The sequence below is a fragment of the Manihot esculenta genome, chromosome 13 (assembly GCF_001659605.2).
Source record: "Manihot esculenta cultivar AM560-2 chromosome 13, M.esculenta_v8, whole genome shotgun sequence".
NCBI classification, from domain to species: Eukaryota; Viridiplantae; Streptophyta; class Magnoliopsida; order Malpighiales; family Euphorbiaceae; genus Manihot; species Manihot esculenta.
The window spans coordinates 14247416-14319504 of NC_035173.2; the positions used below are offsets into that span (position 1 = coordinate 14247416).

The window sequence follows — 72089 nt, forward strand, 5'->3', positions numbered from 1 at the left end:
ATGCAGACATTCGCAGACGGCAAGTAGAGTTTTAGGAGGGAGATCTGGTATTGCTCAAGGTGTCTCCAATGAAAGGAGTGGTTCGCTTTGGGAAGAAAGGTAAACTAGCCCCACGATACATCGGACCCTTTGAAGTCTTGCAAAAGATTGGGAATGTGTCGTATAAGCTGGATTTACCTGCTTCAATGGAAAGAATCCATCCGGTTTTCCATGTTTCCATGTTGAGAAAGTTTGTGTCAGATCCGGGCAAGGTTCTTAGTGAGCCTGATGTGGAGATCCAAGAGGATCTCACCTATGTTGAGCAGCCAGTATGGATCATAGACACCCAGATCAGGAAGCTGAGAAACAAGGAAATCCCGATGGTGAAAGTCCTGTGGAACCACCACAATATGGAAGAGTGCACCTGGGAGACACGGGAGTCCATGCTCCAGCAATACCCTTATCTTTTCTGAGGTGAGTTTCGTGTGAGTTTTATGTGCTTCGTATGTATGATATCTGTATGCCGTGCTATGTGCTAGTTGAGGAACATTCGGGGATGAATGTTCTTAAGGGGGGGAGAATGTAATACCCGGCTAGACTCCGGTATCGGAATTCCTACCGTCCGGTAGAATCTCGGGTGTCGGAGACCTCTAGAAGGGTAAAAGCATGTTTTCATGAAATGTTTTAATGAATTTGATGACCTTAAGTAAAAAGGAAAATGAGTTTTTGCATGAAAATAACCTTGGAGGAAAACTCAGGTTCGGCCGCCGAAACTCGAGTTCGGCCGCCGAACATGCACGCGCTTCGGGTGTGCCTTAGGCCCCCGAAGGCATAAGTGAGGGAAGTCCAGGTTCGGCCGCCGAACCTCAAGTTCGGCCGCCAAACATGGCTTGCATGCGGAGGCACGTTCGGCCCCCGAACGTGGCCTGGCCAGCCACTATAAAAGGGTCCCTTAGCCGAAAATGGGCGAGCTTTTCTCCCCATTGTCGGCCAAGGTGATTTCTCCGCCGTCCCTCACCAATCTTTGAGTTCTTCCTTCAAATCTTTCACGATTTTCACAAGTTTTCATCTTGTTTTGAAGATTTTCAAGTTTGAGCAAGTTTTGAGCTTGGAGACCCAAGGAAGTTGTAAATCTCCCATCTCCGAGTTTAGGTCGTCTCTCTCTCGATCTTCAAGAGGTAAGAGCCTATCTTAAGCTCAATGCATGTTTTAAGTAAGTTTTATGAAGATTTATGGGGTAGAATGCATATTTAGCTTATAGTTAGGTTTTTGAGTTATTGTTGTGTTTTGAACAATGTGGCTTGCCAATGCATGTTTGATGTGTTGTGGATGGAGCTTAGGATAGTTTGAAGCCCCTAGGAGCTTGTATACTTGTGTATGTGTGTTGTAGGATAGGTTTATGCATGTTTGGATGGTTTGGGAGGCGTTTATACATAGAAGAGCTGAGTTTCTGCCACTAAGGGAGAAACCAGGTTCGGCAGCAGAGGGAACTTTCGGCCGCCGAACATGCTTGTAGAAGCAGCCTTCGGCTGCCGAAGCTTGCCCCCGAAAAGAGACTTTCGTCTCTGTCTGGGAGTTTCGGCCGCCGAAAGTGCCGCCGAACATGCATGAGTTTCGCCTCTATTTGGGAGTTTCGGCCGCCGAAGGTGCCGCCGAACCTGCCTGACTTTCGGCTCTGAAGGGACTTTCGGCCGCCGAACCTGCCGCCGAAAGTGCCCTGTCCAGCCCTCTTTTACATGTTTTTCTATGATTGTTTCATGATGTTTTAGGGGTTTTTGGGGGATGTTTTTAGAGTTATGTTCTAGTATGTTGGTCCCTCATTTGAGTCCACCTGTGTAGGTTCGGACCCGAGGAACCGAGGACCCCAGCAGTGAGTTCAGCTGCTTCTGAGTCATTAGAGCTTCAGCCAGAGGTGAGTGGAATAACTCTTTATGCTTTAAATTAAATAACTCAGTTTTAGCATACTTCACGCATCATGAATTCCATGAGATATATAATAGGGTGTTTGCATTAGAACTCACGAATATGTTGCATTGCATAATATGTTGATGATGCGGATGAATGTTGAATGATCCTTTAGTCCTCGTATGTTATGATATGATGATGATGATACGGTACGGAAGACTAGTGAGGCCCATTCTACGCCCCTGGCACCATGTAAGAGAAAGACCAGTGAGGCCCATTCTATGCCCCTGGCACAGTTGGACTGTTATGTTATGTTATGTAAGGGAAAGACCAGTGAGGCCCATTCTACGCCCCTGGCACAGTTGGACCATGTAGAGGACTATTGGTGACAAATTCATCCTTGATGTGATTAGCTGTGATGTGATGCATTTCATGTTATCATATATTTTAAATGTTTTATTATTCTGCTCACTGGGCTTTATAGCTCACCCCTCTCCCTTAACCCCCAGGCTTGCAGGTACAGGGTAGACCAGGAGGTCAGCAAGAGTAATGAAGTCTTATGTATGTAATAGCTAGAATGTGGACATGATAAATTGTATAATGATGTAGAGTTGTGAATAGTTATGTAATGTAATGACATTGAGGAATAGAGATTGTGCTTGACCCTATGTGTATGGTATCCCTTTTAATACATGATCTTAGATGTTTTGTAATGCTTATGTAAACCAACTCAACACATGTTATGCCACCCATTGGGGGCATTGATGAGGTCCCACAGAGGGGCCAATGTTTATGATTATGTTTATGTTCAGTGCATGCACAGGTTGAGTTGGTGTATGAGAGAATGAATGAAAGAAAAGTTTTAATTTTTATGTATGTTGTTGATCATGTATGGGATTAATCAGGTTCACAGGATGCATGTTAGGCTTGCTACAGGTCCCGGCGGCCTTAAGCTGACCTGGATCCTAGCGCCGGTAGCGGTCCGATTTTCGGATCGTTATACCCAGGGTAAGGGAGGACGCCTTCATTGATATCCAAAGGACTTGGGCAGAAGCGATCCAAGCGCAGTAAAAAAGGAAGGCCAAAGTGGAGGATGAGAAGTGGTCGAACGATGCATCGAAGGACGCTTGATTGGAAACTGGTTCAGGCGATGCAAAGATACCAAAAGGAGCAAGAGGAGGACAATGGCCTGGATGATGCCTCGCCCCCTGTCAGAAGAGATCTTAGTAGAAATTTTCTCAACCCAGTTCAAGCTATCAAGTTTGGACAAATATGATGGAACAACATATTTCAGAATTCACCTAGCGATCTTTAGAACGACCATGCAACTTCAGGATGTCAATGACTTCGTATTGTACCTAGTGTTTCGGTCAACATTCGCAGGTTTAGCTCATAAATGATATCAATATCTGAAGTCAGGTTTAATTCAGAACTTTACATAGTTCGCTATATTGTTTAAATCCAGGTTTATTACTTGTATACCTACTAAAAAGTTTTTTTCTGATTTGTGGAAGATCCATCAAGGAGAGGGCAAGTCTTTAAGGAGCTTTATCTCATGATTTAACGCAGAAGAAATATAAGTGGAGAAAATAAATCATAAGATAGCATGTGAAGCTTCGATGAAAGGAAGACGCAACATCAAGTTTATGGATTTCCTAATTAAGAACCCAGCTACTATGTAATAACAGCTAATGAAAAAAGCCCAAAAGTACATCAGACTGGATGACAAAGTCCAAGCGTTGAGAGAGGATAAAAGGACGAGTCAAAAACCAAAAGGCAAAAAGGCAAAGATATGAAGAAAACCACAGAAGTTATCCAGACTCTCGAATAAGGGATGACCAAAGTAAGTATAAGAATTATACTCCATTAAATGATTCACGAACATATATTTTAATGTGAATCAGGGTACATTTTCATTTCAGTCACATCATTTGGTTCCATTGCCGAGATATCAATTGAATTCTCTCTATTCATTTGGATTAAAACCAGAATCTTATTTTTGTTCTCTTAAAAAGAAATCTTTCTTTTCTTTTTTTCTCGAAATGGCTGATAATTCACAAGTTACTGCTAAGATTGCTGCCAACAAGGGCGCTATCATTTCTTTCACTCCTGACAGTAGACAAAACACACCCTCTATGGTCAACGAGGCAGATCTTGATAATTTGAATAATGAGCAAATGCTCAATTACATTAAAAGGTTGCAGGCTACTCTCGAGCAGTATGAGACTTAGGAGGACGCCTCATTTGTGGCTCCTGAGGTAACGGAGGACGCCTTCATTCATACCTAAAGGACTTGGACAGAAGTGATCCAAGCGCAGTCCAAAAGGAAGGTCAAACTAGAGGATGAGGAGTCGTCGAACGAGGCTTCGAAGGATGCTCGATTGGAAACTGGTTCAGGCCATGCAAAGATACTAGAACGAGCAAGAGGAGGACAATGGCCTGAATGATGCCTCGCCCCCTGTCAGAAGAGATCTTAGTAGAAACTTTCCCAACCAATTTCAAGCTACCAAGCTTGGAAAAATATGATGGAACAATAGATTTCAAAAGTCACTTAGAAATCTTTAAGACGACCATGCAATTTCAGAATGTCAACGACTTCATATTATACGTAGTGTTTCGGTCAACACTCATAGGTTTAGCTCAAAAATGATATCAATATCTAAAGTCAGGTTTAATTCAGAACTTTACACAATTCGCTATGTTGTTTAAATCTAGGTTTATTACTTGTATACCTACTAAAAAGTTTTTCTCTAACTTACAGAAGATCCATCAAAGAAAGGACAAGTCTTTAAAGAGTTTTATCTCACAGTTTAATGCAGAAGAAATATAAGTGGAGGAAATAAATCATGAGATAGCATTTTAAGCATTGATGAAGGGAACACACAACATCAAGTTCATGGATTTCCTAATCAAGAACCCAGCTACTATGTAATAACAGTTAATGAATAAAGCCCAGAAGTACATCAGACTAGATGACAAAGTCCAAGCGTAGAGAGAGGATAAAAGGACGAGTCAAAAACCAAAAGGCAAAGAGGTTAAGATACGAAAAAGACCACAGAAGTTACCTAAACTCTCAAAGAAGAGATGACCAAAGTAAGTATAAGAATTATACTCCATTGAATGATTCACGAATACATAGTTTAATGTAAATTAGGAAAAACGACAAGGAGGTCAGGTGGCCTCCCAAACTCAAACCTAAGAAAGCTGAAAGGCGAGACATGACCAAGTACTACCGCTTTTACAAAGACCACGGATATACAACGGAGGAGTTCCAACAGCTAAAAGATGAGATCAAGAGGTTAATAAGGGACAATACGCTTTGAAAGTTTTCCAAAAAGAGTAGAGGAGAGAGGAGGCCTGAACACGAGGTAATAACTCCTGAAACTACTACTGACAGTGAACCTGTAGAGGTTACCCAGTGATGGTAAGGGAAAAAATAAGCACACCGCAAAGTACGTCCTATCAGTGGAGCAGGAACCATAGGTAGAGCAGGAACCATGGGTAGAGCAGGAACCATGGTGTAACAGCCTGGAAACCGATACCCCTCTGTAACGACCCGAACCGCTACCGGCACTAGGATCCAGATCGACTTAAGGCCGCCGGGACCCGTAGCAAGCCTGACATACCTCCTATCACCTGGTCAAATTCCATACATGATCAAACATTAACATAAAAACTTAAACATCTGATGTAAATACTGAGCTTGACCTGTATGCAACATAACTGGAAACATAAAGAACCCCCTACTAGAGCCCTCATCAAAACTCTAGCTGGGTCAACATAACATACATCAAGCTGGGATCACATCCGATGAACCAAAACCTAACCTGTGCATGCATCCAAACCATAAACATAAAACCTCCACTAGAGTCCTCATCAAACTCTAGCGTGGTAAACAACACATGCCATAAGTTTAGTTCAAACACAACTCAACATTTAAAACATGTCATACATCATGTATTAAAAGGGACTAACCAAGCCTTAGGGCCAAGCACAACACTAATCCATAAGCATAACTCTAATTTACTTGCATTACATTACATTATCTTACAATTCATTATCTCAGTTTACATTACATGTCCACACTAACACTAATCTATTACATAAGCATAACCTTAACTCTTGAGACTTCCCGATCGACCTCATACCTGCAAAACTGGGGTTAGGGGAGAGGGGTGAGCTAAAAAGCCCAGTGAGTAGAAACAATAAAAACAGTTCATTAATTACATGCTTTTATGAAATGCGTCACAGCACAAACAATTCACATCACGGATTGGACATGACCTCCAAAGCTCCCTCTGTCGGTGCCCGGCCCCCAAAGGAGCTCACACAGGACTTTCATTACATAACATGGTGCCCAGCCCCCGAAGGAGCTCACACAGGACTTTCTACATGGTGCCCGGCCCTCAAAGGAGCTCCACAGGACTTCTCTTATCATGACAGATCGTGGGCCATTGGGGTCGCCTTGGTCCATCCACATCAACAGTAAATAATGCAATGCGTCATATTCGTGTAACTAGTGCAATCAACCTATTACATATAAACATGATGCATGAACATGCGTTAGGCATTTGATTTCGTAAAATAAAAGATTAAGTTTAGTTCTACTCACCTCTGGCAGACGCTGGACTGACTTTGCAACTGCTAACACTGATGGCCTCCTCGGTCCCTCGGGTCCAATCCTACACAGGTGGACTCGAATGAGGTGCCAAACACACTCTAAACAACTCATAAAAAACTCCTCAAAAACCCCCTCAAACATCCTCAAAACATTCATAGAAGACAACCATGAAAGGGCTGGACAGGGCACTTTCGGCGGCCGAAAGTCCCTTCCAGAGCCGAAAGCCATACAGGTTCGGCGGCAGGTTCGGCGGCCGAAGCCTCTCTCCAGATCCGAAAGTCAGGCACCTTCGGCGGCCGAACATCACCTTCGGCGGCCGAAAGTCTGCTCCAGATCCGAAACACAACTTTCGGGGGCAAGGTTAGACGGCCAATCCATGCATCCATAGGCAGGTTCGGCGGCCGAAACTACCTTCGGCGGCCGAAACTACCTTCGGCGGCCGAACCTGAGTTCATCCAGAACTCAGCCTCTTATGCATACAAGCCTCCCAAGCCTTACCAAACACCCCGAACAAGCACCCAACCTTGCAAAAACACGCATAAACCCTTAACCATGCACAAAGGAGCTTAAACAAGCTTAAACTCCAACAAAGAACATCATAAAGCACACATAAATAGCTTATGACCCACATAAGCCAAAACCATCAAAACTACTCAAAACCTCACTTGCTCTCTCCCAATCATGCATACACTCTCCCACATGCATATAGGGGCATAAACTAACTGAAACCCCCAACACAAACATCACATAACATACATTGGGCATAAAACCCACATAAACCTAAACATGCATATCTACCCATACTCAACCATCAAAACATCATTAAACTTACTTAAAACTTCATTAAAATGCAAGGAAAGCAAGGATCTACACTTACCTCTTGAAGATCGAGGGGTGGTGCGATCCCTAACTCGGAGGTGTGGAGGATTCAAGCTCCAAAAGCCTCCAAGCTCCCAAAACTCCTATTTAAGCTTCAAAACTTCAAAACAAGGGTCGAACTCATGAAAACTCGAGGGATGGGTAGAGAAAGCATGAAAACGAACAAAGGAGTACAAAAACTCACCTAAGCTCGAGAATGGGGAGAAAACTCGCCCATTTTCGATCTGAGGGCTCTTTATAGGTGGCCTGGTAACGACCTTCGGCAGCCTAATGTGCCCCCTAAACTCATGCATGTTCGGCGGCCGAACTTGAGGTTCGGCAGTCGAACCTTGGTTCGTTCAAACAAAGCTTTCAGAGACCAAAAGCGCTCCCGAAACCTTCCCATATTCGGCGGTCGAACTTCACTTTCGGCGGCCGAACCTGGCAAATGCCTCCTTGGTCTTTTCTTTTCAAAACTCAATTCTTTTTCATTTAAAACCATGAAATCAGTAAAAATATTTTAGAAAACACATTTTACCCCTCTAGAAGACTCTGGCATCTTCAAAATTCCAGATTCCAATGGAGGTTCCGCCGGAAGGTAGGGATTCCGATGCCGGAATCTAGCCGGGTATTACACATGGGTAGAGTAAGAAGTAAAATTCAGACCTACGGATAAAGCAATAGGCTTCTTTCAAAACGGCTCGATAGTTATCAACATCTGTTTGAACAGGTACGAGGTGAGACGAGTCTTGTGGATACAGGTAGTTATGTTAATCTCCTCACCCTGAATGTTTTTAATAAGTTAGGCTTAGATAAAAACGATCTTGTCAAGGTCTCCTATTCATTAATAGGATTAGAAGGCAAGACATAAAAAGCCTTGGAAAAGCAACGTTGTCCATCAACTTACTGAAGAAACCTAATTCTCACTACAGCCAATGCCCTAAAATCTTAGGAAACCTTGAAGAAATGCAGTTCAAACAGGATCAAGCTGAGTTTTTACAAGAAAAGACTATAATAAGAATGACGATTTATAGGAATAAAACATCCAGAATATTTAATAGTAGAGTCAAGTCACGCTCTTTTAATGTAGATAACTTAGTCCTTAAAAGAATAGATGTAACAGGTGGTAGGCCTGGTAAGTTGGATAAAAATTGAAAAGGATAGTTTAGGGTCTCGAAGGTTATTCAAGCTGGCCAAGTTAGATAGCCAAGTCATTCCCCACTCCTGGAATATTTATCAATAACATTAATGATGTATTTTTTTTCATGTGTTGTGTTATTCAAGGACAATGGATGATGGGGTTGCCTTCTTCAAAAAGATTAAAGAGCATTCATCAAAAGCCATAAGGTGAATTCTGCTAAACCACTTAATCTTGGTGTTAGTCCAGCTAATCAAAACATCTTATATCAGGCCACAAGGCGGGTTTTACCAAGCCATAATCTGGGTATTAATCCTGTAACGATCCGAAAATCGGACTGTTACTGGCGCTAGGATCCAGGTCGACTTAAGGTCACCGGGACCCGTAGCAAGCTTACTATATATCCTGTACATCTGATAAAATCCCATACATGATCATACATTTTCATAAAAACTTTAAACTTTTCATTTACCAAGCTTGACCTGTGCATGCACTAAAACTGTACACATAAAACCCTTTACTGGAGCCCTCATCAAATGCTCCAGTTGGGTAAACATCTCATATATCAAGCTTGGTTCAACATATCATCATTAAAAACATTTCATAAAGATCATGCACCAAAAGGGATTAACCATACATTAGGGCTAAGTACAATACTAATCCTCATTACATTACTGTATAATACCTTACATTACTTTACATTACATTATTTTACATATCATGTCCACTACTAGACTATACCATAACCTTGCTGACTTTCCCATAGCTACCTAAGCTCCTGCAAACCTGGGGGTTAGGGGAGAGGGGTGAGCTACAAAAGGCCAGTGAGCAGAATAGTGAAAACAATTTAATACAATATGCTTTCATGGAATGCATCACCACACAAACAATTCACATCACGGATGGACTGACCTAAAAATCCCTCTACTCTATGCTCGGCCCTCGATGGAGCTCCTCAAGACTTCTATTACATACATAAGCTCTGTGCCAGGGGCGTAGTGCAGGCCTCACCTGGTCTTTTTTGTACTCTGTGCCGGCCCTCGGTGGAGCTCCTCAGGACTTCTATTACATAACATAATATCTAGAGGGCTAATAGGTCATCCTGTTGTCCATCCACACCCACAATAAATAATATAATGCGTCATATTCGTGAATTCTAGTACAACCAACCTATTACATATACATGATGCATGAACATGCTTAAAACATTTGATTTCTCGCAATAAAAGATTAGTTTAGTTCTATTCACCTTCGGTTGACTCTGAACTAACTCTGAAGTAGCTATCTCACTGCTGATCACCTCGGTTCCTCAGGTTCGATCCTACACAGGTGGACTCAAATGAGGGACCAAATATACTCTAACATGACTCTAAACAACTCCCCAAAAATCCCCTAAAACACCATCAAAACATGCATAGAAAACTAACAAAGGAAGGCTGGACAGGGGACTTTCGGCGGCAGGTTCGGCGGCCGAAGGTCCTTCCAGATCCGAAAGTCAAGCATTTTCGGGGGCAAGGTTCGGCGGCCGAAAGTCCTCCACAGATCCGAAAGTCCAAACCTTTGGGGGTAGGTTGGGCGGCCGAAACTCCCCTCCAGAGCCGAAAGTCCAAACCTTCGGGGGCGAGCTTAGGCGGCCAAAACTGCCTCCACAGGCAGGTTCGGCGGCCGAACCTGGGTCCTCCCGAAGGCAGAACCTGATTCCGCCTCACTCATCCAGCCACCCAAAACTTTCCAACTTGCATTCAACTATTCTAAAACATGCATAAACACTTATTCAAGCATATAGGGGCATAAAACTAACCTAAACCCCAACAAACATCAACATAGCATCACATAAACATACATTTATCATTTAACTAACATAAACCCTAACATTTTACATCTACTCTATACATGCATCAAAACCCTTAACCCCTTCTTAAAACTTACTTAAAACATCATAAAAGACGTGGATCTACACTTACCTCTTGAAGATCGAGAGGAGATGCGATCCCAAACTTGGAGATATGGAGGAACGAGCTCCGGGGGTCTCCAAGCTTCAAAACTTTGATATAAGCTTAAAATCTTCGAAACAAAGGTAAAAACTCATCAAAAACTTGAAGGATTTGAATGCAAACATAAAATCAACCAAAAGAGGGCGAAATCTCACCTATACCCGAAAATAGAGAGAGAAAACTCACCCATTTTCGGACAAGGGGCCTTTTATAGGTGGCTGGTCAGACCACCTTCGGAGGCCAAAAGAGCTTCCGCAAGCTCCCATGTTCGGCGGCCGAACCTGGATTTTTTCCTCCATAGCTTTTTCTGTCAAAAACTCATTTTCTTTCTTCATTAAAACTATAGAAACATGTAAAAATATTTTATAAAAACATATTTTACCCTTCTAGAGGGTTCCGACATCCGAGATTCCGCCGAAAAATAGGAATTCTGATGCCGGGGTCTAGCCGGGTATTACATTATTCCCCCTTTAAGAACATTATTCCCCCTTAAGAACATTCGTCCACGAATGTTCAACACACAAGCATAGCATGGAATAACACACATAATATCAAATATCTATAATATTATATAATATTTCTATATAAAATATATGAAAACACTAAATAACCAAATATAATATAGTTTTTTATTATAATTTTCAAACTTTTAAGATGAAAAAAATAAAAAATATTTTAATAAAATTTTTAAAATCTTTGTTGCAATATTTCCACAAAAAATAAAATTCAACTAAATGAGTTTTATCATTACTATGATATGTTATGAATGTATTTAGTTTTTTTTTTTATTTTTTTAACAAAATTACATAATTTTAAATAAAACTGGATAATATTTAAAATGATGTAGTTTAGCTTAATAATATATATTTTGATAATCATAATTATTTTAATTTAATTTATTTTTAATTTTATCAAATTATATTTTATTAATATATAATTTTATTAGAACAATAATAATAACAATTATAAGCACATATGTAATTAATTTTAATAATTTACATTCTATTAATATAAATTCTATTAATATGGAGATAGCGTATAATATAATATCTTTAAATAAAATGATGCATGATTAACGAATTACTATACTCTTATAAACTTTTAATAATTGATTAGTAATTAAAATATATAATAATTATATACATATAGTTTCTAATAACAATTATAAATATTTATAAATTCACATATCAATTTATATATAATTATTTTATAATTATTTTAATAATTTATATTTCACTAATGTAATTCTATTAATATTGTGGTAGTATATATATATAATATATTTAGATAGATTACTACTTTAATTAACTAATTTAATTAGTTAAATTATACTATTATAAATATTTAATAATTAATTAATAACTAAAAAATAGAATAATTTTATATTGTTATTACATATACATAGATAATGATAACAAATATAAGTATATATATATAATTATTTTAGTCATTTATATTTTAAAAATATTCTATTGATATATATATATATATATATAAAATTTATTCAAATAGAATAAATTATAATTAATTAATTAAATTTTCCAAATAAAATAGTAAAAAATATTTAATTATTAAATAATATTACAATTATATGTATATAAATTTATTTTAATTATATAATATATAAAACATAGTATGGGAACTATATATATCAAAATTATAATATTATAAATTATTTAAATATATATATATATTATCAATTTTTTTATATAATTTTATTTTAATATGACCCAATTAAATTTTAGTATGGTTATTAAGAAAAAAATTAAAATTAAAATTAAATAATTAAATAAATTTAATTTGCTACGGTTAAGTTTCAATACTGTTGAAGTTTTCTTATGTGGTCTTTTGTAACTTGATGCTTTCGCCTTTTCCTCTTTCTTTAAATTTTTTCCATTCTCATGGAAAACGATCTGTATCAATTGACTATTAATGAAGAAAAAAATGTTGTTATTCCTATTAATAACTCCAGAGATATTTCGATTGTTACTTATGATTTCTGTATGGTGGAGATGTTTCTCACATACAATCCAATCAATTTTCAGAATATGTAGACCTCTTTGGCAGAATTTTGACTGCAGTTATCAGACAATTAATGCATTGAAGGATTTGGTTACTAGTTACAAGCCGGACATTTTATTTTTGATGAAAACAAAAACTCTTACTTCTATGAAATTTTTTCGTAATTTTTTAATGTTTTGATAGTTGCTTCTGAGTTCATAGACAATGATTGGGAGGAGATCTTTGGCTAATGTTGAAAAGTCATGTGTGTTTCTGTGGTTGGCTTTTCTTCGATTTTATTGATTAGATTATTTCGGAAGGTAACGTTGAATGGAGGTTTACTAATTATTATGGGTTTTTGAAATCCCAATGACAGATTTTAATAATTTATGCCCCAGAGATGAGAGAAAAGAAGAATATTTTTGTCAAATTAATATTATGCATAAGAGGAATATCTTATGCATAATAATCTCTGTTTCAAATAATATTGTAACAATCCGGAAACCGGACCGCTACCGGCGCTAGAATTCAGATCGACTTAAGGTCGCCGGAACCCGTAGCAAGCCTAACATACATCCTGTACATCTGATAAAATCCCATACATGATCATACATTTACATAAAAACTTTAAACTTTTTATATACCAACCTTGACCTGTGCATGAATCATAACTGTATGCATAAAACCCCTTACTAGAGCCCTCATCAAATGCTCCAGTTGGGTCAACATCTCATATGTCAAGTCTGATTCAACATATCTCATCATTAAAACATTTACATAAAGATCATGTACAATAGGGATTTACAATAAACATTAGGGCCAAGCACAATACTAATACTCATTACATTACTTTACATTACATTACATGTCCACTACAACCCTATTACATGACATAGCCATTACCCTTGCTGACTTCCTGCTATCTCTGACCCTGCAAACCTGGGGGTTAGGGGAAAGGGGTGAGCTACTAAAGCCTAGTGAACAGAACAATAAAAACGGTTCATTAAACATATGCTTTCATTAAATGCATCACATCACAAACAATTCACATCAAGGATGGATTTGTCACCAATGGCCCTCTACATAATCCAATGTGCCCGGCCCATAACGGGAGCTCCTCAGGACTTTCGCTTAACATATCATAACATAACATATCCATCTGTGCCAGGGGCGTAGAATGGGCCTCGACCTGGACTTTCTCTTACTCTGTGCCAGGGGCGTAGAATGGGCTTCGACCTAGACTTCCATATCATATCATATCATATCATATCATATCATATCATATCATATCATATCATATCATATCATATCAAGGGCCAATGGGTCATCCAACATCCATCCACATCAACATCATATTATGCAATGCGTCATATTCGTGAATTCTAATGCAATACAACCTATTACATACATGGCATTCATGATGCATGAACATGCTTAAAAGTTTAATTGCTTTGAAATAAAAAGACTTGTGTTCTACTCACCTCTGGCTGATACTCAACTGACTCTGGAGCAGCTAACTCACTGCTGATCACCTTGGTTCCTCAGGTCCGATCCTACACAGGTGGACTCAAATGAGGGACCAAACATACTTTATAAGGGCTCTAAACATCTCCCCAAAAATTCCCTAAAACACCATAAAACATGCATGCAAAATAGGCAAGGGAAGGCTGGACAGGGGAAGGTTGGACAGGGACTTTCGGCGGCAGGTTCGGCGGCCGAAGGTCCCTACAGATCCGAAAGTCAGGCACTTTCGGGGCAGGGTTCGGCGGTCGAAAGCCTTCACAGATCCGAAAGTCAGGCACTTTCCAGGGCAGGTTCGGCGGGCGAAACTCCCCTCCAGAGCCGAAAGTCCAAACTTTCGGGGGCGAGTTTAGGCGGCCTAATGCTGCCTCCACAGGCAGGTTCGGCGGCCGAACATGGCTTCTGCAGCCGAACCTGGGTTCTCTAGAACAGTAGAACCCGATTCGCCTCTCTCATCTAGCCTCCCAAAACCCTCCACACTCATACTCAACACTCAAAAGCATGCGTAAACACATCATCAAGCATATAGGGGCATAAAACTAGCCTATACCCCAACAAACATCACATTTCTCATTAAACTAACATAACACTGACATTTTAAATCTACTCTAAACATGCATTAAACACCCTTAAAACTTACTTAAAACATAAAAGGAGGTGAGGATCTACACTTACCTCTTGAAGATCAAGAGGAGAGGTGATCCAAACTTGGAGATTGGGAGAAATCGAGCTCCGGGGGTCTCCAAGCTTCAAAACTTTGATCTTAGCTTAAAATCTTCAAAACAAAGGTAAAAACTCATCAAAACTTGAAGGAAAAGAAGGAAAACATAAAATAAACCAAAGGAGGGCGAAATCTCACCTATGCCCTAAAATAGAGAGGGAAAACTCGCCCATTTTCGGACAAGGGGCCCTTTATAGGTGGCTGGCCAGACCACCTTCGGGGGCCAAAGGTGCTTCCGCAAGAGCCCAATGTTCGGCGGCCGAACATGAGGTTCGGCGGCCGAACCTGGCTTTTCCCTCCTTGGTCTTTTCTTTCAAAACTCAATTTCTTTCTTCATTAAAACCATAAAAACATATAAAAATATTTTAGAAAACCTTTATTTTATCCTTCTAGAAGGCTCCGACATCCGAGAATTCCGGATTCCAATGGAGATTCCACCGGAAGGTAGGAATTTCGATGCCGGGGTCTAGCCGGGTATTACATTCTTCCCCCCTTAAGAACATTCATCCCCGAATGTTCAACAAACAGCATAGCATGGCATAACACACATAACAACAAGGAAGCACATAAAATAAAAACACTAACCTTAGAAGAGATAAGGGTATTGCTGGAGCATGGACTCCCGTGTCTCCTAGGTACATTCTTCAATATTGTGGTGATTCCAAAGGACTTTCACCATCGGGATTTCCTTGTTCCTCAGCTTTCTGATCTGCATGTCTATGATCTGCACTGGCTGTTCAACATAGGTGAGATCTCCTAGGATCTCCACATCTGGCTCATTAAGAACCTTGCCCGGATCTGACATGAACTTTCGTAACATGGAAACATGGAAAACCGGATGGACTCTCTCCATTGAAGCAGGTAGGTCCAGCTTGTACGATACATTCCCAATCTTCTACAAGATTTCAAAGGGTCCGATGTACCGTGGAGCTAGCTTACCTTTCTTCCCAAAACGAATCACCCATTTCATAGGAGACACCTTGAGCAACACCATATCTCCCTTCTGAAACTCCACATGCTTCCTGTGGACATCTGCATAGCTTTTCTGCTGGCTCACAGCAGTTCTGATTCTTTCTCTGAGAATGGGCACTACCATGCTGGTGATCTCTACTAGCTCAGGCCCTGCTAAGGCCCTTTCTCCCACTTCTTCCCAGCAAACAGGTGACCTGCACTTCTTCCCATAAAGAGCTTCATAAGGAGCCATCCCTATGCTAGCATGATGGCTGTTATTGTAGGCAAACTCCACCAAGGGCAGATGCTGCCTCCAAGAACCGCTAAAATCTAGCACACACATCCTGAGCATATATTCTCCCATTTCCACTTTGGAATCGGCAATGGGTTAAGCATTCTAGCCGGCTTCTGATGTTTCAGCATCACCCTCTAACATACTTCGCAGGCGGACAAAAACTGTGCCACTTCTCTCTTCATAGCTGGCCACCAATAAACTCTCTTCAGATCTTGATACATCTTGGTGGCTCCAGGGTAAACGCTGTATCTGGCATTATGAGCTTCTCTCATAATGTCTCCTTTCAGACTCACGTCATCTGGTACACATAACCTGTTCCCATAGCGGAGGATCCCTTTACTATCAAATCTGAACTTATCATTCTTGCCTGCTTGAACTGCTCTGGCTATCTTTACCAACTCGGGGTCCTTATGCTGTTTTTGAGCCACCTGCTCCAGAAACACGGGTGTCACTCTCATCTGGGCTATCAAAGCACCTGTACCAGATAACTCCAACTGCAGCCCTTCATTAATGAGCTTATAGAATTCCCTCACCACCGGTATTCTCTCTGCTGTAACATGGGATAGATTGCCAAGTGATTTCCGGCTTAGGGCATCTGCCACAATATTTGCCTTACCCGGATGGTACTGAATTTTGCAATCATAGTCACTAAGCAGTTCTACCCATCTTCTCTACCTCAGATTCAACTCTCTCTGACTCAAGATGTACTGCAAGCTCTTATGATCTATAAAGATCTCACATCTTACCCCATATAGGTAATGCCTCCACATCTTGAGTGCAAAGATCACGGCTTCCTTCTCTAGATCGTGTGTAGGATAATTCAACTCATGCTTCTAGTATAAGCAATCACCCTCTCATTCTGCATCACACACAACCTAGTCCCACTCGGGACGCATCACAAAATACCGTGAAATCTTCATCACTGGTAGGCAGAGCTAACACTGGTACTGACATCAACCTCCTCTTCAGCTCTTCAAAGCTCTCCTCACACTGTTCTGACCAAACAAACCTCTGATTCTTTTTTGTCAGCCTGGTCATAGGAGCTGCGACTCTAGAGAAGTCCTGAACGAACCTCCTGTAGTAACTTGCCGAACCCAAAAATTTTTTAATCTCTATAACTGTAGTGGGTCTGGGCCAGTTAGCTACAGCTTCTACCTTCTTGGGGTCCATTTCAATTCCTTTTTCTGACACAACATGCCCCAAGAATGAGATGCTCCTCAACCAGAATTCACACTTGGAGAACTTGGCATACAAACCGTCCTCCCTCAGGGTCTGCAAAACTATCCTCAGATGATGGGCATGCTCCTCTGCGTTTCTGGAATACACTAAGATATCGTCAATGAAAACGATAACAAAGTGATCCAGATATTGGCTAAAAACTCTGTTCATGAGGTCCATGAATGTTGCAGGGGTATTGGTCAGCCCAAACGACATCACTAGGAACTCATAATGCCCATATCTGGTCTTGAACGCCGTCTTCGGCACATCTTCCTCTCTGATTCTTAGCTGGTGGTACCCAGATCTCAGATCTATCTTGAAAAATAACCTGCTCATGCTAGCTGGTCAAATAGATCGTCGATCCTGGGTAGGGGATACTTGTTCTTGGTAGTGACTTTGTTCAACTGTCTGTAGTCGATACAAAGTCTTAGGGATCCATCCTTCTTCTTTACAAACAGCACTGGAGCACCCCAAGGTGAGGTACTCGGTCGGATGAAACCCTTATCTACCAACTCTTGCAGCTGATCTTTCAACTCTTTCAACTCTACAGGTGCCATCCTGTAGGGAGGGATAGAGATCGGTCTGGTTCCAAGCATCACTTCTATTTCGAACTCTATCTCCCTAGTAGGTGGTAGTCCTGGAAGCTCGTCTGGGAAGACATCTAGAAACTCTCTGACTACAGGTACTGAGGCGGGCTCTCTGACCTGACTATCAAGCTCTCTCACATGAGCTAGAAACCCCTAACAACCTCTCCTGAGCAACCTACGAGCCTGTAGGGCTGATATCAAACCTCTAGGTGTACCCCTTCTGTCTCCCCTAAAGACAACCTCTGACCCATCCTGTACTTTGAACCTGACTACCTTGTCTCTACAATCCAAGGTAGCACCATGAGCAGATAGCCAATCCATCCCTAGAATGACATCAAAATCTGTCAAGTCTAGAACCACAGGGTCGGCTGGAAGGCATCTACCCTCAACAAACACTGAGCTATATCGACAGACTGACTCTGCCACTGATGGATCACACTTGAGTCCACTGACCCAAAGGGGACACTCTAACCCAGAGACTATCAAACCCAACCTCTCTACGGCTCTCGGGGCAACAAAAGAATGAAAAGCACCAGGGTCCATTAAAGCATACACATCAGAACATCCAATGATGAGATTACCTGACACCATGGTGTTTGACGTGTTAGCCTCCTGCTGTGTCATAGTGAAGATCCGAGCTGGAGCTGATAGACCCTCACCCCGGGAACCTGCTGAAGAAGAGGCTACCCCTCTCCCTCTGCCTCTACCACTACGCTCAGTCATGGCTGGAGCTGTTGGCTGAGCCATACTGCCTAAAACTGTCTGCTGGGACTGTGCCATTATGGCTGCATTAGGACATTCCCGTGCTATGTGTCCCTCTTGTCTGCATCTGAAACATGTTGTTGTCCCAAACCGACAGACTCCCTTGTATGGTTTACTGCACCTCAAACATTCTGAGCCATCCGAACCAGAGCTCGAACCACCACCTAAACCCAGACCAGACTTTAACCTGTTCCAGAACTTATTCTTCTTGTGCTTGGCTTTACCCCACTTTTTGCTACCTGAGGCTGCTGCACTCAGAGAAGAGAGATCAAACTTTCCTCTGCTTGGGGTCTTGGAACCCGAAGGCTGTGCCACCTGCTATTTAACTGTCCCCTGTATAATGGCACTAGCCTCCATCTTTCGTGTTGCATCCACTATAGCGTGGAAGCTCTCTATCTCTCTGCTGCTAGAATCAGGGAGGAATACCTAGGATGGAGCCTCATGGTATACCACCTAGCTTTCTTTTGATCTGTGTCATATGCCTGACCCACATACTTCAGCAACTCTAGGAATTTATATGTGTCCTCATCGACACTCATGTCCTCTGTTTGTCTCAGCTGCTCAAACTCTATAACTTTCAGCTCTCTTGAACTGTCAGGAAAAGCCCATCCAGCAAACTTGTTGGCAAACTCTTCCCAAGATAGGCTATCCAACCTCGGGTCCACATAATTTTTAAACCACTCCCGTGTTTTCTTACATTTCAATGTGAACCCCGCCATTTGAATGGCTCTACTATCACTAGCTCCCAGCTCATCTGTTATCATCTTTACCGTTTTGAGGTACTCAAACGGATCATCACCTGTCTTGAACTTGGGAGCATCCAGTGTAATACCCGGCTAGACTCCGGTATCGGAATTCCTACCGTCCGGTGGAATCTCGGATGTCGGAGACCTCTAGAAGGGTAGAATCATGTTTTATAAAAATGTTTTCATGTTTTTAATGGTTTTAAAGTATGAAACTAAATGAGTTTTTGCATGAAAAGTCTTTGGAGGAAAACCCAGGTTCGGCCGCCGAAAGTCAAGTTCGGCCGCCGAACATTGCATGGATGCGGAGGCACATTCGGCCCCCGAACGTGGCCTGGCCAGCCACTATAAAAGGGTCACTTGGCCGAAATGGGCGAGCTTTCTCCCATTTTCGACCACAGCAAGCTTCCGACATTCCCTTTGCAAATCTAGTGTTCTTCCTCCAAATCTCTTCCATTTTTCTTGAGTTTTAAACTCACATTGCAAGTTTTGAACATTTAAACCAAGTTTTGGAGCTTTGGGGACTCAGGAGCTCATTTTCGTGGATCTCCAAGCTTAGGTCGTCTCCCTCTCGATCTTCAAGAGGTAAGAGCCGATCTTAAGCTCCTCTTGTGTTTTAAGTAAGTTTTAAGTGATTTTATGGGGTAGAATGGCATGTATAGGGTTGTATGAGTTTTTAAGCAAATGTTAGGTTTTATGTGATTCTTGAACAATGTGGCATGTTTGAGTATGCTTGAAGTGTTGTAGTTGGGGTATTTGATGTTTTGAGGCCCCTAGGAACTTGTATGCATGATTTAACTGAGGTATATGCATGATTGGTGAGTTTGGAGGCGAAAATGCACAAAGGAGCCAAGTTTCTGCCTTTTGGCAGAAACCAGGTTCGGCAGCCGAAGGCACGTTCGGCCGCCGAACATGGCTGGGGAGGCAGGCCTTTCGGCTGCCGAAGTTGCCCCCGAAAAGAGACTTTCGTCTCTGTCTGGCACTTTCTATAATACCCGGCTAGTTCAGGCATCAGACTTCTTACCGTCCGGTGGAATTCCGGAATGTCAGAGGTTCTAGAAGGGTAAGAGTGAAGGTTTTCTAAGAGGTTTTTAAGTGTTTAAAAGGTTTGAGTTAGAAAAGAGTTAAGTTTTGGGGAGAAGTGGCCTAAGGAGTTCGGCCCCCGAATGTTAAGTTCGGCCGCCGAAAGTGCCAAATGTTCGGCCCCCGAAGTTTATGTTCGGCCCCCGAACGTTGCATGGTTTTGCATGCGATTCGGCAGCCGAAGCTGAGTTGGCCAGCCAATGTGTGGGCACTCCTTAGTCATTGTTTTGGGACAGATGTTACCTCCAAATCTTCCCAGAGGTTATGCCACGTCTCCCTTGACTCATCTGCAAGCTTTAATCAGCTTATGCAGAGGGTTGGTCTTTTGCAAAGGGGTTGAACGTTTTTGAGAGAAAAGAAGAGTTGTGAGGGTTTGAAGCTTTGGAGGAGGAGTTGCTGAGTTGGCTGTTCCTCTTCTGTTTTCAAGAGGTAAGGGAAGTCTTTAAACTTGTTTTAATGATTTATAACAGCTTTTACAGAGGGTAAGGGTAGAGTTATGTTTATAGGTTTAGTTGTGATGTTTTAACGGTTTATGCATGATTATGTGTTATGTGTGTTGCTTGTTGGGGTTGATAGGTAGTTTTGGACCCCTTGGAGCCTATACTTGCGTATATGTAAGTTGAGGTTTGGAGTTATGCATGTTTAGAGAGGAGGAAAAGATGGAGGAGTTAGGTTGCGGAAGAAGCTGAGTTCTTAAAGAACTCAGGTTCGGCAGCCGAAGAAGGATTCGGCCGCCGAACCCCTTGCACGGTGGCTTAGACTGCCACAGCTTGCCCCTGAGTGTCTTGAGGTTCGGCTCTGTTTAGGGGTTTCGGCCTCCGAAAGCAGCCCCCGAAAGGGTTCGGCCGCCGAAAGAGGATATTCGGCCGCCGAAGGTACTTGAGTTTCGGCTCTGTTCAGGACATTCGGCCGCCGAACCTGCCGCCGAATGTGTTCTGTCCAGCCTTCTTTTGCATGTTTATGTGATTGTTTTCAGAGGATTCAGAGGGGATTCTAGGGGATTGTTGAAGAGTTGATAAGAGTATGTTTGACACCTCATTCGAGTCCATTTGTGTAGGCTTGGACCCGACAGTTCAGGGAGGTCGTCAGGATTAGCAGTTGCAGCGTCAGTCAGGTTTCTGCTTGAGGAGCAGAGGTGAGTAGAACTAAACTTAATCTTTTTATTAAAGAAACAGAATGCTTTTCAGCATAGTTCATGCATCATGAATGCTATGATATGTATTAGGGTGACTGCATTAGAAACACGAAGATGGTGCATTGCATTATTCATTAATAGTGGGAATTGGACCAAGGCGACAGCAATAGCCCTTAGAGGGAGTTTTGAGGTCATGTCTAATTCCAGATGATTGGACCCAGGCGACATCAATAGCCCGTCGAGGGAGTTTTGAAGTCATGTCCAATCAATGATGTGGAATATATGAGATGTGTTGCATTTTCATAAAAGATGTGTATGAATGAACTATTTTCAGTGTTTCTACTCACTGGGCTTTAGAAGCTCATCCCTTTCCCTTAATCCCAGTTTTGCAGGTTCAGTATAGCAGGGAAAGTCAGCAACAGCAGAGTGGTGACTAGAAGACTGCATGTGTAATAGCCTAGTATGGACATGATGTAAATCAAAGAAATATATGTAAAGCATGTAATAGCTAGTAAGTCAGTATGATATGGCTTAGAATGTGCTTTGCCTAGTGTTTGTTTATCCCTTGTATATGCATGTATCCTGTTTTCAGTTTCTTGAGGAGAACTGTGTCAAAACAGACTTAATCCATGTTGTGTTTCGAAAACCCAGTGAAAGATAACTGTGAGGGAAGATAGGGTTTCATTCCCTTGACCCAAGACCAGTGCAAAGGAAAGATCAGGTTTGATTCCTGTGATCCACAGAGTAGACCACTAGAGAAAACCAGGTTTGATTCCTGTGACTCTATGGTAGCCAAGTTAACTTATGATATGCTGACCCGTACAGAGTGGGTTCTATGCTGCAGAGCGCATAGGGTATGGAGGTTACTTGGTAAAGCATCACTGGTGTATTATAGATAGCCAGAGGGCTAGTTCAGATTAGTATATCTGAGCATTTTGGTTCATATGATTGGACCTACAGAGAGTGTTTTGAAAGGTTAAGTCTGGTTGGTTAAAAGCAAAGTTTTAACAGTTAGTAGTTCAGTCAGATCATGTATGGGATTTTAACAGGTACACAGAGTTCAGGATAGGCTTACTACTGGTCTAGGCGGCCTTAAGCCGATCTGGATCCTAGTGCCGAGCGGTTCAGACCGTTACAAAGAGAGTACCGGTTTCCGGGCTGTTACAGATGGTATCAGAGCATAGGGCCTCATAAGTACGGTGTGTTGAGCATTTTTGTTCAAGGATCAGAGATATCTCACATCGGAAAGAGGTTGTTTTAGAAGTCATAGAAAGGCAAAGCACAATAAGTTAAATCATGTCCACTAAGATAGGCAGTTTGTTTTGCATGCTGATGTGAAATGCCATGCTGGATGCTATGCATGTATATGTTCTATGTTCATGTGTCTTCATATGAACTATCTGTGTGCTAATGTTTGCTTATTTGTGTTTGTGTTTTTCAGAGCGGAGATGAGTGGAACTAGTCCTCAGAGTGATTTAGATCCGTCTGAAGGGTCTTTTGATGAGAGTAGAGAAGGAATGAATCTAGAATCAGAAAACAGGAGAGAGCTAGAAATGGATGTGCAAAGAAGGGATGTAGGTGTACAGGTGAATTTAGATGAAGAGACTTTAGGGGATACTCAGACCAAAGATTCTAGGATAGGAGAGAATGAATCCTCCACCTGGAGTACAGCTACCTGGAAAGGAGCAAAGTGGGGGAAAGCGACAAAGAAAAAAGTTAGAGGCCTTAAAGGGTCAAAGAAAAAGGAGTTCTGGAATAGGATAAACCCTAGTTTGGATAGTGATGCGGGTCCGAGTTCGAGACCAAAATGTTTGAGGTGTGGAAGGTCGCATAAGGGAGTTTGTCTTGTTGGCACGCCAGGATGTTATAGGTGTGGACAGGAGGGACATATGATGCGTGAGTGTCCTTTTGCGCCCTAGTTGATTCAGTCCCAGCGCACATTTTCTGGTAGAGCTATACAGCAGGGAATAGCACCCTCAGGTCCAGTGGTGCCAGGTATGCTTGTGAGTTTTGATGTATATGTTTGTTTTTGTGGATCCTAGTAGGATTGAAAGTAATAGAATGGAATAGAATTACATGGTCAGAGTAAAAGTTAAAGAGATGAAGAGTTAGAGAAAAGTTAATAGCTAAGAGTTAAAAAAATAGAGTATCAGAAAAGAGTTAAAGAGAGAGGTGTGGTATAAGATGCTATGTTTCAGGTTTCTCTAATCCCAGGCATAGTGAGACTGGTTCTCTCAAGTAAGAAGTCAAGGTAAGTAAGTAAGAGAAAAGCAGAAAGAAAAGTGGGATAGATCAGAAAAAAAGGGTTTAGAGTAGTCTGGGAATAGGTGGTAGTTGAGGCAGAGGACAAGGGTAGTCTTTTCTTCAGTGGATTCCCGAGAGAAGTTCCATTTGCTTTAGCTTGGATCTTCACCCTGACTCAGTAAGAGGCTGTTACATCCCACACGGTGACGTTAGGTGCGTTCACGTGAAAGTATTGAGATGTGTATGCTAGGTGTTTTGAACCCCAGTGTCTTCGCTTTTCTTGTTGCTTAGTGAGCCGATGATAGCATGGGTTTGGTGACTTCTGGGCTTAGAGTGTGTTTCTTGGGTCAATGGACCTAAGTGTGATCCATCTGAGGTAGAGTCAGACAGTTCAGTTCAGAGTTGGTGGTGAGTAGATGCAATCCAGCTGACCTTATGGTTCTAGAGGTGACTGTATGATGTCATTCTAGGGCGGATTGATGCATTACTCATGGTACTACCTGTGTCCATAGAGACACGGTAGGGAAATTGGATGGGTCAGGCAGTCCTTTCGGGGGACAGAGTATAGATGCCTAGCAGTTGATATCAGTCCTACAGGCTCATCGTTATACAGGAAAGGTTGTCAGCGGGTTCTCTTAGCTCTTGTGAGCAAGTTTGTCAGGACAGGGAATCAGCCTCAGTGCCCTTTTCTAGTGAGTACTAGATGTTTCCCAGGTAGGCTGTCAGGTTTACCATCTGTCAGGGAGGTAGGATTGGAATGGTATCTGGACGCGGAACCATTGCTTCCTCTCTTTCCTCTACAGAATGGCACCTGCAGAGAGAAAGCTAAGAAGAGTTAGGATAGTGGAAAAGAGGCTTGGTAGTTAAGGGTTTTATCTGACTTAGTACCTCACCCTCGTATATGCACAAGTTGGTGTGGGAAACGAAAGATGAAGCCTTAAGGTTTTGATCTGATAGTTCAGTGAAACAGTGAGTTGAAGCTGGTAAGTAAGTACCAAGTTTTCTAGTCAGGATTGATGATCTTTTCGCTGTTCTGATAAGTTGTTTATGGTTTTGGTGTGATCAAAGTTTTGACTGCTACCAGGTGAGAGTTGAGAAGTAAAGGTTAGAAAAGAGGTTAGTTAAGAAAAGATAAAGAGAAAAAAAGAATAAGGATCAGCATAGCGCAGCGAAAGCTGTAGAGTTCAGCAAACGGATTTTGCAGTATGGACCCAACTCAGGAAATAGAGCTTCAGGAATTCTCTCCTTCGAGAGAAGTAGTAGGCTTTATATGTTTATTTGTTTGTTGTTTTTAACATTCGAGGACGAATGTTTTATAAGGGGGGAAGAATGTAATACCCGGCTAGTTCAGGCATCAGAATTCTTACCGTCCGGTGGAATTCCGGAATGTCAGAGGTTCTAGAAGGGTAAGAGTGAAGGTTTTCTAAGAGGTTTTTAAGTGTTTAAAAGGTTTGAGTTAGAAAAGAGTTAAGTTTTGGGGAGAAGTGGCCTAAGGAGTTCGGCCCCCGAATGTTAAGTTCGGCCGCCGAAAGTGCCAAATGTTCGGCCCCCGAAGTTTATGTTCGGCCCCCGAACGTTGCATGGTTTTGCATGCGATTCGGCAGCCGAAGCTGAGTTGGCCAGCCAATGTGTGGGCACTCCTTAGTCATTGTTTTGGGACAGATGTTACCTCCAAATCTTCCCAGAGGTTATGCCACGTCTCCCTTGACTCATCTACAAGCTTTAATCAGCTTATGCAGAGGGTTGGTCTTTTGCAAAGGGCTTGAACGTTTTTGAGAGAAAAGAAGAGTTGTGAGGGTTTGAAGCTTTGGAGGAGGAGTTGCTGAGTTGGCTGTTCCTCTTCTGTTTTCAAGAGGTAAGGGAAGTCTTTAAACTTGTTTTAATGATTTATAACAGCTTTTACAGAGGGTAAGGGTAGAGTTATGTTTATAGGTTTAGTTGTGATGTTTTAACGGTTTATGCATGATTATGTGTTATGTGTGTTGCTTGTTAGGGTTGATAGGTAGTTTTGGACCCCTTGGAGCCTATACTTGCGTATATGTAAGTTGAGGTTTGGAGTTATGCATGTTTAGAGAGGAGGAAAAGATGGAGGAGTTAGGTTGCGGAAGAAGCTGAGTTCTTAAAGAACTCAGGTTCGGCAGCCGAAGAAGGATTCGGCCGCCGAACCCCTTGCACGGTGGCTTAGACTGCCACAGCTTGCCCCTGAGTGTCTTGAGGTTCGGCTCTGTTTAGGGGTTTCGGCCTCCGAAAGCAGCCCCCGAAAGGGTTCGGCCGCCGAAAGAGGATATTCGGCCGCCGAAGGTACTTGAGTTTCGGCTCTGTTCAGGACATTCGGCCGCCGAACCTGCCGCCGAATGTGTTCTGTCCAGCCTTCTTTTGCATGTTTATGTGATTGTTTTCAGAGGATTCAGAGGGGATTCTAGGGGATTGTTGAAGAGTTGATAAGAGTATGTTTGACACCTCATTCGAGTCCATTTGTGTAGGCTTGGACCCGACAGTTCAGGGAGGTCGTCAGGATTAGCAGTTGCAGCGTCAGTCAGGTTTCTGCTTGAGGAGCAGAGGTGAGTAGAACTAAACTTAATCTTTTTATTAAAGAAACAGAATGCTTTTCAGCATAGTTCATGCATCATGAATGCTATGATATGTATTAGGGTGACTGCATTAGAAACACGAAGATGGTGCATTGCATTATTCATTAATAGTGGGAATTGGACCAAGGCGACAGCAATAGCCCTTAGAGGGAGTTTTGAGGTCATGTCTAATTCCAGATGATTGGACCCAGGCGACATCAATAGCCCGTCGAGGGAGTTTTGAAGTCATGTCCAATCAATGATGTGGAATATATGAGATGTGTTGCATTTTCATAAAAGATGTGTATGAATGAACTATTTTCAGTGTTTCTACTCACTGGGCTTTAGAAGCTCATCCCTTTCCCTTAATCCCAGTTTTGCAGGTTCAGTATAGCAGGGAAAGTCAGCAACAGCAGAGTGGTGACTAGAAGACTGCATGTGTAATAGCCTAGTATGGACATGATGTAAATCAAAGAAATATATGTAAAGCATGTAATAGCTAGTAAGTCAGTATGATATGGCTTAGAATGTGCTTTGCCTAGTGTTTGTTTATCCCTTGTATATGCATGTATCCTGTTTTCAGTTTCTTGAGGAGAACTGTGTCAAAACAGACTTAATCCATGTTGTGTTTCGAAAACCCAGTGAAAGATAACTGTGAGGGAAGATAGGGTTTCATTCCCTTGACCCAAGACCAGTGCAAAGGAAAGATCAGGTTTGATTCCTGTGATCCACAGAGTAGACCACTAGAGAAAACCAGGTTTGATTCCTGTGACTCTATGGTAGCCAAGTTAACTTATGATATGCTGACCCGTACAGAGTGGGTTCTATGCTGCAGAGCGCATAGGGTATGGAGGTTACTTGGTAAAGCATCACTGGTGTATTATAGATAGCCAGAGGGCTAGTTCAGATTAGTATATCTGAGCATTTTGGTTCATATGATTGGACCTACAGAGAGTGTTTTGAAAGGTTAAGTCTGGTTGGTTAAAAGCAAAGTTTTAACAGTTAGTAGTTCAGTCAGATCATGTATGGGATTTTAACAGGTACACAGAGTTCAGGATAGGCTTACTACGGGTCTAGGCGGCCTTAAGCCGATCTGGATCCTAGTGCCGAGCGGTTCAGACCGTTACAAAGAGAGTACCGGTTTCCGGGCTGTTACACTTTCGGCCGCCGAACCTACCTGAGTTTCGTCTCTGTCCAGGACTTTCGGCCGCCGAAGGTGCCGCCGAAAGTGCCCTGTTCAGCCACTCCATGCATATCTCTATGTGATATTTTCAGGATGTTTTAGGGGGTTTTTGGGGAATATATTAGAGTTATGTTTATGTATGTTTGGTCCCTCATTGGAGTCCACCTGTGTAGGTTCGGACCCGAGGAACCAAGGACCCCAGCAGTGAGCCAGCTGCTACAGAGTTTGTCATAGTCAGCCAGAGGTGAGTGGAACTAAACTTAACCTTTTTAAATTAAGAAATGAAATGCTTTTATCATGCTTCATGCATCATGATCATGTTATAGGTTGTTTGCATTAGAATTCACGACTATGCCGCATTGTATTGTTGTGATAGATGATAGTGGATGGACATTAGGATGATTCATTAGCCTTCTGTATACGAAGTCCTGTGGTGCCCATAATAGGGCCGGGCAATAACTCCGAGTACGAAGTCCTGTGGTGCCCATAATAGGGCCGGGCAATACGAAGTCCTGTGGTGCCCATAATAGGGCCGGGCATGGAGTTGAGGGATTTTTGAATCAGTCCATCCGTGGTGTGATTTGTTTGTGCAGTGGCGCATTTCATGATAGCATGTTTTAAATATTCTTTTTATAGTTCTACTCACTGGGCATCTAGCTCACCCCTCTCCCCTAACCCCCAGGTTTGCAGGTACGGGATAGATAGAGAAGGCAAGACGAGAAAAAGTCATATGTATGTAATAGTTAGTTTGTGGACATGACAATTGTATTATGATGAAATGTAAAAAGATTTCAGTATGTATGTAATGAGGTTATTGAGGATAGAGTTGTGCTTGACCATAGTATATTGTTAATCCCTTTTGTATATACATGATCTTATGTTATGATGTTTATGTAAACTAACTCAACACAGGTTGTTTTGCCTTTAAGGCTTGATGAGATCCCACAGAGGGACTATGTTATGTATATGTTCAGAGTATGCACAGGTTGAGTTAGTTGATGACAGTATGTATGAAGAAAAGTTTTAATTTTTATGCATGTTGTTGATCATGTATGGGATTATACAGGTTTACAGGTTATATGTCAGGCTTGCTACGGGTCCCGGCGGCCTTAAGTCGACCCGGATCCTAGCGCCGGTAGCGGTCCGGTTTTCCGGGGCGTTACATCCAGCTTTAGGTAATCCATCATCTTTACTTTGCTCCCCACAGATGAGCTAAGTTTGGGTGTTTGGACATCAGGGACTATAGGTTCTGCTGGTGGAGGAGGAGGTGCAGCATTCCCTGGATTAGGGTTTGCTGGATTTGGGTAGAAGGGTGAGGGTGGAAACATAGGGTACTGTGGGTATGGTGGGTAAAAGGGAGGATAGGGCATGAAGGTAGGATATGGATTATAACTGGAGTAATCCGATGTATTCCCCATCGGACACCCTGGGCCCTGTGGATAGGGTTGGTACCGGGGTGGGTGAACAAAACCCGAGGCCTGAGCGCCTCCTTGGGGCTCTCCCATACCCTCTCCTGACATACTCATGCCCAGACTACTATCTCTTCTCTGTTCATCCTCCTCTGATTCCCTCACATCAGCTGACATTCCACCCTGAACTGATCTCCTCCGGTTTACATCAAAAGACCTTCTAGGGTTCCTTGATGTTCCTTCTCTACTTGTTCTACAAGACCTTGCCCTTAGCAGAGCAGGGGAGTGGGCATCCATGCCCTCATTCTCAGGTGGAGCTCCTGTCAATCTAGCTGATCGACGTGAGCCTCACATCCTGCTTCTGAAAAATATCACATCACACAAAACATTAGCATCATATGGTTCATTGAGAAACACATGAACCCGCATCATACATAGCATATCATTAATGCACATGCATATAATCATGGCATTACACATCATCATCAAGACAGGACTCTACATCCTATCCTAGTGGACATGATTTTTCCTATTGTGCTTGCCCTTTTATAACATCTGTGAGCCCGACACTCTCTAGGTCTGACCATATGAACCTAGGGCTCTGATACCACTCTGTAACGACCCGAAAATCGGACCTCTACCGGCGCTAGAATTCAGATCGACTTAAGGTCACCGGAACCCGTAGCAAGCCTAACATACATCCTGTACATCTGATAAAATCCCATACATGATCATACATTTACATAAAAACTTTAAACTTTTCATATACCAAGCTTGACCTGTGCATGAATCATAACTGTATGCATAAAACCCCTTACTAGAGCCCTCATCAAATGCTCCAGTTGGGTCAACATCTCATATGTCAAGCCTGGTTCAATATATCTCATCATTAAAATATTTACATAAAGATCATGTACAACAGGGATTTACAATAAACATTAGGACCAAGCACAATACTAATTCTCATTACATTACTTTACATTACATTACATGTCCACTACAACTCTATTACATGACATAGCCATTACCCTTGCTGACTTCCTACTATCTCTGACCCTGCAAACCTGGGGGTTAGGGGAAAGGGGTGAGCTACTAAAGCCTAGTGAGCAGAACAATAAAAACGGTTCATTAAACATATGCTTTCATGAAATGCATCACATCACAAACAATTCACATCAAGGATGAATTTGTCACCAATGGTCCTCTACATAATCCAATGTGCCCGGCCCACAACGGGAGCTCCTCAGGACTTTCGCTAACATATCATAACATAACATATCCATCTGTGCCAGGGGCGTAGAATGGGCCTCGACCTAGACTTTCTCTTACTCTGTGCCAGGGGCGTAGCCTCGACCTGGACTTTCATACCATATCATATCATATCAAGGGTCAATGGGTCATCCAACATCCATACATATCAACATCATATTATGCAATGCGTCATATTCATGAATTCTAATGCAATACAACCTATTACATACATGGCATTTATGATGCATGAATGTAACGACCCGAAAATCGGACCGCTACCGGCGCTAGGATCCAGGTCGACTTAAGGTCGCCGAGACCCGTAGCAAGCCTGCTATACTCTCTGTGTACCTGTAAAATCCCATACATGATCATACGTTTTTTTTTCTGTAAAAACATAAAGCTTTTCTCTATACCAAGGCTCAACCTGTGCATGCACTATCTCTGAAACCCCTTACTAGAGCTTGCTCTAGACGGGTTGAACTCATACTATGTTAAGCCTAGTTTTCACATACATATCAAGAAAACATTTTCATACTATAAACAGACCATGTATATAAAAGGGATTTACAATACAACTAGGTCAAGCACCATACTAGTACATCTCTTCACAATAGTACATGTCCACACTAAGCTATTACAAAATTCTTTACTCTTCCTGTACCCTGCTGACTTCCCTCTGACTCTGATCCCTACAAAACTGGGGTTAAAGGAGAGGGATGAGCTATACTAGCCCAGTGAGTAGAACAGATAAAACATGTTAATAAAACATGCTCACATGGAATGCATCGCATCACAAGTAAATCACCCATCTCAGACGGACAGATTCAAAATTCCCTCTCTTCTGTGCCCGGCCCACGAAGGAGCTACTCAGGACTTCTCTACGCACCCTATGGTGCTCTGTGCCCGGCCCTCTCAAGGCTCCTCAGGACTTTACTTGGAGGGCTAGTGAATCCAAAACTATGTCCGATCCGTACAAGCATAGAATAATGCAATGTGTCATATTAGTGTATTCTAGTGCACTCAACCTATTACATATCATGATGCATGGAACATGCTAAAAGCATTTAACTTCTCATATGAAAATATTTAGTTTAGTTCCACTCACCTCTGGCTGACTCTGAACTGACTCTGCAAACTCTGCAGCAGTGCTCACTGCTGACCTCTTTGGTTCCTCTGGTCCGTTCCTACACAGATGGACTCAAATGAGGGACCAAACTAGCTCAAGAACAACTCTATAAAACTCTCCAAATCCCCCCTAAAACATCCTAAAACAATCACATGAAACATGCAAAAGAAGGCTGGACAGGGCACTTTCGGCGGCAGGTTCGGCGGCCGAAAGTCCCTTCCAGAGATGAAACTCAAGCACTTTCGGCGGCACTTTCGGCGGCCGACCTCCAGAGCCGAAAGTTCAAACTTTCGGGGGCAAGCTTGGGCAAGCTTAGGCAGCCGAAACTACCTCCTTAGCATGTTCGGCGGCCGAACCCTCTTTCAGCGGCAGAAACTGGATTCTCCAGTAAGGCAAAAACTTGTTCTGCTTCATGCAAATCTCACCCAAACTTCACTCAAACATGCAACCATAACTCCACAACCTGCATATACTCAAGTATAGGCACAAAGGGGTCCAAAACTAACTTAAAACCCCAACAAACAACACAACTATACACATACGCATGCTTTGACCACAAATCAACCAAAACCTCAACTTATCCTACACATGCATCTCTACCCATAAACTCCATAAAGTCTTCCTAAAACATGCAAAGAAGGTCAGGATCTTCACCTATCTCTGAAACCCCTTACTAGAGCTTGCTCTAGACGGGTTGAACTCATACTATGTTAAGCCTGGTTTTCACATACACATCAAGAAAATATTTTCATACTATAAACAGACCATGTATACAAAAGGGATTTACAATACAACTAGGTCAAGCACCATACTAGTACATCTCTTCACAATAGTACATGTCCACACTAAGCTATTACAAAATTCTTTACTCTTCTTGTACCCTGCTGACTTCCCTCTGACTCTGATCCCTGCAAAACTGGGGTTAAAGGAGAGGGATGAGCTATACTAGCCCAGTGAGTAGAACAGATAAAACATGTTAATAAAACATGCTCACATGGAATGCATCACATCACAAGTAAATCACCCATCTCAGACGGACAGATTCAAAATTCCCTCTGTTCTGTGCCCGGCCAACAAAGGAGCTACTCAGGACTTCTCTACGCACCCTATGGTGCTCTATGCCCGGCCCTCTCAGGGCTCCTCAAGACTTTACTCGGAGGGCTAGTGAATCCAAAACTATGTCCGATCCGTATAAGCCTAGAATAATGCAATGCGTCATATTAGTGTATTCTAGTGCACTCAACCTATTACATATCATGATGCATGGAATATGCTAAAAGCATTTAAGTTCTCATATGAAAAGTGTAACGACCTGAAAATCGGACCGCTACCGGCGCTAGGATCCAGATCGGCTTAAGGCCGCCGGGACCCGTAGCAAGCCAAACATTCATCCTATTTACCTGTTTAATCCCATACATGATCAACAATTACATAAAAATTTAAAACTCTCATTTAATCATTCATTCATTCATTCTTTCATTCATTCTTTCATTCATTCACCAAGCTTAACCTGTGCATGCACAAATCACAACATAAAACCTCGCACTGGAGTCCTCATCAAATACTCCAATGGGGTAACATAACATACATTAAGCTTGGTTTACAATAATCATCATTAAACATTTAAGATCATGTACTAGAAAGGGATTAACAACATACTAGGGTCAAGCACAGTTCTAAACCTCAATACTCATCATTACATTACATAGCTGTACTATACATTACATCATTCTCATGTCCACAGCTAACTATTACATAGAACATAATTTTACTCTTGACTTCCTGCTCTATCCCGTACCTGCAAGCCTGGGGGATTAAGGGAGAGGGGTGAGCTATAAAGCCCAGTGAGCAGAATAAATAAACATTCAATTTAAATTTCATGCTTTCATGAAATGCAACACATCACAAACCAATCACATCAAGGATGGTATTGTCACCAATAGTCCTCTACATTCCAAGGTGCCAGGACGTAGAATGGGTCAACCAGACTTTCTCTTAAACATAACATATCATAACATTCCAACATGCCGGGACGTAGAATGGGTCAACCGGTCTTTCTCTTACATAGTGCCGGGACGTAGAATGGGTCAACCGGACTTCCATACCATACCATACCGTATCATATTACATCGTATCATATTGAGGACTAAGGATCATCCAACATCCATCCACATCATCATCAAATTATGCAGTGCAACATATTCGTGAATTCTAATGCAAACAACCTAGAATATCACATGGCATTCATGATGCATGAACATGCTCAAATCTATATTTATTTGCTTTAAAACATAAGTGTTTATTCTACTCACCTCTGGCTGAAGCTCTAATGACTCTGAAGCAGCTATCTCACTGCTGAGGTCCTCGGTTCCTCGGGTCCGAACCTACACAAGTGGACTCAAATGAGGGACCAAACATCCATGAACATGACTCTAAAATACTCCCCAAAAACCCCCTAAAACACCTTAAAACATTTATAGAAATCATGCAAAGGAAGGCTGAATAGGGCACTTTCGGCGGCAGGTTCGGCAGCCGAAAGTCCCTCTAGAGCCGAAAGTCATGCACCTTCGGCGGCACTTTCGGCGGCCGAAGGTTCACTCTAGAGACGAAACTCATGCATGTTCGGCGGCACCTTCGGCGGCCGAAACTCCCTTCCAGAGCCGAAAGTCCACTTTCGGGGGCAAGGTTTGGCAGCCCAAGACTTGCCTCCACAGGCAGGTTCGGCGGCCGAAAGTCCCTTCGGCTGCCGAACCTGAGTTCTTCCAAAGGGCAGAACTCAGCCTCCTCTAAGCACAAAAAGCCTCCCAAACCATTCAATCATGCATTTACCTATTCTACAACATGCAAACTCAAGCCAACAAGCACATAGGGGTCTCAAACTAACTTAAACCCCAACCAAAACACATCAAACATACATATACAACTCACATTGCTCATAAACACAACATAAGCCAAAAACTAACTAAAAACCTAAACATGCATTTCTACCCCAAAAAACTTCATGAAACTTAACCAAAACATGAAAAGAAGTATGGATCTACTCTTACCTCTTGAAGATCGAGAGGGAAGACGATCCAACTCGGAGATGGGAGAGATCTAGCTCTTTGAACCTCCAAACTCCAAAACTTCACTCTTTTTGTTCAAATATCTTTAAACCAAGATAAAACTTGTTAAAACATGAAAGATTGGAGGAATAACATCAAAAACGACCATGGGAGAGCATGGACTCACTGTTGGCCGAAAATGGGGAGAAAACTCGCCCGTTTCGGCCATGGAGCCCTTATATAGGGCTGGCCAGACCACCTTTCGGCAGCCTCAAGTGCCTCCAAAACTCATGCAAGTTCGGCGGCCGAACATGAGGTTCGGCGGCCGAACCTTTGCCTCTTTCGAAAGCCTAACTTGCCCCCCTAAACCATCAAATGTTCGGCGGCCGAACTTGAGGTTCGGCGGCCGAACCTGGAAATGCCTTCATGGTCTTTTTCATTCAAAACTCAATTTCTTTCTTACTTAAAATCATAAAATACATTAAAACATTTTATAAAAACATGATTTTACCCTTTTAGAGGTTTTCGACATCCGAGATTCCACCGGACGGTAGGAATTTCTATACCGGAGTCTAGCCGGGTATTACAAAAAGATTTAGTTTAGTTCCACTCACCTCTGGCTGACTCTAAACTGACTCTGCAAACTCTGAAGCAGTGCTCACTGCTGACCACTTTGGTTCTTCTGGTCCGTTCCTACACAGATGGACTCAAATGAGGGACCAAACTAGCTCAAGAACAACTCTATAAAACTCCCCAAAACCCCCCCCTAAAACATCCTAAAACAATCACATGAAACATGCAAAAGAAGGCTGGACAGAGCACTTTCGGCGGCAGGTTCGGTGGCCAAAAGTCCCTTACAGAGACGAAACTCAAGCACTTTCGGCGGCACTTTCGGTGGCCGAAACCCCCCTCCAGAGCCGAAAGTCCAAACTTTCGGGGGCAAGCTTGGGCAAGCTTAGGCAGCTGAAACCACCTCCTTAGCATGTTCGGCGGCCGAACCCTCTTTCGGCGGCCGAAACTGAATTCTCCAGTAAGGCAGAAACTTGTTCTGCTTCATGCAAATCTCACCCAAACTTCACTCAAATATGCAACCACAACTCCACAACCTGCATATACTCAAGTATAGGCACAAAGGGGTCCAAAACTAACTTAAAACCCCAACAAACAACACAACTATACACATACGCATGCTTTGACCACAAATCAACCAAAACCTCAACTTACCCTACACATGCATCTCTACCCATAAACTCCATAAAGTCTTCCTAAAACATGCAAAGAAGGTCAGGATCTTCACTTACCTCTTACAAACAAGAAGATAAACGATCCCAAGGTGGAGATATGAAGCAACTCACCCTCAAAGTCTCCACACTTCACAACTTTGGATTTTTAACTCAAAACCTTCAAAACAACAGAAAACCCATCAAAACTTTGCAAGATTTGAAGAAAACATGAAGATCACCCAAGGAAGAGCATGATCTCACCTCTGTCTGTGAATGGAAAGAAAAATCTTATCCATTCACCGACCTAGGGCCTTTTATAGGTGGCTGGCCAGACCACCTTCGGCGGCCTAACGTGAAACCAAAAGCCATGCATGTTCGGCGGCCGAACTTCACCTTCGGCGGCCGAACCTGACTTTTCTTCCTTGGTGCTTTTATTTTAAAAACTCATTTCCTTTTACCCTTAAAACATTAAAACATATTTAACTAACGGATAAAAACAGATCTACGACCCTTCTAGAGGGTTTCGACATCCGAGATTCCACCGGAAAGTAGAATTTCGATGTCGGACTCTAGCCGGGTATTACAATGAACATGCTTAAAAGTTTAATTGCTTTGAAATAAAAAGAGTTGTATTCTACTCACCTCTGGCTGATACTCAACTGACTCTGGAGCAGCTAACTCACTGCTGATCGCCTCGGTTCCTCAGGTCCGATCCTACACAGGTGGACTCAAATGAGGGACCAAACATACTCTATAAGGCCTCTAAACATCTCCCCAAAAACCCCCTAAAACACCATAAAACATGCAAGCAAAACAGGTAAGGGAAGGCTGGACAGAGGAAGGCTGGATAGGGACTTTCGGCGGCAGGTTCGGCGGCCGAAGGTCCCTACAGATCCGAAAGTCAGGCACTTTCGAGGGCAGGGTTCGGCGGCCGAAAGCCTTCACAGATCCGAAAGTCAGGCACTTTCGGGGGCAGGTTCGGCGGGCGAAACTCCCCTCCAGAGCCGAAAGTCCAAACTTTCGGGGGCGAGTTTAGGCGGCCTAAAGCTGCCTCCACAGGCAGGTTCGGTGGCCGAACATGGCTTCAGCTGTCGAACCTGGGTTCTCCAGAATGGTAGAATCCGATTCGCCTCTCTCATCTAGCCTCCCAAAACCCTCCAAACTCATACTCAACACTCAAAAGCATGTATAAATACATCATCAAGCGATATAGGGGCATAAAACTAGTCTATACCCCAACAAACATCACATTTCTCATGAAACTAACATAACCCTAACATTTTACATCTACTCTAAACATGCATTAAACACCCTTAAAACTTACTTAAAACATAAAAGGAGGTGAGGATCTACGCTTATCTCTTGAAGATCGAGAGGAGAGGTGATCCAAACTTGGAGATTGGGAGAAATCGAGCTCCGGGAGTCTCCAAGTTTCAAAACTTTGATCTTAGCTTAAAATCTTCAAAACAAAGGTAAAAACTCATCAAAACTTGAAGGAAAAGAAGGAAAATATAAAATCAACCAAAGGAGGGCAAAATCTCACGTATGCCCGGAAATAGAGAGGGAAAACTCGCCCATTTTCGGACAAGGGGCCCTTTATAGGTGGCTGGCCAGACCACCTTCGGGGGCCAAAGGTGCTTCCGCAAGAGCCCAATGTTCGGCGGCCGAACATGAGGTTCGGCGGCCGAACCTGGCTTTTTCCTCCTTGGTCTTTTCTTTCAAAACTCAATTTCTTTCTTCATTAAAACCATAAAAACATATAAAAACATTTTAGAAAACATTTATTTTAGCTTTCTAGAAGGCTCCGACATCCGAGAATTCCGGATTTCAACGGAGATTCCACCGGAAAGTAGAAATTTCAATGTCGGGATCTAGCCGGATATTACAAATATCTAAAATGTTGATAAAATTTTATTAATATAACCTGTAGTTCTGTTTTCTCAAAAAAAAAAATTTCAATACCGTTGGCTCTTTTAGCTAAATAAATTCGGTTATTGATTCTATTTCTGTTGTAATTTGATTCGTACTGTTCGGGACCCAATAACCGTGCATAACCCCTGAGAAAAGCCTCCCATCCCTTCACCATAGCTCCAAATGCATCGTTCGACATTGCTAGCTGTAATAAACGTGGATAGTGCTCACAATCATGTCGAGACTCGAGAGACGAGCAGCTCTGGACACACATTCAACAGTCGCACCTCTTGCCGACAGTCACCTACTGCAGGTCCTAATCTGGTCGGGTTCACGTCTCTAACAGCCAGCAGCACATCTCCACAAGCCAAAAACTTATATGTTTTAATAAAGGGATTCTATGGTTTGGATGAGCAAATCTATGATATTGATAAAGGGATTCTACGAATCAAGGTAGTCTGGCTCTGTATTCTTTACACTTGAGGCTACTGGATTCCATTGTGAGTGTCTTAGAAATTACTTTCTGGATTCTACTTGAAGCTTTCAAATCTTTTTAATTGTTGAAAAATTTTCTAGACAGTTGCCTTGCAGATAAATAATAAGGAAAAAATTGCGGTTTTGTGTAATGAACAACTACTAAGAGCAATGTTTAACCTTGGACGGTGTCTATCGGAAGAATCCCCTAGATGGAGAGAGCGTGAAGATTTGTCTATGTTCAAAGATGTTGTCAAAGTTTGCCTTGATTATGAGCAAAAACCAGCTAAGAAAGAAGTAAAGCTAAAGCAGTCAAGGAACTCAGATGAAGTAAATGTGGAGAAGTATTTGGGTTTAAGGATAAAGTTGCATTTAGACCTACTGCAATTCATGCTATTTATATACTTTGATTACTCTGTTTATTGTTAAAAAGGTAATTTGTGTTAGTTAACTTGTCTTCTATTTATAATACTGAAATTGCACTAGTAAGGAGTAGAATATGTGGATTTACTTAAGGGTACTGCCGCACCATTCTCTTGTATAGTATCCTGAGGCATTTTTTGTAATCCTATTTGCAACTAGATAAAAGAACAACTAAATTACGGGGAAGAAAAAGAAACCTTAGATTCATTTTTCATAATTCTGTTTAATTTTCATTTTGTTACTTTCTTTGTCTGGAATCAAATTGTCACACCTGCAGAGCTTACCGAACGTTTTTCAATTATCTGTTTTGTCCGCTCACCTGTTATTAAGTAATCTCTTTGCTTTATTATTACATATAATCGATTTAATATGGTTGTAATTTGAAAGTAATTCACTTCCTTATAGGAATTAAAAGTATTTTTTTATTATTTCACTCAAATTTATACTCAGGCTTAATAAAATGTGTGATGTGGATTGATGATTTCATATATTGGGATTTTTTTGTCTCTAGAAAACTTTTGATAGGACATACTATCTCTGGATGTTGGGCTACTGTTGGAATATTAACCGAGAAGGGAAATTCAAGGACAACAAAATTATGAAGCTCATGGATTTTATTTATTTCTTCATATGGCTTTTAACTTGTTTATGAAGCTCATGAGACACTATAGCCTTGATTTTTGAGATGGGAAAATTTCACTCAATTAGTTGATCACATGGAATTTCATGAGCATAGTGTGAGTTTATTTGATCATCTCTTGTTGCATACTTTTTATTATTTATCTATTGTGTGTGAGGTGCATAGATGAATCCTTTTATTGGGCAAATCTGATGAGGTAATGAACATGAAATTTCTGTGGCATAAAATGTTTGGATGGATTTCTTTGAATGGCAGTAATTATCTTTGTATAGAATAGGTTGTTTGATGTTCTTGGTTATATGACATGTATTTTTTAGAGACTTAAGATCGATAGAAGTGTTGAGGTGCTAAATCTGTGTACTGGTTTGAGGAATGAACTTCTGATACTAAGTTTTCTTGTTATAGGAATGAACTTCTCATTGTAGGAAAATAAATGAACTTTTTAGAAAAGATAATTGCACAGAAAACTTAGAATCATTCTCTTAATGTGCATTTCTTAATATTACATATAGTTATAAAAACTGTGAAAATAATTGCACCTCCAAGCAATTGAATCTGAAGTGTTCTTTGGTTTTTTATCTTTTGACCCTTTTGCTGACATGAAGAAACGGTTTCAATGTTTGTAGGTTATGGTTTCAGTTGCCTGAAATAATACTACCAGAAATGTCCAAACAAGAGAGAGCAATGAACATTTCTAATTGGGCAAATATCTTTTTGCTTGCTTTTTATTTTCTCTTCTTTTTTACTTATCTTTTTTCTTTAATTGTTTTATGCTATAAAGAGTGGATCTTTAGCTATAGCAGCATTAACACTAGACTCTTTGCTGGATCTCATGGCTAGTGGTACTTAATTGTTTACACACTTGTCAATGAAAAGCATTAATATCTATAGGTATCCCATTGGATAATTGAGAGTGCAACCAGTAGGAATCATCATCTTTATAGCTGTAATGGCTACTCTTGGTATGACATATTGTAGTCTCTACTCTCTATACTTGTCTAAATTTGTGTCAGTTCATAACAATTTCCAATTTTCTGCAAATGGGTAATGGTTCTAACAGGATTTAACTTGGTATTAGCTCAAACAACATAAGATTGAGTTTATTATTGATTCAGAATTAAACAAGCTAAGATGACTCCAGAGCAATTGATATGGTTGCATGCAATTATGTTGAAGGCTACTGGAGTTGAACTTGTGTTTTGGTTTTACTATAGAAGTTTAGGGAATGAGATATTTCAAGCATACGCAAAGGTTTGATTCTAAATGCAATCTTTAACATCATAATCATTTCGTTCTAAGGTACATACTAAACAATTGTTTCTTTCCTAGTCTATGGAGGTTCTTCCTTTTCTATCATTCTGAATTATTTTATTTATCTGCAGAACTTACCTTAAATTTTCTTGGAAGTCTTTGATTTCAATTTGTGGAAGCACAATTTATGAAATAAATGAGTTTAAGGTGAGGACTCTTATACTATTATTAGTATTTTTCATTTGACTTTTGTATGATTAGATTTCTCTAGTGATAACTTTAATACTACTATTAATATTTTGCTCAAAATGGTATTAGTTTCCCCAAAATTGCAAAAATGATCAAGTAGGAATAGAAATTCCAATTAAAATTACTTAAAAGTAATTTTATTTGTTTATGTCCCCAAGATTACTAAATGCTCCATGCCTTGAATTTCGTTTTTATATTGAACTAATTTCTCTTTACTCCATAGTATGAAGGATTTTTCTTTTATTTATAGTTTTTTGGAGTGCCATCTCTATGGGAGTATTATTGGAGATTTGGACTTTTTATGCTATGACGTGTTGACCATGAATTTTATGTTCTGGCAGCATATGTTTCATGGAGGTCTTGTGGATTACACCTTTCTAGTTTTTCCAATTTGCTAGAGAAATTTCAATTCCTGCTTTTCTTGATTTTGTCTTTACAGTTCTTGTGATATTAACCTTTTGGTTATTGATGAAGGCTAAAATCTAGAAATTTGAAAAGTTTGATGAACCCATTCATAAAGTTATAGTAGATTTAATTTTAAGACACAAGATAACCAAATGTAGATAACTTTGCTTATGGCATTACATTAAAGTTTCTAAGGTAATTACTACCTTTAACACTATAAATTAAAGATGCATGCAATGATAATTTTAGCCATTGTTTATTATTATTATTATTATTATTATTATTATTATTATTATTATGATGATGATGATGCTTTACTAAAACCTTTATTATTAAAATTTCTCTAATTTGCATATCAATTCTCAATAGTGTCAGAATTGAAATGTTGAAAAGACATAAAAATGAGGGTTCAGATATTGGAGGTGCATAAAGAGTCCATATTCACATTTAGAAGTCAATATTTAATAAGTTCATATACTCTGAATGCTTGATAATGTTTTTTATCTTTGAATTTAGTATTAAACTTATTTGTGAATGATAGTACTTTTTATAAGTATTAAGCACTTATATTGACTATTTTTTTAATGACTTGCATGGACTGTTTTAATTTTACTAATATAAGCATTTTAGATATATTGATTTATTGTATTTTTTAAATTGATTTTATTGAAAAATTTTATAAAAATATCTCTAAAATAAAAAAATTGTAATGGTAGTTAATGAAATAGATTTGTAATGGATTTGTAATAGATTAAATGAAAAGAAATTGTAATGGTGTCATTGAAAATTTGTTATGGAATTTGCGCAGTTATATTAGTAATGCTAAGTTTTTTGTCGCTCATTTGGTACTAAATTTAGCGATGGCTTATAAATTTTGTCAGAAAAATTAATGATGTGGTCAACAACAATGGATTTTTAGTCGTCACTAATTCGTCAATAAAAGCTTTAGTGATAGAAATTTAGCTTTCAACAATGAATTTTTCTGTTTTTCTGTTTCTCATATCCTGTTTTCTACTTACTATCCTTGATACCGGCAATACTCAAAGAATACAAATTCATTAACAATTGTTGGTTGGTAAACTTATATTATGTATGAATTTTAGTGCCAAACACGATTAAAGTTGTCCTCTCAAACTTTTGGACAGGAATTAATGACTTCCAGGTTGAATCTAAAGGCAATAATCGCTTTTTGGTTCACTTTCTCTCACATTGATGATGTTGATTATGTTATGAGTAATCGACTTTGGACAATCCATAATATTCTATTGGTTATTCATGAGTGGCCACCAAACCTTGCATTTGAAGAACTTGCTTTAAATGATACTCCTTTTTGGGTTCATGTTCTTTGTCTATCCCCAAATGTCATGTCACCTCCAGATATAACTTCTATATAAAATTTCACAACCTCTAGTGGTACCCCTCAAATGTCCTTTGTTAGAGAGTTACTTAGAGTAGAACCAAAACTCTAGAGGTACCTCTAGCATATTAAGGAACAATGCAATAACCTTTATTGATAAAGCTTTCATAATTGGTTTTCATAGGAAGAAGAACAATGGTGTTATTCAATGGGTGACTTTTAAGTATGAGTGCCTTCTAAATTTGTGTTTTAACTATGGAACCTTATTCCACTTCAGCTTATACTACCCATCCCCAAAAATCTAGACTAAACTCAACTCTACTGCGAAATAATCTCTCTATGGATCTTAGATGAAGGTACCCTCACCTAGGAAGAGTGATGTAACCATTGTTGTGCTTAATTTAAGCTCTCCTCCAAGGAGACACCACTTTTTTCCTATAGTCAGTGATCATGCATCAACGCACAACTCCAATCAACACACCATAAAGATTTCTACTAATCACTTAGGCTTTCTTGCTGGAGTCATGGACAAGAATAAGACTCCATCCCGCCGGGCTATCTTAATCAGCACTGGCCGCCTATGATTCTGATTCCTCAAGGCCTACAGCCAAAATTTTGAAATAAATTTATTGTCTTTACCTTTAATGGTTCAACCTCAAATGGTTCAACTTAGAGCTCTAGAAGCTTAAGAGTTGCTTTATACTTCGGCATGAAAATGACTAAATAATGGCATTGAGAAGTGTTCCTAAACCTTATTTGCATTAAAAACATATAGCTGTTCCTTTTGCTCTTGATAACATACCCCAACTTTTCAATGAATATCTCCATCCCATTGATCATTAAGATATAGATCGAAGGGACATTTCAAAGAGTTGCACTTACTTTGAAACTACCTGGGATTGCAAGTAATGAACGCTCTAACTTCTCTCAATTCTTTCAAATCGTATAATGTCAACAAGGAACTTAACCCTAACCTAGAGGTGACTATTAGTGCTGAGATGGTAAAGGACCTCCCTAAAGTCAATCTAGTAGAAGCCCAGCCTTTTAATAAGCGCACAGTAATGACTATGCAAGCATTTATGATCTAACATTGAATTATAAGTCTGACTTAGGCCCCATCTCCTTGAATCCATACGTAAGAATAAAGGAACATCACCCAAAGCCAAGCTCGGAGTTAAGCTTGACTTCATCATCCAGTCTTATGTACTTCTCGGCTTTGTCTATTAGCTGTTGGTACATAGCAGTTGGGTTCTTGATTAGGAAATCCATGAACTTGATGTTACGTGTTCCTTTCTTCAATACTTCACATGCTATCTCATAATTTAATTCCTCCACCTGTATTGCTTGTATATTAAACCGTGAGATAAAACTCCTTAAAAACCCGTCTTATCCTTAGCGGAACTTCCGCAATTCAGAGGAGAGTTTTTTAGAAGGTATATAAGTAATAAACCTGGATTTAAATAACATAGCGAATTGTATAAAGTTCTGAATTAAATCTGAGCTCAGATATTGGTACTATTTCTGAACCAAACCTGTGAGTGTTGATAGAAACACTTGCCATAACACAAAGTGATTGACATCTTGGAGTTGCATTATTGTTCTAAAGATTGTCAGGTGACTTCTGGGATCTGCTGTTTCGTCGTATTTGTTCAAGTTTGGCAGTTTAAACTTGGCGGGGAATGTCTCTGCCAAGATCTCTTCTGACAGGGGTGAGGCATCATCCAACTCATAATCCTGCTCTTGCTCCTTCTAGTACCTTTGCACAGCTCGTATCAGCTTTCAATTGATATCCTTTGGAACCTTGTCCGACGACTCCTCTTCCTCCAGCTTTGCCTTCCCCTTGGATTGCATTTGAATTGCCTTTGTTCAAGTCCTTGGGGTGTCGATTGAAACTTTCTCCCTTATTCTGGGAGTCATGGCTGAGACCTCCTCCCGAGCTTTATACTACTTGAGAATGACCTGTAGTCTTTTTATGTATTAAAGCATCTGCTCATTGTTTAGATTACTCCAATCAGCTTCATTGACCATTGATGGGGTGTTTTGTCTACTACCAAAAGTGGAGGAAATGATTACGCCCTTATTGATAGCAGCTCGTCAATTGTCACCCATTTTAGAGAATAGAAAAAGAAAGAAAGAATTCTTTTTAATAGAATGGGAATAAGAGACTGGTTTCTACTCTAATTGAAAAGAGAGAATTCAATGGATTTTCCGGCAACAGAACCAAATGAGGTAGTTGGCGCCTATAACAGCCACTCTAACACTCAAATCAATAAACTAAAAAAACGGACGAATGTAAGGAATTGCTTAGGATTCAAAAGTAATTGTGTAAGAATGCGTACTTTGATCTCTGTGACCATGGACTTTTATACTATAAGAAAATAGAGTTAATTATCGTATTTTCTAAAAATTCGGTTGGTATCGACTAATTGATAGGAAATCTCATGATTATAGGTTTAATGAAAATCTGTTGGATTGTATCTGCTGACGGTAACTTTCTATGGAGTTTTGATGGTAACTTTTTATAGAGTTTTGTCATATAATTGAGGGGCGAGTAAAGAGTTGAGACTTAAAGCGTCCGAGTGTTTTTTTTTTTTTTTTTTTGTAGAATCAAGTATCATTTAATTAAACTTTTGTCACGTGACTCTGGCGGATTATTATATTATATCAATTATAATAATACTATAGCCCATTGTATTATATCAATTATAGTAATATATATCATATTAATATTAATGTTAACTTTCTACGATAACCGTTTATATTATAAAATCTAAAAAGTATTATTAAAAAATATAATAATAGTTTATTAGTAAATATGTTATAATAACAATTTATTAATATTAATTTTCTATTATAACTTGTTACAAAATGATCCAATACTAATAAATAAAAAAATATGACAACAGTTAAAAAATATCGTTAATAACGTTGACATGTAAATATAATAAATTAAATATATTTAATTTATATTTTATAGTATAATATTAAATACACTTAATTTTAATAAATATATATTTAATTTATTTAAGAGAACAATTTATTATATTTTATTATATTTATTTTAAAAATATTTAATTGTATTACAATAATATATTTTATTTTATTTATTTAATTTTTTTAAAATATTGTTAATATTGTCTACTTTTTATTATTATAAAATTAATATTATATTATAATTAGATGTATAAAACTGTATAAAAATAATTTAATAAAATATAAATTTAATTTTTATAATTTTAAATATTTATATTAATTAAAAAATATAGCGTGCCGCAAGACAGGTTGTGTTGAAAGGCTTGCCACATGGCAGACTAATTTAGCAATATTAAAACTATTTTTAATATTATATTACAAAAATAAAAGATATTAAAAAATTATTCAAATATTATTTAATTTTAGTATGACAACATTTAAAAAATATTGTTAATAAAGGACACTGATTCATTTATTTTCAAAGAATAAATTTATATTTTATAATATAATATTAAATATATTTTAAATTACATTTAATTTTATTAAAAAATATATAGTTAATTTATTGTATATTGTAATAAAATATGTTTTATTATATTTATTAAAAAATATTTAATTTTATTATAACGGCATATTTTAATTTATTGATTTAAATTTTATATATATAAATAAAATAACAACGTTGCAGACTAATGGCCTGCCGCTTTTGGCTGCGGTTTGTTTTATATATATATATATTTTTTTAATAAAGAAAAAAGGAGGTGCCTATGTGATAGGTGCTTTTTTTTTTTTTTGGGTCCTGTTATTCAGACATTATGTGTGGAGTTTGACCTATTTGGCGAATAGCTGGCAAATAGTTTTGGGTAATTCTAAAAATCCAAAAAGCTCAAAATTTGCATATACATGGAGGAAACAAATATAGAGAATGGGTACAATAAAGCTCAATAATAACTTTATGTAAAATCGTATTTACATTACAGTCAATTCAAATATAATTTTTTATTTCAAATAATAGATCGAGGAAGGAGAAAAATACAGGTATATAAAAGCAAATAAGTATGTAAAAAGAGTGCAATAGAGCTGTAACTTCATGCACAGACGTAATTGGTTTGTATATGACGTGTAATAAAATGTGGATTTCAAGTCCATAAAATGAAAACTTAATAATTAAAAGAAGCAAACTAAGCTATCAAACTAGAATGTTGGGACTTCCAACCACATAAACTCAAATATCCAAATATTAAAGTTCTTACTATGCATTATAAAAAATTAAATTTTTAGTGAAAATACAAGTCACCACTAAATGCATGAAATTTGACATAAAACGACTAGTTTTAAATTTTACGTCAAACTTGAATTGAATTTAATTTTTACTGCCATAATTTTAAACTTTATAGCAAACTTGAATTGGGTCTAATTTTTACTGTCGATATCCGATGAACATCTACAATAATTTTTTAAAAATAGAATTTTAAGACGTACAACTTTTAAAAGTGTAACGAGAGTTACAGATCTATAAAAATTTTATAATTTAGAAGATTAATTTTGTATTTTAATTTTTTTAAAATATTTTTATAATTGTTCATATGAGAGGTTTTTTTACTTATACCTCTTTTATTTATTAAAAATTCACTTTTTAATTTTTAAAAAATTTTAATAAAATTTTTTGATTTATAACTTATATTTTTTTATATAACCATAATTAAATGATATTAATTAAACTGTTAGATGAAATTTAATCGATGTTTTATCATTCGTGGATGTTTTATCATTCGTGTTTCCTCGTGCTCAGTCCTTTCATAAGACTGGAAGAAGTCAAAGCAAATTAACTTTTCCACAATACTCTACTTTATAAGAAAATCAACTTAATTTAGGAAGAAGCGGAAAGGTGAAATGTAATACTAGAAATGAGCAGGTGTAGGATCGTAGGACTCTTCTGTCAATATTCACCATTTACTTGTGTCATTTTCTAGTCTTGATGTAGACAACCTTAAAATTTAGAGCCACTGAAATATGCAGTTTAAACTTACATAACTGCTCTCCCATTACTTTCACATCAATTAATATTAAAATTAGCAATTAAAATTTTATAAAAATATTAATTTTACTATTATATATTAATAATATAAATAATTATTATTATTAATACATAAAAAATATAATAATAAGCGTTAATAAAAAATTATTATTTAATATTTTCAATAACTATTTTTTATCGGAATTTTATAACAACAATATGCTTGCATATTTTGATACCATAAATTTATAGCAATAAATTTTAAAAGAATTATTATTTAGTCCCTATATTATTAAAAAATTTATTAATTAATTTTTTAGTTTTTAAAAATACATTAAAATATTTTTGATATTTTAAAAAATTTATTAATTGATCATTATGTTATTTTTAGCCATTCAATATTATAAAACAAATTTGAAATACTCTTAAAAGTAATTGATTAGTAGACTTTTTATAAAATTAAGAAATTAATTAATTAATTTTTTTTAAATTACAAAATTAAATAATAAAATAATTTCATGAATGTTTTAATGTATTTTTAAAAGTGAGATTAATTAATAGATTTTTTTAATAAGATAAAGGAATAAATAGTAAATTTTTTTCCTAAATCTTATGATTTTTGTGAAACAAAAACTTTTTGCTTATAATTTGAACATTTTTTCATACAGTGTTTGCTAACCAGTGGTCCAAATTCTGCAACTATAGCATATGATCACAAACATTCACAAATCAAATTTTGGGCCTAAGCTAGTGTGTTTAGTCAGCGCCCTCAATGAGACTTTCCTACGAGTATTATGGTACAAAACCATCCTTTTGATATGAAAATAGATAGTGGATTCATCCTCAGCTTCCATTGCTGGCTTTATGCTTCATTCATTGGATGATTTGTTGGTTTTATATTATTTAGCAAAATATTATTTTATAGAAATTTTGAAGTAATTTACAATTTCAGTGGACATTGAGGAAGGAAAGAAATTGGAACCAGTTAAGATTTTAAACTGTGTAAAAATTTACATCTACAATACAATTCTTGAGAACGGTGGTTGTTAACCTAGAATAACAAAGGCCTTTTACTGCCATCTTTCAAGTTGTAGGCTCAACTACAATTGAAGAAAAAAAATGTCTATTCTCAGCTGACACCTCTGTAAGTGCGTACCAAATCTTCCGGTTCTAGTGGCGCTATGTTCACAATGGTTTCTTGTACTGGCCGTGTAGGTTCTGATGACGTGGCCTGGTTGCACCCAACAATCTTTTGGCACGTTTCTATCAGACAGTTCCTGCATGTAGGGCAGGACGAGTGTGAGCTGAGCCATTTGTCAATACACCGGACGTGGAATCCATGGTTGCACTTGGGCAGAAGACGAACACGTTCACCAGGTGTGAACTCTGAAAGACATATTACACACTCTGTGTCCAGTCCAGGCAGCTTCAAGTCAGGTGAATAGTTTACTGTAGGAAAAGTCTTTAATGCTTTTCTATTCACTCCTTTATTGGCTAATCGAGTTGAGGAATCGCCAGAAGTCTGTGAAGCTGCTAAATTAGAGCACCTTAATGCACACCTAATGATGGAATTCAATCCAAGTGAGCAAACCAGGGCGCATAAGAGAACTGAGAGGACCATAACAACATTTGCATCGAAGGTGTTGTCCCCAGTGTAAGTTTCTGATGAATCTTGGCTGGTTACAGGAGCTGGAGGTGCTGCTGCAGTTGATGATTGGTGTAGAGGGTTTTGCAGCAGCAATCTTCTTGAGTAAAAGTCCCCTAGAAAATCTTGAAACAGTTGAGTGGTTGAAGTAGAAGTTGACATGCTTGGCTAGTTTACAGAAACTTGGAATTTAAGATGTGAGCTCATTGGAAGTGATTAACTACGAAGACTATATATAGGAAAGGTAAAGGGTTGAATTTGCTGCTGGTGCTTTGATATAATATTCGCAATTATTACATTGAGAAAGCTGCGTTTAAGAATAATTTTGGGGTCTTAGCTCAAAACAAGGGTATAACCATATGGATTCTCCACTGAAAATTGTGTAGATTAATGGATTTTCTAATCAAAGTTGGTCCATCCCACTTTCTGCTGCTGAGATAGTGCCATGTGGAATTTTTTTATTTGGTAAATTTATATCTTGAAATGCTGTTAGGGACCAGTAGCTCAGGAAGGACTCATGAAGCTTCCTAATCTAAAGTTGACAAAGAAAATATGTATTATAAGTTAATCCAGTTGGGAATTTTTATGCTTGTCTATTGATAAAGTCCCTTTTTTTATATATGAATTTTGTATTATGTACCCAAAATTGATATTGTTAAGTAAACACAATTGTGCTGATAGATATTAACACATTAATCATATCTTTTTCCCTTGAATAATTTTAGACAATCATAAAAAAAAAATAGACAAAAATTATGAGACGGAGAGAGTAATATTTGAGTTATGTGTAATTGTCTTATACTATATAAACTTTAATTTGTTATTTATAAAATCTTGGTACCTTTAATTAAACATTAACAGTTAATTAATAAAAAGTTAGATACACCGATATATAATCCCCTAAAGATCTGTTGTTTGGTTGGTGTGTGACCTTTTCCCATGGATGTAGTTTGATTGCAATCTAACCAAGTGTGTAATAAATTAGCTTCCATTTGTGGCTCCAAATTAAAGCAACATTCTTAATCAGATCTTCTGCAAAATCAGAGGCAATATAAAAAATTATATCAACTTGGTAGTTGATGGAAGCTTTGGAAAAGGTTTATCCATATCTTTATTTTTTTGTTATTACAAGATGGCCAGGGCAACTACTGGGTGATGCTTTGCTTTTTCTTTTAGCTTATATTGTTAATAGGAGGAGAGAGAGAGAGAGAGCAAGAAGTACCACTACTGGGATCCATATCTTGTTGGGGTTGGATTTCACAAAGTTGACACCTTTTGTGGGTCCATAGAGAGAAATGGATCAACTTTGATCTTCTTGGAGCAATTTCTTATGATCTTATAGCCTTATTATTGCTTTCATGAAGATGGGATTTGAAGAGTGAGTGTGTTGTGCTATTAGATACCAATTGTATCAATTAATTGATAAGCTTTCCAATTTGTGTTAGATTAATTATTTTACATGTTAGAAAGTGATTACCGGATACACATAGTACATCATTTAGAGTAATCATTCGATCAGTTTAATTTTTAAATAAATTGAAATTTTAATATTTATAAAAATTAAACTGAATAAATTTTAAATAAAAATTAATTTGAATCGCATTGACATGGTTCGGTTAGATTCATTTTTTTTTTACACTCTATTTTTAATATTTTAAAATTTAATTAAAATATTTTAATTTTTATTATAATATGATCTTCTTATATTATAAAAAATAACATAATATTGCTAATCAGTAAGTTTTATTATATTTTATCAATTTTTTCTGAACAAAATAGAATTGAATCGAAATAACTAAATTTTTTAAAAATAAAAATTAAAAATAATAAAAAAAATTAAATCAAATTTTCAAATTGATTTGATTCAATTAATTTTTTAGATTTAAACTAATACACCCCTAATATACATACACTCAATTAATAAAGAAATACTCAACATTCCAAAATCATGATTATTCTCACAATTAATCATATTCGTCGGGTGCACATACATGAATTACACGTAGGAAATTTCTCAAATTTAAGAATTTGCAATTTCTGGCATATGTACTTTGCATGTGTAAGTTCAATATATAAATTTTCTCTAACTCACAAAATTAATAGATTGAAATTGAATATTTTTAACAATTTTTAAAAATCTTACTCTAAAAATTCCGACATTTTCAAAATATAAATTTAAAATTTTTAAATCTCGAAAAACCTTCAATTATCTTTAAAAAATCTCGTCTTAAATAGATTGTTAGGGTATTTGAAACTCATGAAATCAATGAAAGAAAGTAAGGAAACCAGTTGTTCTCCACTCACCATCATCACTGAAAACCACTGCCCATACCACACCTCAGTTATCCACTGCATAAACATTTCTTAATTTTTAATTCGGCTGAGATTGAAGAAGACACGTAATGGAGGACTAGAAATCTCTAGGCATTCATTCGTCCAGCTTCAGCAATCCTCTCAACTTTTTGCTGTTGCCATAGATCTCACCAACACCCCATCTACATAAAACTGACCCTTGCATCAACATTGAGATGGGTATAAGTGTAAATATTAGCTCCGATTCTAAAATTGTTTCTTTCAAACTGTTTAAATTAAATTTCAGCTGTGAATTATACTCGCTTTAACATGATATCAAAATCTCTCGTCCAATATTGAATCTTTTATAAATATATATCGCACCTTTAAAATTTTAAAATTTTAAACGTAAAAGATATATTAAATCTCATATCGATTATAGAAATGAATAATCAGTTCTGTTATATGGGTTATAGACACTTGCTAGTAGAATAAATAGATTAAATTCGCTAAAAGTATAATCTATAATTCTTTTTTTATTTAATTATCTTACTGACTTAAATGTTAGAATAATTAAATATTAAAAATTAAAATCGGAGTACTCTTTTAGCTTATAACTATAAATTAGACTAAATATAAAGAAAAAAAATTAATTTACTTTGATAAAATAAAAATTAGAGAGTTAATTGTTATTAAAATTTAAAAAATAAAATTAATTGTAAGTTTCAATATATATAAATAAATTATTTAAAAAAAAAAAGAGGCCAGAAATTGCAGAAACCGCCCCCATTAAATTTATTAGACAAGTGAGATAAAGATATTGATAAGAAATAATGGGCAAAGACGCGGCTTGAAAAGATGCTCGTCACTAGAAAGTTCGAAGTTTTGAGGATAAAAGCCCTTTTGATATATTATTATTATTATTTTATTTAGAGGTAGAGTGCGTGGTGTCAAGGTTTAGAACATTGAAGACTAAATTATAAGTTTTCAAAGACTATATGAAGAATTCATAATAATAACTACCAAGTAATACTGTCAAAATGGGATGTTCGGTTAAGTCTATTTGTGCGAATTCAATTCTAAAATGACCAAGTTAAAAAGTTTATTTTAAAATTAAAAATTTAATATTTAAACTCACACTTATATAAATTTTATATTATACTAACTATAATCAATAAATAAAGAAAGAAGCTTTAATCAACAAATAAATTTTAATTTTATATTCGTTTTTTCCTCCGTCAATCTAGTGAGAAACTATACTTACTTAATATGCATCACATATTGATAAAAATTAATATAAAAAAGTAATAAAAATCATAATTTTAATAATTTTCACAATTTAAAACAGTAAAATAGAAAAAAAATTAACTTAACATGTAAATAAACTAAAATATAAATAAAAACTATTAAAATCGTCTAAATAATAAAATAAATTTATTACAAATAATATAAAATAAGAAAAAATAGATTAATATTATGTTCCTCAACGAGGAAATTGATTCATTTTCTTTATCTATCCTTTTGTTGTCATTCACATATTGACTTTCGTTTATAAAAAAAATAAGATTGATGAATAAAATTAATATATAAAATGATATTATTTCAGTATTTTTAAAATAGACACAGTTAGTTCATGGATCTATACAGTTCAATCCGCGCGGACTTACTCTTAAAATAGGTAGGATGAAAAAACATGTTTTGAGAATGGATCTCAAACCTCTTATTTATATAAAAAAAAAAAAGCAATTTTGAATTGTTCACAGACTCAAACCTGTTTTGATGGTGACCGCCAATAGACAACCGTAATAGCCAGCAAGTAGACACTTTTATTTATAAACATTGTAGAAATCAATAATTAATTGTATCTATTATATTTCATGAATAGAGAAGTAGCTTTTTTATGATTATTTATATTTAGTTGTGCCTCAATTTCATGGCTATTGTGAGGTATAAATATATGCTATTGATGAATTTTTTTTTATTAGTATGGATAACTTTGTGCTAATAAAATTATCTATTTTCACATATTTTCGAATAACCGATATGGTTTACTTTACTTGAAGATAAATAAATGAGTGCTTGAAATCTGGTCCTTGAGACTTAGAGCCTTAAGGACAATTTGATTCAAATTTGAAGCTTGTGAAAACAATGTCCAATAACTACATTCTCCTTCAAAGGAAACTTGATTTTAGCTCCTTCTGTTTTATATATATAAGCAAACGATATTTGTTGAATGAGATATCAAACAATTATGTTTCCTTATAGTAGAGCGCTCCAACTCACATAATAATAAATTTTATAATGTAATAGAATATAATAATGAATTTTATAAATATTACATTAAAATATTAAACCATTTCATATAGATCATGTACAAAAAGGGATTACCATTTCTATTAGGGCCAAGCACAATACTAAACCATGAAATATTCCTCTACATTACATTACATCATACCATTTTACATTACATGTCCACTACTAATCTATTACACTTAACATAACCTTCAATCTTGACGACTTTCCGATCTATCCTGAACCTGCAAACCTGGGGGGTTAGGGGAAAGGGGTGAGCTATTAAAGCCCAGTGAGCAGAACAGTAAAAACAGTTTGATAATCACATGCTTTCATGAAATGCATCACAGCACAAACAATTCACATCACGGATGGACTTGTCAACAGTAACCCTCTACGTAATCCAATTGTGCCAGGGGTATAGTGCAGGTCACACCTGGTCTTTCTCTTATATATAACATATCATAATATATTCAATCGTGCCGGAGGCGTAGTGCAGGCCACACCCGGACTTTCTCTTACATAGTGCCAGGGGCGTAGTGCAGGCAACACCCGGACTTTCTCTTACATAGTGCCAGGGGCGTAGTGTAGGCCACACCTGGACTTCCACATCATAACATAGCATATCATATCGAGTGCTAGTGGATCATCCAAAATCCATCCACATCAACAATCATATTATGCAATGCATCATATTCGTGAATTCTAATGCAAAACAACCTAATACATATCATAGCATTCGTGATGCATGGATCATGCTAAAAAGATTTCATTGGTTTGAAAATAAAAGAAGTTATGTTCTACTCACCTCTGGCTAACGCTGGACTGACTCTGAAACAGCTAACACTGCTGGCCTCCTCGGTTCCTCGGGTCTGATCCTACACAGGTGGACTCAAATGAGGGACCAAACAAACTCTAACATGACTCTAAACATCTCCCCAAAAACCCCTTAAAACACCATAAACATGCATGGAAAAACAGGCAAAGGAAGGCTGGGCAGGAGACTTTCAGCGACAGGTTCGGCTGCCAAAGGTCCCTCCAGAGCCGAAAGTCAAGCACTTTCGGGGGCAGAGTTGGGCGGCCGAAAGTCCTTCCAGAGCCGAAAGTCACAACCTTCAGAGGCAGGTTCGGCAGCCGAAACTCTCCTCCAGAGCCGAAAGTTCAACTTTTGGGGGCGAGTTTAGGCGGCCAAAACTGCCTCCACAGGCAGGTTCGGCGGCCAAACTTGGGTTTTCCTAAAGGGCAGAACCCAATTTCGCCTCACACATCCAGCCATCCCAAACTTCCCAACATGCATCCAACTATTCTAAAACATGCATAAACACATATTCAAGCATATAGGAGCATAAAACTAGCCTAAACCCCAACAAACATCACATTAAGCATACATTTATCAGCATACTCACATAAACCCTAACATTTTACATCTACTCTAAATATGCATCAAAACACCCTTAAAACCCCTCAAAACTTACTTAAAACATAAAAGAAGGTGAGGATCTACGCTTATCTCTTAAAGATCGAGAGGAGAGGTGATCCAAACTTGGAGATTGGGAAAAAATGAGCTCCGGGGGTCTCCAAGTTTCAAAACTTGATTTTGGCTTAAAAATCTTCAAAAACAAGATAAAAACTCATAAAAACTTGAAGAGATTGAAGGAAAACATAAAATCAACCAAAGGGGGGGCGAAATCTCACCTATACCCGAAAATAGAGAGAAAACTCGCCCATTTTTTGGACAAGGGGCCCTTTATAGGTGGCTGGCTAGACCACCTTCGGGGGCCAAAGATCCGCAAGTGCCCAATGTTCGGCGACCGAACCTGGCATTTTCCCCCCTTGGTCTTTTCTTTCAAAACTCAATTTCTTTCTTCATTAAAACCATAAAAACATATAAAACATTTTAGAAAACCTTTATTTTACCCTTCTAGAAAGCTCCGACATCTGAGAAATTCCGGATTCCAAAGGAGATTCCGCCGGAAGGTAGGAATTCCGATGCCGGGGTCTAGCCGGGTATTACAATCTCACTGCAAGCCTCTACGGTCTCCCAAGTCCGATCCTACACAGACGGATTTAAATGAGGGACCAAATATAATTTTTACAATACTTATAATAACCCCCAAGAAACTCCCAAGAAACCCCTAAGAACACACAAGAACATACGTAGGAAAAAAGGCTGGGCAGGGGACTTTCAGCGGCAGATTCGGTGGCCGAAGGCCCCTTACAGATCCGAAGGTCAAAACCTTTGGGGATAGGTTTGGCGGCCAAATGGCTGCCTCTACAAGCAGGTTTGACAACCGAACCTGGATTCTCCAGCAAGGCAAAACCCCGATTCTGCTCTAAACATGTAGCCACCAAAACGCTTGCAAACACACATGCTATAGCCTAAAGACTACCATACACATTTAACACGCATAAGGGACCTCCAAAAACTATTCTAATATCAACATGCATCAACAAAATCCCAAGAGACAATGATCCATCATCAAAACTAGCTTAAACCTTTCAGGTTAAAAATAACTAACTTGCATGCATCAACAATCCCCTTAAACACCTATAAAGCTTACTGAAACTTTTAAAAAACAGAAGAAAAGCAAGGATCAAACTTATCTCTTGAAGAACACGAAGGTAACAGCAAGCAAGGGGAGGATTTAGGAGATGGAGAGATGGGCTTCGAGGGTTCCAAGAGCTATGATTTTGAAACACAACTCAATCTTCAAAACAACAGTAGAAACTCATGAATTCTTTGGAGGATTTGAAGAAATTTCAGCAAAAATGTCAAGGATGGTGCATAGACTCACCTCTGCCTGAAAATGGAGAAAGAATTCTCACATCTTCGAGCTGAAGGCCTTTTATAGGTGGCTGGAGAAACCATCTTCGGCGGCCGAACCTTAAGATTCCTCTAAAACTCTCTTTCTTTTTTTTTTTTAAATACGATTCCAAAAACTTTAAATTCATTTTATGAAAATCCTATTTTACCCTTCTAAAGATTCTAGCTTTGAGATTCCAGATTCTGACGGAGATTCCGTCGAAAAGTTAAAAATTTCAAAGTCGTAGTTTAGCCGAGTATTACAATAGCTTTTTCATTCGATTTCCAAAAAATACTTATAACTTTAACTATTTCTTAAGCATTATCAAGTACACTTATCTAGGATATAAACTTTTACAAAGAGTATTTAAGGAAGAAAATCGTATTTTTAAAAATTTGATCATCCATTGGATTTGAACTAATGTTTATAATAGATACAAGGATTGTGATTTTAGACATTTGCAAGTTTATACTTGAAGAATTATGATGTAAACAACATCATTGGCGTCGTCTGTGGAAAAAGATACAAAAATCTATGTATCTCCCTCATACATTTTATTATTTATTATTATCAAACAACTAGAACTTGGAGATTTTGTGATGGAAAATTTTTGTTGCTGAAAGGCTTTTTCTATCGCTGAAATCTTCTGCGATAGATTTGCAACATAAAGTTTCCATCGTTGAAAGATTTTCTCCAATGCAAAAGCTTATGCGATTGATTTGCGATGGATTTACTACCGTTTTTTATACTCTCTTCGCTGAATCCTTGCAACTGAAATTTGCCCCTATTGTTGGATATTTAAAAATTTATTTAAAAAGAACCATAAATATTTAATTAATTCAAAATATTTTGAAATAGGTTACAGATTTTAAGTTGGTTAAAAAAGATTTTTTTTCACTTTAAATTATCTTAATCTTTATCCTAACTGAACCATATTTTTAGCTGATATTTTGGATTTGAATAACGTTAACTTTAGCACTATAAATAGCAGTGCATTTACGTTATTCATGATCACACAAAAAACAAATATATACTTCTCTTTCTCTCTACTGTTTCTTCTCTATTTCTAGGTAATTAATAATTGTTGCTGTTCTTGCTCCTGGGTTACTTGTAATTCAGAAGGCTTGTTGAATCCTGGGGGATATGCAACCGTCAGCGAATTATCCTTAAGGACAGTGATTATTATCACGCCTCAAGCAAATATTCTACTCATCTTTCATTTAATTTCTATATCTTTTTTCTACTACTTTTCAACAATCTTAAGAATAATGGCTGAAATTACTTCTCCTAACAATACTTCCATTACTGGACTTGTTGATCCTTCTGCCACTGGTATTCCAAGTGGTGTTTCTGCTGCTATGATGCAACCTACCATGACAATGTCCATACCATGACAATGTCCAAGCCATTCCCAGATGTCTCCAAAATTGAACAGTTCAATAGTGACAATTTAAACGTTAGCAGGAATGTGTATTTTCAGTTCTTGATATGCATGGAGTTGCTTTTGGTCTCACCGATGCGAAACCTGCAGAAACTTTCAACAAACAATGGGAATTATAGGTTCGTGCTAATAAGGTATATAGGTACACTATTATCTTTGATGTTTATTGCTCTTATAAAGAAGCAAAACAAATATGGGAGTCCATAATTGCCAAATATACTGCTGAGGATATCGGCAAACGGAAATTTATTATTGGAAAATTTTACAAATGGGAGATGGTGAATGATAAAGATATAAAGGCACAAATCAATGAATACCACAAATTGATTGAGGACCTGAAATCAGAAAATATACCACTTCAAGAGGAGCTTGTTGCTGGTTTGCTAATTGAAAAATTACCGACTTCATGGAGCGACTACAGGCAGCAACTCAAGCATAAACATAAGCAGTTGTCCCTTTCTGAGCTTATCACTCATATCATCATAGAAGATACAAACAAGAAAGAGATCAAGAAAACTAAAGGAAAAAAGATCGCTGCCAACGCCAACTTAATCCAAGACAAGCCACACTACCGAAACAAAAGGTATGAAAAGAAATATGATTATAAACCAAAAATTAATAATTCTACTTTTAATAAAAAAAAAAAGATAGTTGTTTTGTGTGTGGCAAGTTAGGCCATCATGCACCTCAATGCAAGAAAAGAATGGGGAGAAATGACAATTCTGCTAAACCAAAGGCAAATTTGGTGGAAGCAGATGACATAATTACTACGGTCATTTTTCTCAAGCCAATCTTATGGCTAATGTGAATGAATGGGTCATAGACTCAGGTGCTACGAAGCACATTTGTGCAAATAAAAGTGCTTTTTCATCCTACACTTAAGCTAGTGTAGGAGAAGATTTTGTGTTTCTTGGTGACTCAAGGACTACACAAGTTCTTGGAAAAGGCAAAGTGCTTCTTTGTCTCACATCTGGCAAATTTTTGAAACTGAATGAGGTGCTACATGTCCCTGAAATTTGAACTAATCTGATTTATGTTGCTCTGCTGGGTAACAATGGAGTGAAAGTTGCATTTAAATCTGACCAAATAGTTATAACTAAAAATAATATGTTTGTAGATAAGAGATATTATAATAATAGACTGTTTGTATTGAATGTTTTCAAGATTGTTAATGATGAAAATATTGGTTTTTCTACTTACTTGATTGAATGAGGTGCTACATGTCCCTGAAATTTGAACTAATCTGATTTCTGTTGCTCTGCTGGGTAACAATGGAGTGAAAGTTGCATTTAAATCTGACCAAGTAGTTATAACTAAAAATAATGTGTTTGTAGATAAGAGATATTATAATAATAGACTGTTTGTATTGAATGTTTTCAAGATTGTTAATGATGAAAATATTGGTTTTTCTACTTACTTGATTGATTCTTTTAAATTATGGCATGATAGAATGGGTCATGTAAATTTACCTTATATTAAGAAGATGCATGCAATTTGACTTATATCTAATATTAATTATTCATACTTAGATAAATGTGAAGTATGTGCTGAATCAAAACAAACAAAAAAAACTTGTCTTCTGCTTTTAGAAAAACTGAATTATTAAATTTAATTCATACTAACTTAGGAGATTTAAAACAAATTATGACTAAAGGTGGAAAAAGATATTATGTAACTTTTATTGATGATTTTTCTAGATATACTAAAGTATATTTATTAAGAAATAAAGATGAAGCCTTTGACATGTTTCTTGCATATAAAAATGAAGTAGAAAATCAATTAAATAGAAAAATTAAAAGAATTAGATCAGATAGAGGAGGTGAATATGTCTTACTTAATGATTATTGTGAAAAATATAGCATAATTCACGAAATTACCCCACCATATTCATCTGAATCAAATTGGGTAGCAAAAAAAAAAATAGAACTTTAAGGGAAATGATGAATTATTTACTTGTTAGTTCTAATGCACCAGATAATCTATGGGGTGAAGCCATTTTATCTGCATGTAACTTACAAAATAGAATTCCTTATAAAAAAAACTGGTATTACACCTTAAAAATTATGGAAGGGTTATCCTCCTAATTTAACATATTTAAAAGTGTGGGAGTGTTTAGTCAAAGTTATGCTTCGTAAACCAAAGAAAAGAAAATTGGTATAAAAACTTCTGATTGTTTATTTATTGGTTATGCTAATTGTAGTGCTGCATATAGATTTCTTGTGCTCAAAAGTGATATTTTGGATTGTAACACTATTATTGAAACTAAAAATGTTGAGTTTTTTGAAAATATTTTTCTTCTAAGAAATAAAGTTGTTTCTAATGCATCTGTTAGTGAAAATATAAATGAAAGTGAAGTTGATTTTTTAACTTTTTCAGACGCAGTTTCTTCTTCTAATGCATTATTTTGGAAAGAAGCTATTAAAGTTGAAATTGATTCTATTTTACAAAATAATACTTGGAACTTGTTGATCTACCACATGGAGCAAAACTAATTGGTTGCAAATGGATTTTCAAAAAGAAATTAAATCTTGATGGTTCAATTAATAAATACAAAGTTAGACTTGTTGTAAAAAGTTTTACTCAAAAACAAAACATTGATTATTTTGATACTTATGCTCCTGTTACTAGAATTTAATTGTTCGGCTTCTATTTACAAATTTTATATCCATCAGATGGATGTAAAAACTGCATTTTTAAGTAGTAATTTGAAAAAAGAGATTTACATGGTATAACCAGAAGGTTGTGTTGTTTTAGGTCAAGAAAATAAAGTTTGCAAATTGCTTAAGTCTTTATATGGTTTAAAACAAGCACCAAAATAATGGCATGAAAATTTGACCAAGTTTTGTTAAGTAATAGTTTTTCTTCTATTGAGGTTGATAAATGTGTTTATACAAAACTTATTGGAAATAATTGTGTAATTATATGCTTATATGTGGATGATATGCTCATTTTTTGTTCATGTCTTGATATAGTTCAAGAAACAAAACAATTTTTATCTTCTAAATTTAAAATGAAAGACATGGGAGAAGCTAAAGTAATTTTGTAATAGCCCGGAAACCCGGACCGCTACCGGCGCTAGGATCCAGATCGGCTTAAGGCCGCCGGGACCCGTAGCAAGCCTAACATGCATCCTGTACAGTTGGTATAATCCCAAACATTGATCAAAATATTTCCATAAAACATTTTGAACTTTGCCTTTGCCCAGCTTGACCTGTGTATGCACTATGACTGAACTCATAGAACCCCTAGGGTCAGTATACCCTATGTCAAACTCGATCCAACATATATATATATCAACATAATATAAAACTCATAAATAAAGGGATTTTCCAACTCGGGCCAAACACAATACTATAACTCTGAACATATTACATAATATCATTTTTTAATACAACTCTTTTACATTAATACATAACCTTACATTACATCATGTCCACAACTATTCTATTACATAACATAACCAAAGCCATATCCTGATGACTTTCTGAACCATCTCTGACCCTGCAAACCTGGGATTAGGGGAGAGGGGTGAGCTATAAAGCCCAGTGAGCAGAACTAAAATAAAAAAAACAGTTTATAATATTATATGCTTTCATGACATACATCACATCACAAACAATACACATCAAGAATGAACTTGTCACCAATAGCCCTCTACATATCGAAATATGTCCAACTACGCCAGGGGCGGTTAGGCCTCACCTGGGCTTCCCTTAACTAGCTCATATCGTAACATGTCCAACTACGCCAGGGGCGATTAGGCCACACCTGGTCTTTCCTTTCATATTCATAATGCCAGGGGCGACTAGGCCACACCTGGTCTTTCCATCTCATGCCATATCATCTCATATCATGTTATCTCATCTCATATTGAGGGCTAAGGATCATCCAATATCCATCCACATCAACAACATTTTATGCAATGCATCATATTCGTGGATTCTAATGCAAAACAACCGAATACATATCATGGCATTTTATGATGCATGGATCATGCTCTGAAAACATTTAATTTCTTAAATTAAGGCATTAAGTTTTGTTCCACTCACCTCTGGCAGACGCTGGACTGACTCTGCAACTGCTAACACTGATGGCCTCCTCGGTTCCTCGGGTCCGATCCTACACAGGTGGACTCGAATGAGGTGCCAACCAAACTCTAAACAACTTATAAACAATTCCCCAAAAATTCCTCTTAAACATCATAGAAACATACATAGAAAACAACCATAAAGGGCTGGAAAGGGCACTTTCGGCGGCACTTTCGGCGGCCGAAGGTCCCTTCCAGAGCCGAAAGCTATGCAGGTTCTGCGGCAAGTTCGGCGGCCGAACCTTCTCTCCAGAGACGAAAGTCAAGCACTTTCGATGGCCGAATATCACCTTCGGCGGCCGAAAGTCTGCTCCAGCTCCGAAACACAACTTTCGGGGGCAAGGTTTGGCGGCCAATCCATACATCCATAGGCAGGTTCGGCAGCTGAAACTACCTTCGGCGGCCGAACCTGAGTTCTTCCAGAACTCAGCCTTCGTGCATACAAGCCTTCCAACCCCCCAAAACAAGCATCCAACCTCTTAAAAACATGCATAAACTTCTCAAAACCATGCATAAACTAGCTTAAACCTTCAATATAACATCACATAAACATACATTGGGCACAAAACCCATATAAACCCTAACATGCATACCTACCCATTCTCAACCATCAAAACATCTTTAAACTTACTTAAAACTTCATTAAAACACTAGGAAAGCAAGGATCTACACTTACCTCTTGAAGATCGAGGGGTGGTGGGATCCCTAACTCGGAGGTGTGGAGGATCCAAGCTCCAAAAGCCTCCAAGCTCCAAAACTTCTATTTGGGCTTCAAAACTTAAAAACAAGGGTAGATCTCATGAAAAACTTGAGGAATGGGTAAAGAAAACATGAAAACGACCAAAGGAGGACCAAAACTCACCTGAGCTCGAGAATGGGGAGAAAACTCGCCCATTTCCGATCTGAGGGCTCTTTATAGGTGGCTTGCTGAACCATCTTCGGCAGCCTAACGTGCCCCCTAAAAACATGCATGTTCGGCGGCCGAACTTGAGGTTCGGCGGCCGAACCTTGGCTCGTTCAAACAAGGCCTTCGGAGGCCAAAAGCACTCCCGAAACCTTCCCATGTTCGGCGGCCGAACTTTACTTTCGGCGGCCGAACCTGGCAAATGCCTCCTCGGTCTTTTCTTTTCAAAACTCAATTCTTTTTCATTTGAAATCATGAAATTAGTAAAAACATTTTAGAAATCACATTTTACCCCTCTAGAAGACTCTGGCATCATCAAAATTCCAAATTCCAACGGAGATTCTGCTGGAAGGTAGGGATTCCGATGCCGGAATCTAGCTGGGTATTACATTCTTCCCCCCTTTAAGAACATTCGTCCCCGAATGTTCAAACAAACAGGCACATGCATAAACATAACATAAGCATAATCATAACAACACATAAACTCTAGTCTATAAGAAACACGGTATTACTGGAGTAGGAACTCTCGGTCTCCCTGGTGCACTTTTTCATCTTAAGGTGATTCTAAAGGGCTTTCACCATCGGGATTTCCTTGTTTCCACAATTTCTGACCTGTGTGTCGGCGGTCTGTACTAGCTGCTCAACATAGGTGAGATCCTCTACGATCTCCACCTCTGGTCCCTTTAAGAACCTCACTCGGATCCGACACGAACTCATATACCGTGGAAACATGAAAAACGGATGGATATCTTCCATTGAAGTGGGCAAATCTAACTCGTGAGATACATTCCCAATCCTTTGCAGGATTTCAAAGTGTCCAATATATTTGAGAGCTAATTTACCTTTCTACCCATCACGAATCACCCTCTCTTTAGGAGACACCTCCAACAAAACTCAACTTTCTTGAGAACCTCAACATGCTTCCGCTGCGCACTCTGATAAAACTCTTCTCTCTTCTGAAACTCTACATGCCTCTTGCGGACAACTTCATAACTCTCCTGCTGACTTACAGCAGTTCTGATTCTTCTCGTTTTCTGATTACTGGCCTCCTTCTTACTGTACTAAGGGATGGGATAAGCTGCCAAGTGGTTTCCGGTTGAGGGCATCTATCAAAATATTTGCCTCACCCGGACAATATTGAACCTTGAAGTCATAGCCACTACGCAGTTTTTACCCATCACCTCTACTCAGGTTCTTCTCCCTCGACTCAAGATGTATTGCAAGCTCTTTCGATCTGTAAGGATCTACCATCATACCTTATACAGGTATCGCCTCTACATCTTGAGTGCAAAGATTATCATCGCCATCCTTAGATCATGTGTAAGATGATCCAACTCATGCTTCTTCAGCTACCTAGAAGCATAAGCAATCATCCTGCCACTTTACATTAACACACAATCTAGTTCCACCCGGGACGCATCACAGGACACTGTGACATCTTCATTACTGGCGGACAGAGCCACCACTGGTGCTAACATCAACATTTCCTTCGGCTTTTCAAGGCTCTTTTCACCTTGAGTAGACCACACAACCTTCTGGTTCTTCTTGATCCATCTGGCCGTAGGAGCGGCAACTCTAAAAAAGTTCTAGATGAACCTCCAGTAGGTAACCTGCCCAACCCCAAAAAGCTCTTGATCTTTGTCACCACAATGGGCCTGGGCTAGTCAGCTACAACTTCAGCTTCCTCGGGTCTATCTCACTTTTCTTCTTCCGACATACCATGACCCAAGAAAGATATGCTCGTTGACCAGAACTCACATTTGGAGAACTGGGCATCCAAGCCATGTTCTCTCAGGATCTGCAATCTTGGTTCCAGATAATGGGCATACTCTTCTGTATTTCTGGAACTCACTGAGGTGTCGTCACTGAAGACAATAACGGAGTGTTCCAAAAACCGACTAAAAACTCTGCTTATGAGGTCTATGAATGCTGTAGGGGCGTTCATTAACCCGAACGATATTCTTAGGAACTCATAGTGTCCATATCTGGTTCTAAACACTGTTCTCTGTACATCTTCTTCCTTGACCTTAACTGATGGTACCTGGACTTCAGATCTATTTTGGAAAGGCAACCAGCTCCTGCTAGCTGGTTTAAAATAGATCATCGATCTAAGGTAACAAATACTTGTTCTGGGTAGTGACTTTGTTCAATCGACTTGTAGTTGATACAAAGTCCTAGGGATCCATCCTTCATCCTCATAACAACTCTGGAACACCCCAAGGTGAAGTGCTCAGTCAGATGGGAACCCTTAACTACCAACTTCTACAACTGCTTTTACAACTCTTTTAACTCTGTTGATACCATCCTGTGGGGAGGGATAGAGATTGGTCCACTTCCATATATTACTCCTATTTTGAGCTCTATCTCCCTGACAGGTGGTAGTCTTGGGAACTTGTCTGGGGAAACATCTAAAACTCTCTAACAATGGGCACTGAGGCTGGCTCCCTGACCCGACCATCAAACTCTCTCTAAAGAGCTAGAACCCCTGATAACCTTTCCTGAACAACCTACGAGCCTGTAGGGCTGATATCAAACCTCTAGGTATCCCTATTCTGTCCCCCCCTAAGGACTACCTCTGATCCATCCTGACCTCTGAACCTGACTACCTTGTCTCTGCAGACCTAGGTAGTACCACTAGTAGAAGAACCAATCCAACTCTAGGATGACGTCAAACAGTCAAATCTAGAACCGCTAGGTCAGCTGGAAGGCATCTACTCATAACATACTTTGAACTATTTCGGCAGACTGACTCTGCCACTGATGGATCACACTTGGGTCCACTGACCCAAAGGGGATACTCTAACCCATAAGCTATCAAGCCCAACCTCACAAAGCAAACAAAGAAAGAGAAACATCAGGGTTAAAAACATACACACCAGAACATACCAGAGTGAGATTACCCGATCCCATCGGGTTCGATGTGTTAGCCTCCTGCTGGGTCATGGCGAAGATTCGCGCTGGAGCTGATGGACCTTCTCCATGGGAACCTACTGAAGAAGGGGCTATCCCCCTATCTCCGCCTCTACCACTGCCCTGCAACATGGATGGAGCTACTGGGTGAGCTACACTGCCTGAAACTGTCTGCTGGGACCGTGCTAACAAGGTCGCAGTGGGACACTCACGTGCCATGTGCCCCTTCTGTCCGCACTTGAAGCATGCTGTTGTCCCAATCAAATAGACTCCCTTGTGCGGCCTACCGCACTGCGTACATCTGGAGCTACCCGAACCAGAGCTCGAACCATCACCTAATCCCAGACCAGACTTTATCCGGTCCCAGAACTTGCCCTTCTTCGATCTTCTGAGGCCTCTGCCTCCCTTCTTATTCTTTGTGACAGCCTCGCTCAGAGGGGAGAGATTAACATCATTTGTCCCCGGGATTTTGGAACCCGAAGACTGTGCCACGCACTGTTTAACTATCCCTTGAATGATGGCACTAGCCTCCATTCCCCGTGCCATATCCACTATAGCATGGAAACTCTCCCTCTCTGCTGATTGAATCAACGAGGAATACCTGGAGTGAAGTTTCATAACATATCTCCTAAACTTCTTTAGGTCTGTGTCAAGACCTTGTCCCGCAAACGGCAACAGATCCAGGAACCTGTCTGTAAACTCATCTACACTCATCTCTTCCGTCTGCCTTAGCTGTTCAAATTCAATCATCTTCAGTTCTCTGAAACTATCTGAAAAAGCCCATCCTGCAAACTCATTGGCAAACTGCTCCCAGGATAAGCTCTCCAACCTTGGGTCCACATAGTTTTTGAACCATTCCCTTGCTTTCTTGCATTTCAATGTGAACCCTGCCATCTGAATGGCTCTACTGTCACTTGCTCCCAACTCATCAGTTATCATCTTCACCGTTCTGAGGTACTCAAAAGGGTCATCACCTGATTCAAACTTGGGGGCATCCAACTTTAGGTAGTCTGTCATCTTTACTTTACCCCCAACTGATGAACCAGGTTTGCGTATCTGGACATCAGGGACAATTGGTTCTGCTGGTGGAGGAGGAGGTGCAGCACTCCCTGGTTTAGGGTTTGCTGGACCTGGGTAGAAAGATGAGGGTGGAAACATGGGGTACTGTGGGTACGGTGGGTAAAAGGGAGGATAGGGCATAAAGGTGGGATATGGGTTATAGCTAGAGAAATCCGACGTGCTTCCCATCGGATACCCTGGCCCCTGAGGATAGGGTGCATACTGTGGTGGAATAAAGCCCGAGACCTGAGTGCCTCCTTGGGACTCTCCCATATCCTCTTCTGACATACTCATGCCCAAACTACTATCTCTTCTCTGATTATCCTCCTCTGTTTCCATCACATCCACTGATATACCATCATGAACTGATATCCTCCGACTTGCATCAAAAGACCTTCTAGGGTCCCTTGATGTACCTTCTCTGCTTGTTCTACAAGATCTTGCCCTCTGCAGAGCAGGAGGAAGGGCATCCATGCCCTCATTCTCTGGCGGAGCTCCAGTCAATCTTACAGATCGATGAGTTCCTCTCATCTTGACTTCTGAAAGCATAACATATCATACAAACATTAGCATCACACGGTCCATGTGGAAACACATGAACCTACCTCACATACATAGCATAACATTAATACACATGCATATCATCATGGCATTTCACATCATCATACAAGACAGGACTCCACATCCTATCCTAGTGGACATGATCTTTCCTATTGTGCTTGCCCTTCTAAAACCTTTATGAGCCCGACACACTATAGGTCCGACCATGTGAACCTAGGGCTCTGATACCAATCTGTAACAGCCCGGAAACCCGGACCGCTACCGACGCTAGGATCCAGATCGGCTTAAGGCTGCCGGGACCCGTAGCAAGCCTAACATGCATCCTGTACAGTTGGTATAATCCCAAACATTGATCAAAACATTTCCATAAAACATTTTGAACTTTGCCTTTGCCCAGCTTGACCTGTGTATGCACTATGTCTGAACTCATAGAACCCCTAGGGTCAGCATACCCTATGTCAAACTCGGTCCAACATATATATATATCAACATAATATAAAACTCATGAATAAAGGGATTTTTCAACTCAGGCCAAACACAATACTATAACTCTGAACATATTACATAATATCATTTTTCAATACAACTCTTTTATATTAATACATAACCTTACATTACATCATGTCCACAACTATTCTATTACATAACATAACCAAAGCCATATTCTGATGACTTTCTGAACCATCTCTGACCCTGCAAACCTGGGGTTAGGGGAGAGGGGTGAGCTATAAAGCCCAGTGAGCAGAACTAAAATAAAAAAAAACAGTTTATAATATTATATACTTTCATGACATGCATCACATCACAAACAATACACATCAATGATGAACTTGTCACCAATAGCCCTCTACATATCGAAATATGTCCAACTACGCCAGGGGCGGTTAGGCCTCACCTGGGCTTCCCTTAACTAGCTCATATCGTAACATGTCCAACTACGCCAGGGGCGATTAGGCCACACCTGGTCTTTCCTTTTATATTCATAATGCCAGGGGCCACTAGGCCACACCTGGTCTTTCCATCTCATGCCATATCATCTCATATCATGTTATCTCATCTCATATTGAGGGCTAAGGATCATCCAATATCCATCCACATCAACAACATTTTATGCAATGCATCATATTCGTGGATTCTAATGCAAAACAACCGAATACATATCATGGCATTTTATGATGCATGGATCATGCTCTGAAAACATTTAATTTCTTAAATTAAGGCATTAAGTTTAGTTCCACTCACCTCTGGCAGACGCTGGACTGACTCTGCAACTGCTAACACTGATGGCCTCCTCGGTTCCTCGGGTCCGATCCTACACAGGTGGACTCGAATGAGGTGCCAACCAAACTCTAAACAACTTATAAATAATTCCCCAAAAACCCCCCTTAAACATCATAGAAACATACATAGAAAACAACCATAAAGGGCTGGACAGGGCACTTTCGGCGGCCGAAGGTCTCTTCCAGAGCCGAAAGCCATGCAGGTTCGGCGGCAAGTTCGGCGGCCGAACCTTCTCTTCAGAGACAAAAGTCAAGCACTTTAGGCGGCCGAATATCACCTTCGGCGGCCGAAAGTCTGCTCTAGCTCCGAAACACAACTTTCGGGGGCAAGTTTTGGCGGCCAATCCATGCATCCATAGGCAGGTTCGGCGGTCGAAACTACCTTCGACAGCCGAACCTGAGTTCTTCCAGAACTCAGCCCTCGTGCATACAAGCCTTCCAACCCCCCAAAACAAGCATCCAACCTCTTAAAAACATGCATAAACTTCTCAAAACCATGCATAAACTAGCTTAAACCTTCAATATAACATCACATAAACATACATTGGGCACAAAATCCACATAAACCCTAACATGCATACCTACCCATTCTCAACCATCAAAACATCTTTAAACTTACTTAAAACTTCATTAAAACACTAGGAAAGCAAGGATCTACACTTACCTCTTGAAGATCGAGGGGTGGTGTGATCCCTAACTCGGAGGTGTGGAGGATCCAAGCTCCAAAAGCCTCCAAGCTCCAAAACTTCTATTTGGGCTTCAAAACTTAAAAACAAGGGTAGATCTCATGAAAAACTTGAGGAATGGGTAAAGAAAACATGAAAACGACCAAAAGAGGACCAAAACTCACCTGAGCTCGAGAATGGGGAGAAAACTCGCCCATTTCCGATCTGAGGGCTCTTTATAGGTGGCTTGCTGAACCATCTTCGGCAGCCTAACGTGCCCCCTAAAAACATGCATGTTCGGCGGCTGAACTTGAGGTTCGGCGGCCGAACCTTGGCTCGTTCAAACAAGGCCTTCGGAGGCCAAAAGCACTCCTGGAACCTTCCCATGTTCGGCGGCCGAACTTTACTTTCGGCGGCCGAACCTGGCAAATGCCTCCTTGGTCTTTTCTTTTCAAAACTCAATTCTTTTTCATTTGAAACCATGAAATCAGTAAAAACATTTTAGAAATCATATTTTACCCCTCTAGAAGACTCTGGCATCATCAAAATTCCAAATTCCAACGGAGATTTCGTCGGAAGGTAGGGATTCCGATGCCGGAATCTAGCTGGGTATTACAAATTTTGGGTGTGAAAATTGTATGAAATGGTCATGAGTTAATATTGACTCAAGAACATTATGTTGAAAAACTTCTAAAGAAATTTGAGAATTTTGATGTGAAACCTATAAACACTCTATTTGATGCTAACAGTTAATTAAAGAAAAATGTTGGAGGTGTTGTATTCCAGTCTAAATATGCTCAAATTATTGGAAATTTAATTCATTTGATGAATTTTACTCTACCAAATATAGCTTACGCAGTGTGTAGACTGAGCAGGTACACTCAAAGTCCTAACCATGATCATTGGAATATTTTGATACATTTAATGAAATATTTGAGAGGTACCATAAACTATGGTATTCTATATAGTGGATTTTCTGCTGTGTTAGAAGGGTATAGCGATGCAAATTGGATTTCAGATTTAGATGAGATCAAGTCCATTAGTGGTTATATTTTCACCCTAAGTGGTGGAGCAATATCGTGAAAATCAGCAAAATAAACTGTTATTGCTAGATCAACCACGGAATCAGAGTTTATTGCTCTAGATTTGACTGATAATGAGGCCGAGTGGTTGAGAAACTTCTTGGCAGACATTCCATTAGGAATGAAACCAACATCTTCTGTGTCTATTCATTGTGATTGCCAAACTGCAATAGCCATTGCAAAAAATAAAACCTTTAATGGAAAAAATAGGCACATTCGGTTGAGACATAATGTGGTAAAGCAACTGCTAAAAGATGGAGTTATATCTATTGATTATGTGAAGTCAGAAGTGAATTTGGTCGATCCTCTGACTAAACCCTTGAGAAAGAAATTAATAAACGAAATATCGAGGGGTATGTGACTACAGCCTATTGGAGGAAGTCAACAATGATGGTAACCTAACCTATATGATTGGCGATCCCATGAAATAAGTTCATATGGGTAATAACAAATCATTAGTTGATTTATATTAAGCACTTTATAAAGTCCTACCTGTGGTATTAGTGCTAAAACTGCAAAAAAAGTGAGGTTGAGTTAAAACTCTTACCTATTTCCATATCCTTTATAAGTGGTGTATAAGCTGCAGTATGCACTTGATGGAATGACCTAAATGAGAGTGGAGTGGAGTCGCTCCTATGAGATTGAAGGCAAATTTGTAAAGCTCTCATGAACTTCCAGGTATACGCATGGCTTATTAGCACAATACCGCATCAAACAGCAGAATTGTGAAAGTACATAGTGATTGGTGAAAAGTTTAATTTACACTAAGAATTGTTTGGTTTATAGAAGTTTAAACTTCACCAAATATTTAGTAAATTATCTTTCATTTAATCAAATTTTGGTTCATAGTCCAAAAGACACCAAAATTAATACATGGTTCTATACCCAGAAAATATTTTACTTAAATTTATGTTAGAATTCTTTTGAAATAAGTGGGGAATTGTTGGATTTTTAACAATTTATTTAAAAAGAACCATAAATATTTAATTAATTCAAAATATTTTGAAATAAGTTATAGATTTTAAGTTGGTTAAAAGAGATTTTTTCCAATTTAAGTTATCGTAATCTTTATCCTAACTGAACCATATTTTTAGCTGATATTATGGATTTGAATAACGTTAACTTTAGCACTATAAATAGCAGTGCATTTATGTTATTTATGATCACACAAGAAATAAATATTTTTCTTTCTTTCTACTGCTTCTTCTCTATTTATGGGTAATTAATAATTGATGTTGTTCTTGCTCCTAGGCTATTTGTAATTCAGAAGGCTTATTGAATCTTGGAGGATACGCAACCGTCGGCGAATTATCCTTAAGGAGAGTGATTATTATCACGCCTCAAGCAAATATTTTGCTCATCTTTCATTTAATTTCTATATCTTTTTCTACCACTTTTCAACAATTGCTAAATTAACGATAAAATTACATTGTTGCTAAATGACATACATAGAAACTTTTAATACAATATTACTTTTAAATATCTCTCAACCTTATTAAGTATGAAGGTCCATCAATACTAATCTTTTATTAAATTTTACAATATCTACCTTTATGTCATGGATTAAAAAGAGTCCTTTATTATGAAAAAAAAATAGCTATCAATTATCTAATTGCAAGATGGTGATGCGTACACACATAAACCAAGTAATATTATGTGCTTAACAACTAGCGGCAACCAAGAATTATTTTTCACTTTTGTATTTATTTTATACCGCTATTTAGATTCTGCATTAACTTTAAGACCATCATATTCAATTTTTTTAATTTTATATCTTATATAAGAATTTATTTTACAGATGAGAT

At 38.6% G+C, this 72089-nt stretch overlaps 2 protein-coding genes and 1 long non-coding RNA gene across 3 annotated transcripts; 2 read left to right on the forward strand and 1 right to left on the reverse strand.

The window, feature by feature from the left end:
• The first annotated feature begins 37596 nt into the window (after positions 1-37596).
• Positions 37597-38577, forward strand: LOC122721559. The gene is made up of 2 exons (XR_006348243.1): positions 37597-37973; positions 38050-38577. It is a non-coding gene; the product is annotated as an uncharacterized LOC122721559 (long non-coding RNA).
• A 9596-nt stretch (positions 38578-48173) lies between these two features.
• LOC110630476 (RING-H2 finger protein ATL78) lies at positions 48174-49118 on the reverse strand. Its single transcript, XM_021777990.2, has one exon. The coding sequence runs from the start codon at positions 49067-49069 to the stop codon at positions 48392-48394; it is 678 nt and encodes a 225-aa protein (XP_021633682.1). The 5' UTR covers positions 49070-49118; the 3' UTR covers positions 48174-48391.
• An 8445-nt stretch (positions 49119-57563) lies between these two features.
• Positions 57564-60228, forward strand: LOC110629217. The gene is made up of 3 exons (XM_021776131.1): positions 57564-57676; positions 57879-58319; positions 59937-60228. The coding sequence occupies exons 1-3, from the start codon at positions 57564-57566 to the stop codon at positions 60226-60228; spliced, it is 846 nt and encodes a 281-aa protein (XP_021631823.1).
• The last annotated feature ends 11861 nt before the right edge of the window (positions 60229-72089 follow it).

Bases quoted from the DNA above. Each gene is read 5' to 3' on its own strand.
- LOC110630476 (XM_021777990.2), bottom strand. From the start codon at position 49,069: ATGTCAACTTCTACTTCAACCACTCAACTGTTTCAAGATTTTCTAGGG.
- LOC110629217 (XM_021776131.1), top strand. From the start codon at position 57,564: ATGGCTGAAATTACTTCTCCTAACAATACTTCCATTACTGGACTTGTT. The intron at 57,677-57,878 runs GTCCATACCATG...TAAGGTATATAG, and splicing joins ATGCAACCTACCATGACAAT to GTACACTATTATCTTTGATG. The intron at 58,320-59,936 runs GTATGAAAAGAA...TGCTAATTGTAG, and splicing joins CCACACTACCGAAACAAAAG to TGCTGCATATAGATTTCTTG.